At 48.6% G+C, this 71,739-nt stretch overlaps 2 protein-coding genes across 24 annotated transcripts in view; one reads left to right on the top strand and one right to left on the bottom strand.

The window, feature by feature from the left end:
* The window catches only part of LOC1270175 (uncharacterized), a 51,519-nt gene extending 29,907 nt beyond the window's left edge, over nt 1–21,612 (bottom strand). Inside the window, exons 1-3 of one of the 7 annotated variants that reach the window (XM_308851.5) lie at nt 20,844–21,612; nt 17,580–18,403; nt 2,282–2,821 (exon numbers count right to left, since the gene is read on the bottom strand). In XM_308851.5, coding sequence (XP_308851.4) covers nt 2,282–2,821; nt 17,580–17,792 — 753 coding nt within the window. In that variant the 5' untranslated portion in view covers nt 17,793–18,403; nt 20,844–21,612. Of the gene's footprint in view, nt 1–2,281; nt 2,822–17,579; nt 18,404–18,966; nt 18,990–19,020; nt 20,174–20,843 lie in introns of those variants that run through there. The other 6 variants (XM_061642355.1, XM_061642354.1, XM_001688057.2 and 3 more) reach the window with 6 other exon arrangements.
* A 2,941-nt stretch (nt 21,613–24,553) lies between these two features.
* Nucleotides 24,554–71,277, top strand: LOC1270178 (PDZ and LIM domain protein Zasp). Of its 17 annotated transcripts, XM_061663773.1 has the most exons (18): nt 24,554–24,663; nt 25,778–26,143; nt 32,903–32,935; nt 45,422–45,528; nt 54,020–54,171; nt 54,266–54,437; nt 54,506–54,639; nt 54,724–54,815; nt 56,394–56,829; nt 58,777–58,867; nt 59,781–60,296; nt 62,910–63,168; nt 64,213–64,751; nt 65,613–67,088; nt 67,212–68,074; nt 69,547–69,730; nt 69,811–70,050; nt 70,132–71,277. In XM_061663773.1, the coding sequence occupies exons 4-18, from the start codon at nt 45,424–45,426 to the stop codon at nt 70,207–70,209; spliced, it is 5,337 nt and encodes a 1,778-aa protein (XP_061519757.1). In that variant the 5' UTR covers nt 24,554–24,663; nt 25,778–26,143; nt 32,903–32,935; nt 45,422–45,423; the 3' UTR covers nt 70,210–71,277. The 17 variants fall into 17 exon arrangements, with proteins under 17 accessions (XP_061519757.1, XP_061519756.1, XP_061519753.1 ...); XM_061663772.1 differs by having other exon boundaries at nt 65,613–68,074; XM_061663769.1 differs by having other exon boundaries at nt 64,213–67,088.
* The last annotated feature ends 462 nt before the right edge of the window (nt 71,278–71,739 follow it).

The following is a 71,739-nucleotide window of genomic DNA, read 5'->3' as shown; positions in this document are numbered from 1 at the left end:
CTGTCCTTAGTGTTTCCCAGAGGGGTTGACACTTTCTCGCCAGCTTTGCCATTGCTGCAGCAGTATTTTCTGCACACTGTTTGATGAAGTGAAGCATAGTAGTGGTAGAAGCGTTTCAACTTAAATTGCCACAACCAACTTTAAGGACGTGCAGAAGTATTTCACTTTAAACAAAACGCACTGTATTACTTGATAACATTGGTCGTCCGCGGGCAGAAAGCATGACGCAACCATTTGTGGGTTGCCTTCGGTGCAACTATAACCATTCGTTGTAACCGCCATTACCGCCATCACCGCCACCAACAAGATTCGCCACCACCATCATCATCATCATCCTTCTCATCATCATTGCTCAAGCCATAATCATTCCAACGGCTGTGGAGAGTTTTCGGGCCTGGGAGGAAACGCCACCCGGACACGGTCGAGGACAGTTTAGGCGAGGCGTGGTTTGACTAATAGTTTTAATTGTTTCTACTTCAAACACTCTGCCGAACGCTCCGGGAAAGAGGGCTTCACCGATGAAATGGGCCACGCTCTCACACAAACACACATACACCCAACTACTCGTCGCAGAATCAAAAGGTTGACTGGTGGTGCCAGTTAACGGCAGCACAAACTAGTGCGGAGGAAATGCATAGGGGGGGCGGGGGAGGGTGAGGGAAGTAATGGCGGTCCAAGGTGCTCCGTTGAAACTTTAACAGTAATTACACTCGGCATTGGGCTCGCTCGGAGCTCCATTGCGTAGCTGTGAGATGGAACACACTCTGCGGCTGGGAACGCTGGCAGCTGGCCCGCTGAAGATATGATAATTTTCCCAAGAGATAGTGTTCCCATCCCCCCTCCTTGGCCCCCGTTTTCTGTGCCCTTTTGACCCGTGCTTTGCGCAGCGTTGTTGCGGCAAACATTCGGTAGGTCTACGATTAAGCATAATTTTTCATTTCATCTGCATTGCGCTAATTTTTGGAAATGGCACAACCGTACGTACGTACACGTTGCGCGCACGAGGGGTTGTGTCCCAGTTTCGAACCCAGAAGGACCCATAAAGACCTTGGGCAAAACACAAAACGAAAAATTGCACAACATTCCTTTTCGGCCGTTCGGGGAGCGTTCGCGGTTGCGATTTTTTGGAGTTGGTCCGTCGAGCTGTTGTGTCCCTTTGACCCTACGTTTTTTGCTCATTTCCGGTGAGTTTAGTTTTTCGAGCAAAAGGGAAAATCGTACCTCTGTTCTGTGCTTTCCAGAGGCATCTAAAGAGGGAAAAAACACGAAAGAGAAAACATGCTAAACCAAGCACTGGAAGCGGTTTCATTGCGGAGGAGCGTGCAAACCGAACTCTGTCTTCACAGACACCACACCGAAGCTCAGCAAACAGAAAGAAACAAAAAAAAAACTGCTACAGGAAATAGAATCTGCTCGCTGTTCAGCACGAAACGGGGACAGGAAAGATGTGCGTTTTCAACCATCATCATCATCATCAGCATCATCATGGACGGTATCACCGCAGCATCCCGTTTGCTCGTACACATACGCACATTTTCGTGTGCTCTCGAAAGCGAACTGTCCTCATTACCACGCTGCTTCTCCTTCCGCTTTCCCGCAAACACCACTAAATGGGACGGCGGAAACGGCATTGCATTGCGGTGGGAAGAGCGCGAGCAGGAGCGGGGAAGACAACAATGTACGATGGTCGTTGCCGGGACCGATTATCCTTTTGCCATCGGTGGCCATTCCTTCCGCCCTCGTGCATTGCAACCCTCGGTGGCCTCGCTCTCGGGGGCCGCACTAGAACGGAAAAGCCAATCGCTCCCAGACCGAGCGATGCGCTCATGTGGAAAATGTGCGAGCTACACGGTCGCACACACACACACACACACACACACACACACACACACACACACACACACACACACACACACACAGAGGTTGTAGATACAATCGTGCACACTTATGCAAGGGCCATGGCAACGGATCACGGAACGGAACGGATGGATGATGAGAGCGATAAAGATTATGGTTGGCAGTGAAGCAAAAGTTTGTCTAATTCGACACAATGCTCACTGCTTGTGGGACTGTTTGCGTGAGTGTGAGTGTGTGTACGATGAATAGAAAATGGGAAACAATTGAAGTGAAGTAACAAACTGCTACATTAATTTGTTTCTATAAAGTAAAAATCATATTTAATAACACTTTGTCAAACGTTAAGATTAACCAACATTCTTCAAAAGACCTCTTGAAGTAAGGTTCAAAATCTCCACCCCCAAAAACTATGAGTTCGACTTACCTTACAATCCTCACAGTGGTGGATGATAGAGTACGGCTGTCCGCAGTCGTACCGTATCAGCACCTCGGTAAATTCGCATGTGATCCGTGCCGCCAGCGCGTCCGTCTCGAGCAGCTCGGTCAGCCGCCCGGTGCAGCCCGGTCCGCCGTGCAGCACGTCGGCGTAGGCTGCGTTGTGTAAAGCACTGCCAACGGTACGCTCACAACAATGTCTTAAACGTAATGTTTGCAGCTTGGTCTCAATACTTTGTGACGATTTTTTACAAATTTGTGCTGGACTTAACTCTTCATTATCGCCCAAATAGTCAAGGCACTGTTGTTTATCATTTAACCGGTTCTCCATGTTATATTTAGTATTATCAATATTGTATGGCTTATTACTATTTTTATTATTTTTATTATTATTTTTATTATTATTAATGTTATTATTATTATTAGACGCGGCATGCGCACGCAGCGTTGCACATGGCGGTGGACACCGCGGTGGTCCAGGACCTTCGTCTATCCAGGCCACAGGCAGTGTACCGGCTGAACATTGACCCTGTGCGGTGAAGGAAAGAAAGAGAGAGAAAAAAGTATGGAATGAAATTAGTGGAATGTTAATTAAAAAGGGATTTAATTGAAATCAAAAAAAGACATATAATTTAATACAAATCATCTCATCTGCGAATGATATGTTCACAAAAGACAGTTTGTAGTTGTTTGATAATATTTGCTCGTTGCTCGATCCTGTTTAACCATTTGAAGCTCCTTTCTATATACGTGTGGGTGATAGTGATGAATAATTCTTCTAGGGACTGACCTTGATCCGGTCAAGTTTTAAGCTGTAAACAATTGCCCACATCAAACATGCTTTGATCAATGAGCGAAAGTTGCACACCATTTGCAGCATCGTAGACTTTGATGAGTTTGTAACATTTGATCATATTTTTTTTCTTTTTCCATCTTCTTTGTCGCTGTTTAACTTGCATTGCAACACATTCCCCAGATGAGCCAAAATTACTTCAATGAGTTTTAATTTATTTGCTCTTATCGGTACAGAGTCTAGAGCGGCACAGAGAAGGTTTGCCCGTTTATGTTTCATGGCCGCTCGTAACCCTTTTTTCTCTCGACAATATCCGCCTTTGCCTCGTAAACACACACGCATACGGACTCGCCAGCATAGGAACACTTCCTGATCGATTACGGTCGTAAAATGAGACCAAAAAGCAACAAAAAAAAGCGTAACAACTCTGACGCCGAGGCAAGGCGCTTACCTACTAAGTTGGCCTGCGTAACGGTTGCAACAAACCGGGTTTTGAGTGGCAGCAGCAGTTCCGTTACCATAATTCATCTATCGACCGTTGCTTTTGCTGTTGCGGTGCTGCTGTTTTCATTACGGCGAGCAGCCCGCCCACCCCTCCACCGTTCCCTTCCTGTCTTTCACTCGCACACACACACTCTAGTGCGAATGCGAACGGACAAACATTAGCATACACAAACAAAAACCGTTCCCCAAAGTCAGCTCCAATCAAACAAGTATCGTATCGCACACTCGGGTCTCTGGAGCGGGCCAATAATGTGTGTGTGTGTGTGTGTGTGTGTGTGTGTGTGTGTGTGTGAGGCGGGTGGTGGCAGCAGAACTTCAAGAACATTTTCCCTTTCATCCACACCCATAAAGTCCAGTCGACCGTCGGTGCCGTCGGAGCGAAGACTTGGATAAATAAACAACGCGCAAGCGAGTGAGCGAGCGCACGCAGCGCTGCCCGTTTCCTCCTTCCTCACCCCGTCGCCCGAGAGTCGAGTTTCCCGAGTGCGTTCGGCAAAGGTTCAATCGGGCGAAACTGGCGAAATGGTTTGCCACAGGGCTGCTGTGATTCGGACCGCTCCAGCCTCCACCACTGTTCCCTTCTGGCTTCTATCCAACCGCCTCTCCCATCGGCGTGTGTATCACTGTCGCACTGTTTCTGCGAAGGATTTGTTTCCGTTCTGGTTGGGTTTTCACCACATTTTTTAGTTTCTTGATTTGTTTTTTTTTTTCGGACAGCAAAGAATATCCATGTGCTGTTTGCGCCCTACGTATGCAAATGTTACTTTACCCAGTAGGGCTGCAAGGAAGCAGCGCAGGGGGGAAAACACGAGCGAGCGCTCGAAGAAAGTGATTTTTAATGGCTCCCTCCACGCAAAACCTGCCAAACAATCAGTGGAAAACTGACCTCGATAGGGAGCAGCCCAGATTTGTTTTGATGGTGGTTGCTTTTTCCTTCTTTATGGCTGCATCTCTCTCTCTCTCTCTCTGTTTATCTTTGTCTCTCTAATTTCAAAATGATGTAAAATATTCATCTCATCTAAAAGCGCGTGCCCGATGCCCCCTGACCGATCGAACCACTTTCCCGAGAGATCGATACGTTTCGATCGATTTATCCGGCATGAGAGTTTAGCCGTAGTGAAAAAAAACATAATTCAAATAAATAATATCGAGCTGCGTCTGGCGGCTCCGTCGATCGAAACCACCGGTCAAACCCGCGTGGTTCGGAAAAAAACCAGGGCAAAAACAGACGGGAAAGAGATTATCAACCAGCTTCACCGTTCACCTTCTCGCTTTCTTGCAAGCCCTTGTTCCCTTAGAACGACCTCATTTCCCCTCCTTTAATTCCATATCTCTCATCGCCACTGGCTTATTTTTTGCGGGTCTAGAAGGGAGACGGGTCAAACCCCCCTCCCGGCAGGAGAAAGAATTTTAAGCGAGATTTTTGATTATTACTATGCTGCGCCCGTGCTGCGCCTATTCTGTTCGTGTTCCGTTTCGGGCGAACGATCGGCGGACGGACTGTGTGTGTGTGTGTGTCTGTGTACCGCGGAACCGGATTTATGCGGATGCGGACCAATAAAAAGCAAAAGCATACCAAAAAGGCAAAAGAAAACACATGACTCCCAAGCGCTACCAAGCGCTGCACAACGGCAGACGGGGGAGGCCCTCAGGTAAGGTGAGAGCGTGGAAACTGAAACCGGTAGCAGCAGCAGCAGGGGTGGTAGTCGGCGAAGGCGGGAGTATCCATTAGACTGCGACGTAGCGGAAGGTGAAATTGATTCTTGAAAAACTCGAACGGAAACCGAATTTCTTTCCCTTCTTCCACCCTCTTTGCGCCTGTCGGTGTTTTCCCGATCGTTAGCCGACCGATTGGAGAAGGGTGTGGGGTTGCGATTGCGATCCGCTTATTTTTAGCCCACCACTAAGAAGGTCCCACACCCTGCCCTGCCCGCGGTGGGGTGCGAATTTATTACCCCGGGCCCTGCTGTGCACCGAAATGCCTGCGCCGCATCGTACGGTGCAAGGTGAGAGGGTGAATGAAGGAAGGGCTGAGAGGGAAGATTCCCAGTCAACCGGAATTCTAAGGAAAGCTCGCACTGTGGTCTTGCTTGATCGTGAGGGTGAGTTAGGTTGATAAGGATAATGATTCATAGAATAGATGTTGAGTTTGAATGAAAAGAAAAATGGAAATAAATTTGACTTTCTATCTTTCGCAGAAGTACAAAAAATAAAACAGAATCTCAAGTAAATGGGCTCTAGTTGTAGCTCAACCGTAATTATGAAGTGGAAGGAAACTATGGAAAGGTTAAAAGGGTGTGTAAAAAGGTTCTTAAATAATCACCTCTTCTATAGGTTTAGTTATGGACACAAAATCAGCGATACTTTCTTAGAAACAGGAGATTCCAATTCAATCTAATTGGAAATTCAACAATTCAACTAAATATTTCAAACCTATAATCTAACAAATTAAACACATAATTGTCTGTGTTGAAATAAAATAATTGCAATCGGAAGGTAAGCTTGCGATTTTGAGCTGGCTAGGGAAACGCTGTAACTGTCCCATATTTATATAAGTAGTAGTCATGTAAATAGAAGTCATATCCAGGTAATCCAGAAGTAATATCCAAACAAATTATTTTACAACAAGTACATGTTTAAAACAGGGAAAACTGTTTTAAAAGGCCGGAAGGGATATTGGTTTTAAAAGATACAGGGTTTCCCACGATTTAAGGGTCAAATCTCATGATTTTTTGGTGCGTTACCACGATTTTTTGATCGTATCCCACAGATTTTTGGTTCGTTCTCATAATATATTGGTATTTTCCGATTGAATATCAATACAATTGGACCAAAAAATTCTGAGAAATGATCAAAACATCGTGGGAAAACAATATGGGAACCCACCAAAAATTGATGGGAACCAACCAATAAATCGTGGGAAACGCTGTAAGCGAATTCAATCTTTAGGATCAATGTATGAATTTATCGTATGAAATATTGGCTGGTATTATTGAATCCGTTCGTAGCGGGAACGTACGGCGCTCACATGAAATTCTAGGGATGGCAACGCATTTCTTGAGCCCGCTCCTACAACGCCACGGTGAACAACTGTAGCAACCATCTAGTACGTTAGGAAAATGAGTGTCGGGACGTACGCCGCCGCTACGAACGGATTCAATAATACCAGCCATTAACTTTAAGTAAAGAGTATACGTTTTTCTTAACATTGCAATTGGTACAGAATGATTTCAACAAGGTATTTATTTGATTATTCATTTCCAATGGTTTTATCAGTGTTTTATTGTGTTAAACAATATTTTCTAAGAATTTGCTCTTGTTCCTTCTAGTCATTTTATCAATATCAACCTCAGAAACAGAAACAACAAGCGTAATAAAAGCAAACTTCTCCCATTAGCCCAACCACCCCATAGTGGCAGGCCAATGAAATCCCAATCGTGATGGCGTCGCTTGACTGATGCAATTAAAAAGTAATATATTTTACCGTTATGTGTGTGTGTGTGTTTATGTATGTACGTTGGTGTGTGTGTGTGTATATGCACCATTGCATCGAGAAAGAAATCCATTCCTCGAGCGTCTTCTTATCGTTGGCAAGGCGTGGGACAAAACCGAACTTGCCCACCAGTACCCGGGCACCGTCCACAATCGATCCAAAAACCAAAGCTCCTGGAGCATGGATGCAATCGCAAAGCGCAATAAATTTACTCGCACAATAAAATCGAAGGTCAATTACTGCAGTGTGCGGCAGTACGGCCACTCACCAACACCGCGACGCCAAGACCGGGTAGGGTGGCAGTGTCCTAGTTTTCCTATCGGGCAAGGCGCAGAGCTACAACCTTCCGGGAAAACGTGACAGCCCAGAAACGACTGGAGGAAGCACACAAAGACACACACACACAAAGCTGCACAATCGCATATAAGATATCAGTAGGTAGAAGGGAGACAGGTTGGATGGAGTTTGAGCATGAAGTATGTGGAACGAATGCAATCTATCAAGCGTCGTATTTGATGAGAAGAGCTAAACAGTTTAGGAAATATCAAGAAATTCTTCTCGGTTCTGTTAAACAAAGCTGTGAGACATTTTTGTACACTTTGATGAAAAGTTTTCTTTGAAATATCTTTTGATTCTTAGTCTGTTAAGTTATCTTAACAACTCATCATTATCTAACACCGCTATAGAATGTTGCAATGCTTCTTCTGTTCCTATTTTTGCCTGCAACAAACCGAGCCAAAATATGAATAATCAAATGGGTTTGTGAAGGTCCTTTAGCAAGCCAGCTCGATATGAGCGTAGTTATTTTCTGCTGCCTTCTGCCGTAGCAAGAAAGGAACTCCACCGAACCGTAACACTCTCGCAAAGCAACAGAATTACTCCCCCTTTCGCCCGCAAACGTCCTCGGGAAAGCCTCTGCGCCCAATCTCCCTGGGAAGGCGAGCGTATTACCAGCGGTCGATATGGATATCCATTTCGAGCGCGCGCGTGTGTGTGTGTATGTGTGTCGCATGCTTCTGTGACTCGTTGCCCCAGCTCCTTGCCACCCGAAAAGCACGCCCGGAATGCCGAACCGAAACGAACGAGCAGCTATGCTTGTAACCTCAAGCAGGGGAGGAAAAAAACCCAAAGAAACGAAAAAAAAACAAACGCAAAGGAAAATGAAGGTTTGCAGCATCATGTAGGTTTATTTTCGAAATTTGATACTATCAACAACATGCGTGCGGTTTTTGGCAGTGGCCAGGGCCTATAAATATTCATGCCGAATGTGTGTTTTTTTTTTTTGTTTTCGCTGCATGTTTCAAACTCCGCATCCACTCGTTGCGAAAGAAACCGTGCGCGATGGAGCTGGCCCGGATTGCGCGCGGCGTCGGAAATCGGCATTACCGGGCCTCGCCGGTACATCTGATACGCCCCTGGCATGCGTGTCGAAAGGGTGGGGGGAAGGGCTGGAAGAAGGCACTCCAGGCCATGGCTACCCGGGCCCGGAGGCGCTTGATATCAAGCTTAACCAGCATGATTGACAAAAGGCAAATCCAGTTTAGTTTCATGTAAGACTGGTGGCGAGTACGAGTCTTTTGTGGCATCTACTACGGTTTGGATTGTTTCTTTTTATGACAGTAGTTTTGTGGGGAATGGAAATATGATACATATTTGAAATAACTGAATTTCACACAGCATTGCTATGGTAATTGTTTGCCTCAAACGGTTGAGTAAAAGGTTTGTTTAAACATTTAAACATTTAATTTAGGCTCATGTGTCGACAACCAGCGTTCATGATAGACACAAGAATTGACACTAGATAGATCCCAGAATTTGGGATGAACTATCACCTATGTAATAATGTTCTTTTCATTCTACATCAGAAATAAGCAGCGACGATAGTCATAACCCGAAAACAACAATAAATGGAGGCCGATATTTACCGGAAAGAACCGATAAATAAAATATGCCAGCATTACTTTAATATATATTGTACTATTATCACCCTTGATGTGTATGCAAAAGCCGCTTTAAAGCCCTTCGAACAATGCAAAAGTGAACCACTCAATTGTTTGAGCAAATGTTATTATTAAATGACGCTTTCTCCATCGTTTATGCCAGTACAAGACTGTCCATTGAGTGGGTTGAAAATATTCCAACATAATCCAATTGCAAGGCTAGCATAGTTTGATGGAAACTGTCTATGATGTCCAGCTTCAATTAATGTACGTCAGTGTCGGTAAATATTGTTTCAATTTTTTGGATCCCGATTTGCAACACTTTTTTTCTGCCTTTTAATGCTGTCCGTATGATAAGTTGCATGCCCGTCCGGTTTGATTGTGCCACAACATATGCATGGTGCGTAGCTCTCGTCAGCATTTGTGACGTTTATTGAATTAAAAGGAAGCCATACGGTTGGACCAAGTTCTGTTGTATAAAACGTTCAAACCACAGGCGAACATGTTGTGACCGAATCGACCCAAACAGAGTGTTTGTGGTGGTGTAGGTTCTACAAACTATTGAGATATTTTTACCAAAAGCACTGAACGTCCCTTCAACCAGGAATTCATGTAATTTTTAAAAGCATCACTTTTTTACAAACAACTCAAAAGGCATTCCATATACGATGTGATCAATCTTTCATCAACAGTATTTTCCATGGCCACCGTAGGGCAGGCTTAAAAATGTTACCAATTTCCCAACTAAAACTCCCCTTCGCAAAAAAGGACAACATTAAATCTTGCCCTTTTTTTCCTCCAGCTTGTCAACACACCCGAAAGCGTATCCTTATTTAGTTTCTGATTAAAATATGAATTATTTAGCCCAAGCGCCCCGTAGCCCTCGAAGGCACTCACGCGCTAATAACAACAGGAGCAACGCAACAAAAAAGGTGACATTATTGTTGCTTATAAAAAATGGAAAAATCCTCTCCAAACCCAAACGCTGGACCGCCGGTCGGCCGAGAAGCCTTCCAGCGACATCTCCCGCCGGACATATCTCTCCCTCTCTCTCTCTCTCTTTTCCAACCACGCGCAGGAAGTCCCGTGTCAGCGGTAGCGGTCGATCAATGAGCGCTCTAAATTTAGCCCCCCGCCGGTCGATATTTATACTCCAAAAAATAATTCTGCACACTGCTGCAGGCCACCACACACCCACAAACGCGCTTTTGGCTTTTGCTTGTTGCGCGCACATACACTTTAAAGTGATATTCATCTAATTAGCTGTCAGACGGAGAGTGAAATTTCCATGTTTTTTTTCTTCCTTCTCCATCCATACCCAGACGCGATCGAACTGTGTGTGGCTGTGTGTGGCTGTGCCTGTGTGAATGTACAACCCGCAGTTGGTGTGTTACTTTTTTCGCTGTTTTGGCACGTTTTGCCGGCCTGGCGGGAGCGTTTACGGTCCTCGTGGAAATGATTAACGGGACGAGCGCTGGGGCTACAACACGGTACGGCATGTCAATTGCGCTAGCCCCGAGATCCCAATCTCGTTGGCCATCACGTTTGACCAACATCGAGTTCGACCCTCACCCTCCCCGTCTCTCACTACGATCATGTAATCCGGCCAGCCCGGATGGCTGGCGGTCATCACATTTTGACGTGGTAGTTTTTTACGTCTGCTTCACCACATCAGCAAGTGTATAAAAAGGAAAGAAAAGAGGTTCCTTGGAGAGGATGGAAGCTCATCAGCACACGCCAGGGTAGTCTTTTCACTCTCTAGAGATTGAGGTGATTTCACCGAAACGAACCTTAATCGTTGAAACAATCACCTCCCACAGTGGCAAGTTCACCCCGAAGCCAAGAAAATCGACACCAAGGCATTATGATCGATGCAGTGAGAGAGAGAGAGAGAGAGAGAGAGAGAGAGAGAGAGAAGAAGCGAACGAGAACACACCTAAAGCAGGTTGAGAAAAAATAAACACAACCAAACGCACACACACACACACACACATACACACTCTAATGGTTCGCATTAGCCGAGGTGGAAATTGGTACGCATCGAAATATCGACAGGACCAAACGGCCGAAAATCAATCATCGGATCGGTTTGAAAGGTTGCTACATTAACGAGCGAATGATAGCGAAAAACTGCCAGCGACTGCGATTGGGGAAAAGTCCCAGCGCCAGCTCAACTTACCGCAAATGGAACAAGAAACCAGAAAAAAAACAAAACAAACAAAAAACAGGTCCCACAAAACGTCCGGACGAACATTAAGCGCCCTCGGGCCGGAACGAACAGACGGTGCTGGAATGTTGGGAAAAATGGCACAGCCACCATTTACCACCCCAAAACCATACTCAAACCCAAACGCTCGTCTAGGCGGGGGACTGGAGCAGCACAATCCCTGCGGTTTGGCTAAGAGACAACCGAAATTTTCCCATTCCTTCCGGATGACCGAACACCGAGCGGAAACATGGGCCAGGGCTGTGATGCGGGCTGAAGCGAGACAACAGGAAAAGAGTGGGAAAAAGGAAGAGCGAGAGAGAGAGAGAGAGAGAAATAAAGGGAAAATAAAAAAAAAGACGACAACAGCCGCCCGTTGTCGCCGTTGTCTTGCAGATGGAATCGAAATCAATTAATAAAAGTCAGAAACAGAGGGACAATCACGTCCTTCCGGAGCAATGTGGCGGAGTGGAAAAGGGAACGGAGGACCCTCCGTTCCATTATTGCTACCAGTCAGCACGGTTAGGTAATATGCTCGCGGGACGTCTCTCGCGGTGGGACGAGGCGCGAGCTGAAGCGCGAAAAGAAAAGGTCGAACAAAACGCTCCCAAAGGGATGCTCCCCGCTTCTGATGCTGTCTGATGCACGCGACCACACGCAACACGCAACGGCTCCGCTCTTGAGTTTGGTTCGAGATTCATCGTGTCTTTTTTTTTTTACTTCGTTTTCTCCTTCTTCGTTTTGCACCGTGGAAAGACAAAAGTCTAGCAAGCGGTCCCCGGCAATGCCGTGGTTGTGTGGGCGATTCAGCAGTAGCGCTTTGGTGTGTTGCATTCCACAAGCGAGCCTGCGTCCCTGTTGTGCCTTGGTGCCCCGGCGCAAACGTTTCGTAACACCCGGTTAGCTCGGTTTCCCGGCCCGGGACTCCACATCGAGTGGGCCGTCTCCCTTACGCCTGCTGGAGCACTAGACACGGGAAGGTACTCTAAAGCCCACCGAACGATACGGAACCTCTTGTGGGTGTGTGTGTGTGTGTGTGTGTGTGCGCGTGAGAGACGTTCATCCCCATCCCAAAGGGTTCCACCACCACCACCTCCCTTCACATCGGTTCATAATCGTTTCCGCCGAACCGCGTTTGGCAAGGACTGCGCAAAGTGGGCCGACCTGAAGAGCCTGTTGTACGCGGTGAGGGTTTAAAGAATTGTTTGTAAGTTAGTTTGTGGAGAGCTGTTGGGATTTATATCCGGTTTTGTGAACAGTGGTTAAAAGAAATGCTGTCTCATGTTGTTCGTTTATTTGTAGAACCTTCGTTTCGTAAGCATTCCGCGCAATAGAGAAAGCTTGTTCTCAAAGTCTTGAGCTTCTTGCACGAGATCTTTGAAGGTTGGAGCTGGTGAGTCTACTCATGAGCTCATTTAAGGCAATTTTCACCACAAGAAAAGGCCTTAGGCATAATCTTGTTCTGCGCCACTAATTTCCGATCTGTCAATATGCGATTTGTTCGCTGATTAAAACGATGACACGTTTTAACGCTGCTCATTATTAATCCGGGAGCCTTCTCGCTTCTTCCAATTTGTACAAAGCTAACCCCCTGTACCAAGTGAAAAACTTCTGCTTTCATCATGCAAACTACCGACTATAGCAAACCATTCATCATCATCGTACGGCAGAACAAAACAACAACAACAACAAAAAACAAGAAGGTGAAACCCGAGCAAAAACAACAGCAACAACAACAAACAACCCACACCCAAGCCCAAGCCCCTTAACAACGATCTTAGTAACCAACTTCGGTGCTGCTGCTAGCCCGAACGATTAGATCATCGCCATCGAAATAACAGCAACAAAAACTAAGCATCCTCTTCTTCTTATTCTTTACGAGTTTCTTCTCTTCAGCCCAAAACCTGTTCCGCCATCGCAAGGAGGCAAGGTGGTGGGAAAAATGGCAGCAAATTAAAATCAATACCCGATGGCTGCCGATGGCGATTAATAAAACCTTCCAGGATCGGGGGGGGGGGGGGACAGCATCGTCCAAGGCGCGGACAAGGGGCGGTGAGCCTTTGGCCTAATGCTGGTGTGACATATTGTTTATCCAGTGACGGGAGGAAGGTCGGTAGAGTGAGAAAGAGAGCGAGAGAGAGAGAGAAGGACAAAAGAAAGGAAAAAAACACACAAACCGATCCAAACAGGCGAAACATTACAAGAATAATACGTTCGAGCGCTATGAAGAGGAGTGCGATGGAATAGAGCACGCAGGAAAAAAACGCAACGGGAAAAGCAACAAAAAAGTCTCTAGGAAAAAAAGGAACACACACACACACACACACGCGCACACATTATTGGACACGGGGTGGCCCGGTTCGGTTTGATTTCGAGCGAATCGAACCCGTGTGCTCTCGATGCTCGGCCCACGATAAGGAAGTTGACTAGTTTGTGAATGGGCAAAACGGATCAGGACGGGAATGCGCTGCGCTGGCACGCGCTGGTATAAGTGTGTCAAGGCAGTGGCTACACCAGCATGCGTCGTGGCCGGGGCGCTAGTGTTGGTGTTGGACAGACCGAACGTCCGCAGGAACGCGAAACCCTCCCAGCTGAGCTTCCCTAGCCCAATCCCCAGCTGGTATTGGTGAGTGTGTGTGAGCAGCAGTGTGGAGAAAACACAGAGAGAGAGAGATATATAGAGAGACATAGCAAGAGAGTGATCCTGGTTGTGGGAAAACTGTCTCAGATAATGGGAAAACTATCTCCGACTACTACGAGAGCGACGGTACAAAGAAACTCTCTCTCTCTCTCTGCACCGTGAAGCGCACCGTGCTCATGAGAGGCGAAGGAAAAGCGTGAAAAATTCCCGCAGCTTTCCCGCAGCAGGAAAGAGTGTGGAGGAGCGGGTTTCCTTCTTGCGGTGGGAGCATGATGCTCCTAGCTATATGTTAATGATATGAAAGCGGTAGGCCCCATTTTCCTACCATTGGCAAAAAACGGGGGACAAACACAGACAAAGAGGGGCTACGAGTGGAGAAGAATATTGAATAACACCAAGTAATAGCACCGTACGGCTAAGGAGCCTCTTTGTGTGTATGTGTGTGTGTGTGTGTGATAGAGAGAGAGCGAGGAAAATAGGGAAAAAAAATAATGAAAAGAATGACAAAACGTTCGTTCGACCGAGTTCAAATCAAACAGATCCACAATTCCGCTGGCCCGATTCCGGCCGATGGCGGAAGGATGTTGCGAATTTTGCAACCAACAATCAACCCCCAACGGTCCCTTTTTTTCTCTCTCTCCTTTCAGCACCTCTGCTTCAGTTTCTTTCGCGTCAGAAATGTAAAAAAATACCACAAGAAAGTCCTTCACACCCTTCAGTGGTGTGGTATCACAGGGGCGGTGGACAACGGTTTCTTTTTTTCGTTCGTTTTGCTGCCTACCACTTTCCTTGCCCTACCTTTTCGTTCGCCACCGTGATCGCTACACCGTGGCCGGGAAAGGGTCGGGAATGAATTGAGCAATAAAATGCCTCCTATGCTAATGCCCTCTTCGCTCGATGAATGATGGGCTTTCGCTTTCCCCGGTTGTAGAGAAGGAAGCAGCAGCAGCAGCATCAGCACAGAAAAAAACCACCCTCACCGACCGGGCTCTGTTGTTGAAGGTAGGTAGGAAAGTGTGTGTTCTTTTTTCTTGGTTCTTTTCTCCTCTGTGCGTGTGAGTGTGTGTGTGTCGATATTTGCTGTGTGCCAGCGCCCGCTTACTTGCTGTGGTGATGGAAGCTCTTGTGATGGAATCCATTTTTTCGTTGTTGTTCCTACCCGGTTCGATCGGTTTGCGCCTTTCACCTCAACCGCCTGCCACTGCTTAATGCCTTAAAGGAATGTAGAAGAAAAGGAGGCATTCACCCGCCCTCACGCTCAGCCCACATATCCCACGCAAAGGGACGGGATGGGATGAGTAGCCCACCAATATCCTGCACCCGCTTATCTCACGTAACGCGCGCAGTAGGGGCGGGTGCTGCCTGGGTGCTGGTGTGCAGACGGCGCTTGATGAAGATGGCATCAATCCATCTCCTACATTGCGGGGTACAAGATGCCTCCCTCACCCCCCTTACCTCGAACCCTTCTGAGGCCTTACACACCTTACACGCCTCATACACAAAAGGCATCCTTGCAACCAGCATCCGAGGCCGGGGCTGGTATAGCACGCGTGCAATCTGTTACGGCATTTACTTACAGCGTTTTTATCACGTTTGTTCGTCTGAGCTTTCGAACTGCCACCCTTCCCGCTAGAAAGGCGTTCCTTTCTTAGGCCGCTTAGCAAATGACAGCGTCTTGCGTCGATGTTTTTCGGGGCAACAAACCCGTACACACAGCCCAAGGGTGCTGGGCGCTTCGCCGGAGTCTCAGCATGAAGTATTGCTACTTATGCCTTTGCCTTCGCCGTTCGAGCCTTTGATACGGCCTGGTGATATAGATTTGTGCCCTTTTCCCCCGTGCCGGCACCGTCGTTCAGTGGACTTCGGCTTCGCTAAATGCTTGGGCTTTATCTCGGCTTTGCCATCGCCATACACATGGTGCACATATTGACGTACTTGTGTATGTATGTGTGTGTGTGTGTGTGGGCTGCTGCATAGATAGCAAAAGCCCGTTTTGTCCGTTGACGTTGATAAATTTATAGAAAAGCTTTATCCGCCCGTGCGAGGGTCGTGCGGGACGGATGGGGGCGCCTAGTTTTGAGGCGTGCAAGTTCGAGTAGATGGACACGTATCGATTGAAGGTGAGGGTGGTTTTTGTCTGTTTATTTTGGTGAAAAGAATCAAAAGCCAAGTCCGCAAAAGAAATATGAGAAATACTCATTCTGTAATTAAATCAATCTTATATCCGTTGTAGAACACACGCAATCAGTAGTAGTAATTGAGGAGTCTTTTATATCCTTACCAAAATAATTCGATAAAATATAGCAGGATTCTTTGGGATCTTTTCCATCACACACTCTAATAAATACGCCTTGAGGTCAGGAAAACTGTTAAAAAAAAACCTCCTCTGATTATTGAAACAGTTCAAAGACGCTTGCAACGAAGAAACTGGCGCTCACGCGATGTCTTTTCAATTCCAAGCCTCCCAAATCACCAGACTCAACGTTAGAAATATAAGCATAATTTGGTGATAAATGTATGTAGGTCCCCACATACACAAACACAGTCATGCAGGCATTTGGTGGAATTGGTTCCAAAAATTTGAAGTTCATTTTCATTACCACCACCACCACCACCACCACCACCATCAAAGGCAAGCAAACAACCATCAAGGCAGGTACGACCACCAACTAATCCTTAGTACTACTTCTACTACCACTACTACTAGTACTAATAGCGCTATCAACCAATACTACCACAACTACGACAATCTCAGCATCTCAGCATAGCAGCACGCTCGACCGAGCAGTCAATGGTGTTTTTTTTTATTATTCCGTTTCTTCTCCGGTCCCCCGGTATCTTCATCAGTTCCAATTTTAGGTTTCCCGCACTGCCAAAAACAACGTTAACCCCCTGCTAAAAAAAGGGCTAGGATATCACTATCTGCCTACCATGAAAAGTCCCAGCCGGATCATTTGCTGGTAAATGTTGGACTGTGTATACGCCTGTACGTGAGTGTATGTGTGTTTTGCAACCGCGAGAATCGCTGGAGAGCATCGGTGGATCTCCCTCAAAAAACGGAAATCTCACGAGCAGGCGAAGGACTTCGCTTCGCTAAGGACTACTGACAGCCCTCCCCCAGAAGCACAGACGAACTGCCGATTTTGAGGGGGTAAAGATGCGGGAAAGGGAGCAGAGGGGATGGATAAAAAGGGGCAAAGAACAGAAGAAAAAGTCGCTTCGCTCTCTTTTGCTCCGCGCTGCTGTTGCTGCTGGCGCAATTCTTGCCGAGCGGGCTGAGCGTACTCTCCGGGGCCACTGCTCAGAATTTGGCCGAATATCTCCGGATGTGACTCCTTCGTGGCAATGGGCAAAGAGCGGCGAGAGCGCTCTTTTCGGAACGGTTGAATTTTATTATTATATAATTGATGAATGGGACCCGTCGGCAGGCCCCGGTGCGTTTGCTCCCAGGAATGGGTTTCGGGTTCGTGGTCTGCATGGGTTTTTGTTGTTGTTGTTGTTGTTTTGTTCTTTACTGGAGTAAGATCCATAACACGAGACAAGAAGGGAATGAGCAGCCCAAGCGATAATGAATGGCTCGCTATGAATGGAAAGGGACACATCTTTCCGCTTGAATATGGGTTGCTGGACGAAGTAACGGAGCGATCGCGACCCGATTGGTACCTAAAATCGGACCTGAAAGCAAATGTTCGACTGCTACTGCTACTAACCTGGAGATCCGGTGCCGAGTTGGGCTGCTCCAGATCGCACGCCGAAAGCCACGGATTGATCCGCGTTAGTGCGCCGCCTGCTCCCGTATTGTCTTCTCCAACTATGCCCAACCTGCCACTCTGACTGGCACTGCTGCTCTGTTGACCGGTGCCTCGCCGAGCCCCCGAAATAAACGCAAGCGCCATCACGACCAGCCCGGGTCCTGGCCGCATATTGACCTCGGGTTCGGCGGCGCTAGCATGGTGCAGGCCCGCTTGAGACGCGCTTGCGGCTCGCAACGACCTCGGGGCTCGGGCTCATGGCCCCACCATCATCGTCCGCCGATGCGCCGTAACGTCCCGCCTCCTTCTCCTCCTCCTCCCGCCCCTCGGTTGCCGCGCGCCTGTTCTTCGTCTTCCCCCCCAGCACGTCACTTCCGGCAATGCCACGACAACTTCGCCACAGTGCGTTCCGGCAGCCCCGTTCGCTTGCACCCGCTTTTCTTTTTCTTCTTCGCTCGCTCGCTTCTACAACCTTGCTCGCTTGCTTCCTTTTCCTCTTCTCTTGCTTCTTTCGCTTCGCGCGGTGCCGTTTGCCCTACTCGCTTCCCTTTCTTACGCGCTCTTTTCACGCTCTTAGTGCCCGCAACGGTCACGCGCGCACGCACCCTGCACCACCACCGAAACCGGGCTCACGGGCCCACACAGACGGACACCGCGGGCGACAAACGCCACACTAGCGACACTGCTCCACGACCGCACCGACACTGACACCGACGACTCGAGCTGCCGCCGCTGCTGCTGCTGCTGCTGCTGGTGCTGTAACAACACTTCCACCATTGGCACTGAATAAACACGACACGAAAACAATTTAGTGACCTTTGTACACACACATACATCACCCACACATACACACGCATACACACACACGCACAGTGCTGATCAACATGCTCCGCAGAGAGAGCACCACTCGAGCGGCAACACTGGGCCTCCCTGCGGCCATTTTGCTCCTGCCCCTGACACAGTTACCGACCGATCGGCCATTTCGCCGGTTTAGCTAAGGTTGGCTCTGGTCGATCGCGGTCCCCACAAACACAGGCACGCACGTACACGTCCCAACACTCGTGCTCACCCGGTCCACGCTGCGAACTCGCACACACGCGTCCTCTAAGGCTTAATCGTAGCAGCCTGGAATCGTAGCGCGTTTACACCACCTGATCCAAACGAAACCCCCAACACGAGTACACACTCACACACTCACACAAACGACACTGTCACGATCAGCACGCACGCACGCACGCAATCCACGACATCAGACACGCGCGCGCGTTGGAAAGTGTGCGCGTGTTTTTTTGTGTGTGTGTCTGTATATAGTGTGTGTGTGGCTGTGTGTGTGTCTTTGGCATACTTTTTCCACACCCGCCCACACTGCTGCACCCCTTCCCCGGTAAACCGCATCAACCAGAAAGTGTGCGCAGCCTGCTGATGGTGCTGCTACTGCTGATGTTGCTGCTGGTGCTGCTGCTACTGCCGAACGGTCTCTCGGCCGCATGCGAGAGATGGCGCGACGAGCAAAGGGTTTGCGTGCGCAATCAATCGATAACATCACTCATGCGTACTGCGAGGTCACGACGGAGCAACACACGGAGCAAAGGCAAGCCACAGCACACACACACACACTTGCACACACGTTGAGGTATTATCCACACAATACGCTCCACTGAATGTTGCTCCATTTTGAGAGCGTGTGTGTGTGATAGAGAGAGAGAGAAAGAGAGAGATAGTGTGTTTCGAACACGCACACTGTCTCACATTGTATCACACGCTTCAATGTTGCTCTCCAGCTCGGAGCCTGTTTTATCAGGTCCTGTTTGTAACGGGAGAGAGCGATGGATCTTTGGAGCCACGCTGAGCCACGCTTTCCTAAACGGTTTTCACCTATGGAAAACTCTCTCGCTCTCTTCCTCGCTCGCTCTCCCTCTCACTGTATTTGATTTGTTCGTGTGCTTTTTTTTGTTATTGTGTGCTTTCTTTCACGATTCTACAGAGGTCTTCCCGCTGGTGTCCTCCGTGTGTGTGTGTGTGAGAGAGTGCGATAAGGGCGAACCTCTCAATGCATCGTCTTCGTCCTATGAAACGTGAATAGGGGACCTCTAGCATTGGATTTTAGACTTCCAAAAGTCTCAAAAATGCCTTCCAATCAGCCCATACAGAGCACATATGGTCATATGGATGTCTTTTGAGCGGTTTCTTCTCGGCACGAAGTGATCCAGCAAACGAATCATCGTCCCCTTCAGGGGAAACGTTTCAAATTAAGGGCATTAGGACACGCATCCCCACAAACGCACCCACACACATACACCGTACACCGCCACTAACACTCGGGACTCGGTGTATGTGTGTTGGAGAGTGGCAAGTCCGATCTCTGGCCTGTGGGTGTACTGCTTGCCATGCACGAGTGCACCCAATAATTGTTCTCGATTTGTGTGTGTCCCTCGTTTCGAGCGAAATGTCATTCCAGCTGCAAGGTAATTTATGCCCAGTCCTTCTGCTACTACCTCCCTTCAGCTTCAGACCACTTTCGCTAACAGTCCATCGAATTCAGTGAATGTTCTGGGACGTCATCCAAGATCACGGTACACCCAAATGTCACTTGGACAGCGTCGACTTATAGCGTGTGTTTGTGTTAGTGTGTGTGTTCTTATACGTATATATGTCTGTGTGTGCACATGTGTGTCAGTGGGTGGGTTTCTGAACGTTAACAGTAGGTGTAAGGCAGGGGCGAGCATTCGCGAGTGTTGGTGGTGCTACTGGGTATTGGTTTTGTCCTGGATGTGTCCTAGCTGCGCTAGTGGTCGTACTAAACGCTGCTGCCACTTCGGTAATGCTGCTGATGATGATTATGATGATGATGATGATGATGGCATTAGGTGATAAAAAGCGCAGAGATAACTATGATAATGACGATAATGATGATGACAGTGACAACGCCGAGCTTTCCAGGTCAGCACGACTAGAATCTTTCGCAGGTCCTAAAGAGTTTCCTCCGACCGCGTTACATTCCGCGGCGAAAGGTCTCCATTTTTGCTTGAGAACGATGACGATTTTTTCTTTCCCACATAACATCGCATACACACACACGCACTTGCACCCACATATATATATGAACATACACACACAGACACACACACATATGTCCACGGTCCACTTCCGTCCTCTGTTAATTGGTCCCAGGATGAATGGGCTACGATTTTGCAACTGCTTCGGTGGGTCGAGCTCGTCTACCTTTTCTTCACGGCGCTAGCAGGCTCACACAGTACGCGTTCCAGCAATTTCACTTCACAGAATCCACCTTCAAAGCAGCAACTTGTTTCGGATCGATCGATTCCTTCGCAGCATTTTCTCCATCACCGCCATCGCACGAGCAAAGAAAAAAAAGTCCCTGTCTCTTGTAACGGGAAAAGTTCCCCGAGCAGACCAGCGACTCGTCACACGTACAGCTCAGCCATGGGCACACGTACACACACACACGCACTCCCGCACACCCACCCACACACCCACCCACTCACACTTTCGCGGACAGCGGACGGGCGCAAGTAACGGGCAGCTCGCAAGATTAAAAAACGGAAAAACCGAAACTGAAAAAAGGATTCACACACGGAGGACACAAAACGCGAGGGCAAACGCGCACTGCTTGGCTGCTGCTACCTGCTGACCTCGACGCTCACTCAAACTGGCCAAACTGGCCAAACTGGCTGCACGGGTGACTTTTCCAATTTCACTCTGCTGGCTGCTGACTGCTTGGTTGCTGCTGCTGCTATTGCTCGGTCGCTCTGCGAACTGCTGCCGAGCGGTTTCCTTCAGTCGTTTGCTCGCGCTCTCCACTGCTCGCTCACCGCTCACGGCTAGCTCCTTGCATGAGCGCGCATGTGTGAGTGCTGGCAAGTGGGCTCTCACGCGCGCTCTTCACTCTCTGGCTCCGCGAGCTGGAGTTGGAATTTTCAATTTTCACATCAGTCAAGTGCTGAAGTGCCTACAGTGCTGGCAGCAGGAAATGTTGCTCCTGCCGCAGGACCCTATCTCGCTCTCCCAATTTCAGCAATGGAAACTGGTACGCTCTCTCACACACACACTCACACACATAGACGCATTATTGGACGGTTCCGTCAGATGGTTGTCATATTTAGTCAGCAGCACAGCATGTTTCTAATGTATTCAAATAAACACCGAATATATGCTCGGTGTGACCACAATGAGTATTGTTTCACAATCAAGGTTATAAAAAATTCATAAAATAATTATTAAGTTTAGTGTTAAAGCAATCTTGAAAAAAGAAACCCAAAGTATAACTCCTTTCCCGAGCCATCAGTTGAATGTAAACTAGCTCTACCTATCGGCCACTAGCGTTTATGTTTAAAATACTCATTCAACCTAAAATGACAGTTGAGACAAGACTTTACCATATTTAAACATACCTACACTAGCAAAAATGTATATGTGTTCAATAGAAAGCCTATTAATTGTCTTAAACATTAAATAAGAGTAAATTATTACAAAGGATGAATAATATATGTCCTCAATACTAAATGGAATACTGATGATCAAGACATTTTTCAAGTTGTACCGTAATAAAAAGTAGCTTTGAGCTCTGGTTTAATTAAATAATTTCTGTTCGGTTTCATTACACGATCACTTTTCCTGGAACACTTCAAAAATTCACCATGGTCACAGTCATGGTCGATCTTCACGATCTACACTTCCTGCAATGCCTGTGTCGTGCCGAAGTAAACGATTATAGTTTCCTCATAAAACTGTTCATTGTCCCTTCGCGTTCACACCACCACCAGGCATCCACTTCGCGCCCCATTGCAATGAACACAAATCGCACCATTTGCAACAATTTCGCCAACGAATTGGATCGTTTTATAGTGCTCACTTTCTATCCGCCGGCACGGGCGGCAATAACGAACAGTTGATGTTGTACACAGAGTATAAAAATCGCGCCGAGAATGTTTAGGTTACTGGGCCGCTGCTCCGCTACCTCTTTCTGCTCCTTTCGCTTGTCTTTTTATTCGAATGTGATTCTGCACTGTTTGATTACTTCACTTCGATAGCACACTTGGCAGGCGAGCATGTACTCTACCAGCCCACCTGCTGATCGAGCTGTAATTGCTGGCGGTGCAAATATATATCTTGGTGATGTGTTTTCCCAGATTTTGGAAACGCTTTTTGCACATTTGTAAGCAGCGGACGGTTACAATACGTACGAACTGGTGTGCTCACCAGTGTGCTGTGTCGAGTGACGGCGTGTTTGCCACTGCCGCTCGGATTGGTTCCGGTACCGATCGAGATGGCAATGCACAGATGTTTGGAGAATTTTGAGCGTGAATATTGTGTGCCGCGAATGGATAGAGGCAATCAAAATAGTTTTCCTAGATGAGAACAAAGCTCATGTGTGAGCGTAAATGAGCTTTCCCGCTCAAAAGCTTACAAAAGGTGTAGCAAAAGTTTGTATGCAAGGAGCATGCTAGTTGTGTGCAAGCTAAGGCAAAAATCGGTATAACCCAGGCTGGATGCAAGTCTGAAAATTGCATGCAAAAGCACTGAAACTCTTACCACGATAGGGAAATAGAGCGCCATTACATTTAAAATGGTTTTAAATTGTACTGATTTAAGATTGTTTAATACGTTTTACATTATCTGTGCACCATACCTGACGATTGTTTTTTTACTAATTATGCATGCAATTTTAAGACTTGCGTGAAACCTGGATTATAAGTTCTTTTTACCGACGACTGTACCACGGCACCTCCTCAAGCCGAAATTAAAGTGTGTTATTCTATTAAAGCGATCTTGCGAACATAGAGAGGTCTGTTGGTAGATCAATTTGAATTGTTAGTGACCAATAATAGGGAGATGAGGCTCGTTAAATGTCTCCATTCAAACTTGCTTGCTTCATACTCTTCTCTCACATACTCTTCACAGTGACTAAAGCACTATCAAGAGATTTGAATCGATGAAATATATCGAAATTTAATTAAACATATTTTTGATATTTTAGCTATTAAATTGATAAAAAGTATACTTTGTGCATATTTATTTATTTCGCTAGAATTAGATAAGGGATTTAAAAGAAACGCCTGAACAAACCTTACAACATATCAAAACTGCAAACAATAATTTTGGACGAAATCAAACTTCTGCGTCCTTGAAATGTTAAGATACGATCAGAGCATAAAGCTTCATACACAGATACCCGATGATAAACTGTGTTGTTTGTTGTGTTACATCGTGACCACCGTATTATTTTCTTATTTCAAACGAAAACGTCTTCATATCAACTCGCAAAGATTGTTTTTTTTTATCCTGCTTGTGAGTGTCGATCAGAGGAACTCAATGTTTTGCGCAGCTTGCTCAGACACTCAGCAGCAGCTTCATTAGTTGTCTCTGTTGCACGCTTAAGATAACCATCCACGGTTTGCAATCCGACGGAACAAATGAAAAATTATATACGTGATAGTATTAATTATTATTTGTAAGTGAGCCATAGATTTCGTTTCTGAGCTTTTAATATTTATTCACTGGTGCAATATTGTACTTTTCAATATTTCTTGCTTTTAAAAAATAAAGTAATGCAAACATCGATTAACGAAGAAAGTTATACGAATTGGATTTATTATTCTGTCTCAAAATCATGTTTGAATCGTCAAAAACATTTTTTCACTTTCTTTCATAGTGCTGAGGAAGGAAAGCTGCACGCAATGTGCGACAATCTACGCACCACGCACCCAATAGCGAAATGAGTTACCACAGCAAGACGGCATCGAACCATAAACCTGTTAACCGTTCCGTACGAAAGAGAAGGCACCAGCGCCATCCACCTTCTACCACCATGGGATCGAATCCACCTTCCTTTCGGTCAAAAATGGCCACTCACACACACACGGTTTCAACGTTCGTCGCTCGATCGCCCTTCGTAGGCACTCAGCACCACTCAGCATTCACTCATCCGCTAGGGGTAGGTTTCGTTTTCACTAGCTGGTTCGGCCGTGTCTTCTGTTGGTTAAGTTCCTTCGAGCAAGTCGGTGTTCTCTCGGGGCAATAGGCAAGTGGTGTTTGTGTCTTTATGGTCGTTTAGGTTTAAGCTCGGCGTGCACCAACAACCATATTCGTGCTGTTTCGGTGTTTCATTGCAGTGACTGATAGTGTTAGGTCAGGTCAGCGTTTCGGTGAATTGAATACTTTGCAGTTTTGTTCGGGATTCCCGACACTGTGACTGGGTGCGTGTGAATCATGCACCAACCGTTGTGCAAAAAAAAAAGGATTGTGAATTAGTGAAATTTGCTGTGACATCTTCTCGATTCTTCAAACAGGGATGTTAGCCTAAATCCGCTAGAAACTGTAGGAAACCTTCCTTTTCCTCGCTCGCACATTATGAGCCCACCGCAGCAAACGGGGTTGACCATATATTTTTTTTGTGTTTCCTCTCCTTTACCAACCTACCCTCCGTGCTTTCCACATTACGTCACGTGCTCGCAGCACCCGCACCCGGTCCCAACACTTTTCCGTAGAATTTTCGGTAAAATCTAAAAATAAAAATCAGCAAACATTTTTGTTCATGCCGTCGCGCTTAACACGCGCGCGCTTGGGGTTGATTTTGGGGTGGGGTATTATAGACCTCATGTGCTTGTGTAGTATCAGTTTGTTTGTGTGTCCACCCCGTGTGCGTTTGTCTGTGTGTGTGTGTATATGTGTGATCGTTAAAGCAAACTTCCCTAGCTTCCGCGGTGCGCGGTGTGGAGTGGAACAAACCGCCCGTATTTTCCCTGACCTCGCACTATCACCTCCCTACTGTGCACATCCTTTCGCGTTCCCCCTTCCGGTTCCGACCAACTAGCATTAGCGGCGTGCGCATGTGTTCGTAGATCGTGAAATGGTGTGCAGTGAAATGGTGGATTTTTACTTACTGACCGCACTCTCAAACGGTGTCTTATTTGGACGATAAAGCTCACACACTCATGCTTTAGTTCGTTCAGAGTGTTCTCGAATGTTTTGAACGGTCTCTGGTGACAGTTACAATTGAACAGCAGAATACAGTGTTTAACGAAAAGTGATTACAAGTAAAAGAGGATGAAACGATTATTTGTGTTGTAATTCCCTTTGCTGTTAAGTGTTCGTGAAAGATCGACGGCCATTAATCAATTGCTTTACTTCAACAGGATTAGAAAGAAAAGGTGTTAAAGCATTTCTCCAAACGCCATTTTTTTTAAAAGGAATAAGAGCATAATCCGCCAATCAGTGTCAAGTGTGTATATGTGTATGTGTTAGTTTGTGTTTGCGTAATCGAAGTGAGTTTGAGCGGAAGTTCTGCACTCAACGTGAATCAGTAGTCAGTGTACCAGTGTGTGCGTCGCAAGCAAAGAAGCAAAGCGCGGCTAGCTTGCTTTTGAGGAAGAAAAACCGATCCCTCGCAGCTCCCACACAGCAGGACGCTCTCCCCGGGGTTGTTTGTGCACGAAAAAGGGGTACCGAGTCAGCGACACCCGCGTATATCGGGTCTTTTTTGTACTTCTTCAATTTGCAAGGTGAGTCTTACAGAAGAAGAAAACAAAAACGAGTTCACACTTCTCTCTCTCTCTCTTACTCGGCCATAGAAACCGGGCCGAACGGGGAAGGGTACACCGACCAGGAGACAACAATCGAGTCAGCGCTTCTTTGGTAGGTCTGGTTTTTTTTTGTCCTTCTCCGAGGAAGAGTAGGATGATAGCAAGCTTGGGGTGGAAATATCGAGCAAAATACCAAGAAGCAGGCAACAGAGAGAAGAAAAAAAACGAGAGTACAAGACCGTTCGAAGGCGACACCAAACAACACGTCCTACGATTGAAGTACTAAAAATACGACTATCTGCCAGCACGCTCACACACACACAGACACTCGCGTCCGTAGCCGGTGGGTAGTGTTCTGCTGTCTTGCTATGCTGTTTCTTCTTCCCTTTCTTCTTAATCGCTCCGCATGCAAAATCCTACTTTATCTGTCCTGTGCCGAGGGCACGGGCACAAGAGTAGAGGAAACAGGGCAAAAAGATGGAGCAAACGGTTCATGGAAGGATGCTGCAACACTGATGAAGATCGGAGGATCACAAGCCCCAGTGGTAGTCTCCCCCACGGGAGCCTCCTTTTTTCTGCTCATCTTTAAGGTGTGTTATAAAAACACATACACACACGTACATGCACATGCACAAAAACGTACGAAAATATTGCTTCTTTAGAGCTTAAAAAATCGAGGATTGCGTGTTTTTTGCGTCTTTGCACACCTCTCAAACCATCTTTTGCAATGAGGTATAAGTTTCGGACTTTACCTTTTTCTTCCCTTGCCCCGAGTTGAATAAACTGCAGCTCCCACTCCAGCTGTCCAAGGGAAGGGGTAAGGAGCGAAGATCTTTTGCTGATCCGCTTAGAGAGTTCGCGACCGATACAGCCGCCAGCCGTTAGAGGTCGAGGCAGAATTCCCCTTAAAAGAGTTCTTCCAAGCAGCATAAACAAAAAACAGCCCGAAAATTTATGGTGCGATAGTATTATGCGGGCCAGCCGGCAGGGCAGTGCAGGCTCCGGGTTGTATGTGTGTGACATATGCAAAGTGGTAGTGTGGAAGGTGAGATGAGCCCAAAACCCGCCGAGGGCGGGACGGGTGGAAGGACTTGATTTAAATTGCCTCCAAAACGAAACCAAGCTGCGGGTGTCTGCATTTCGTTGACCCCTTCGTTCTTGCGCCATCGGGCACGGCCCATGCAGGGGGGGGGGGGGGGGGAAGAATGCCAAGAAGCGAACATGTGCAAAATAAAATTAAAAACAGCAACCACGACGGAGAGGAGAATCAGCAAAACCGAAACCTTTAATCCCTCCAAACGCATTTGCGCACGCGCTGCGCGCCGTACGCACGCGGGGGCATTTTTCTTGCTGTTTTCCGTTTTTTTTTTTTGTTGCTTTGGCGGCCAAAGGACTTGGCTGGCCGTGGCTGCCGTTACGCGGATTACACGCGGTTTGGTTTGAGGGAGGAGGGATGGGGGAAGGAGCCTTGGCAGAGGACAGAGATGACGGTGGGAAGGAGGACGAAGCTGCACACCGCACCAACAAGGGGCAGAGCACCAGCTCGAGAACCAGTTTTAATGAGTTGTAGCGCTTCTCGTCCCGAGTTTCGTGATGGCGAAAGGGGAGAAGGGTCCAGAACGTGCGCCGGGTGGAAGCGTGCGTTAAAATTAAATGTTCACAAACTGCGTGTAGCACGAACGGACGACCGGGCAGGGGGGGGGGGGGTAAGGCAGTCGGAGAGGCCTGCTATCGAAGGTGTCGCTTGTCTAGCCTGGTGTTGCCTTCCTAGAGCCTCAATGCTCGATCCAACCCAGCTGCTGAAGGAGTGGAGTGCCGTTTGTTGTTTTTTGCTGCTAAATTGAAAAGCGAAAACAACGAGGCTCGCAGGCGGCGGCTGACGACACGGCGAAGCTTAAGGTTGTTTTCCGCGCGCGTACGAAGAAAATAGACGTAGGTTCACCGTACGTACACGAGCGCGCGCGCGAGCGCGCCTCGAAAGTGAAGCGTTTTCGGAGTATATTTAGCGGATTCGGCAGTTCGGTGGTTGCGCACACAAATTCGCACGCCGTACAGCGCACTCACACAACGGTTTGGGGGTTCGTTTGTGGCCGGTTCTGTTCCGTTTCGGTATGGTGTTTTTTTTTTCTCTGTTATTTTGTTAGTTACAAGTTTTTCTTTCCCTTAGCTCTAGCCTCTCGCAGTTGCAGTGCGCATGTATTTTCTGGGCTGGCTGGTTGCGGTGGAGGCGGTAGGACGCAGCTGTTCAAACACCTACGCAAACCAGCTCAATCGTTTCGTTATCCACTACCTAATGTGTGTGTGTGTGCCGGAGGTCGGGTTATTGATGATGCTGGAGAGAGAAGCTGGAGAGACGGTGGAAAGAAAGAATGAGCTGAAAATGATGCAGAGGAAAGAAATCGAGCAAACCAACACAATCGATGCTTTGGTACGGTTTGAGTTTGTAGAGTGTTCTTTGGGAGAGGTTTGGTTTGGTGGGTTTTGTACGCGACGACGCTAGATAAATGTCTGGCTTGTGTACCCTATGGCAAAGTAGGAATGTTTGCAGGTGGCGCGCGTGTTTACAAACATACTAATCAGCCACTAAGGCAGTCATTTGGCGATCGCTTGATCGGTATACTTTGTACTAAGTAAAGTGATGAGGTAGGAATTTCTAACGAGGGTGGGATTATACCTTAGCAATCAGAAGTAAACAATTAAGCAGTTATGTTGATATTTAGTAGTATTACACAGTTTATTTTTGCGAATACAATGGTTTTACTTCATTCGAAAGCAGTGGTTAGAGTTAGTGTCAAAGTCAAAATTTGAAGTTTGGGTAATATGTATTATAAAACGACTTGAAATGCAAAATTTTATAAATACGGCAAAAGGACATTGAGTCATTAATGGATATAAAAGATGTAGAGTTCAATGTACAGTATCAATATTTATTTTATTTTTTATTCTATTTTCCTCAGTTTTTGCATAATTTTCTTTGAAAGATTTTTTTTAAATTAATTTTCAACATGAGTTTTGGAATTGTATACACTAAAGCTAGTACATTGAATTTTATTTAAATAGACAAAATTGAGGCAAAAATTATATTCAAATACTTTTATTAGGCTTCGATTATTGCTTTTCACTTCTGAAAACGACATAAAGATCTTATACGACAGTACTCCCTTCTTTCGTACGTAAACTCCTTTCACTGAAAACTCTTTGAACGGTTGTTGCTCGTCCCAGACAAAGGAGCGAAAGCAAAGACCGCAGCCTTTTTACAAACACTGCTTGTCGAGCCTTGATCCATGCAGTGGCAAATTATAGGTTTGCTTAACCAAAATACCGAATCGTAAAAGATGAATATCTACTTTTTTCGCAATGCTGTCTAACTGCCAGCTAACAACAAACTCCACACTCGAACGAGAGTGACTCATGCGCCACCAAAACAAATTCTTCCCCCGTCGGACACACATATGCTCCACACACACACACACACACACACACACAAAAAGCGTTTCGTAAGCCCGCAAAAAAGATCAATCAAACGATCGCAGACAAGCGGGCAAAATACATATTTTTCAAACGCTCTCGTACACCTTCGCGGAGGTTCTGTTTTGTTGGTGGTGCTGCTGCTGCTGCTATTGCTTCCCAAGCGCCATCCGTGTTCCTTCCGCGGCCGGAGCTGCAGGAGCCGGTTTTCATCCGCTGAAGGTCGCGAGCGAATGATCTCCCTCCCCCAGTGCGGCCTGCCTTGGTGGATTGCAGTGCCCGGGATCGAAAGGAATTTCAAGTTTAAACCGAATCGGTCACACCTTCTGCCCGTCGTGGTTGCGTCCCCCGGGCACATCCACTAATGGGGATTGCTAATGTGCTTGTGGCGATGTGTGACTTGCGTTTGCGTGTGTGCGTATGTGCCAAAGAACCGGCAAATGTACGTATTCGTTGTTTTGGTGTGTGCAAAATCGGTGGAGGAACGGGAAATGAACGGAATTATTGCGTACAAATTAGCTCATTTTTCGATAGCACAGCATCATCGGCATATGATTGCTTGCCAAGTTTCCTTTCACACGATGGTATGTTCATTATTTCGAGCGAACATGGGAAGCGATAATCTCTCCGAAAGAATTCGGATAAATCGTTGAGATCATAAACACAATTATTACTCCTAGGGCAGAGGGTTGAACAAAGCTTTTCTTGAAGGTTCCTTGACGCGTTTGGTTGAGTGTGATAAATGGCCGTTTAAATATAGCTTTGTTATCCTGATCCCATTTCCCAGGCAGGGGTCCCTTTTCAGAGCACGTCAAATATTGTGTGTAAGCAATAAATCACACACTTAAAAATACATTCGATGCGTCACGATCGTTTAATTTTAACACAATATCAAACATAAGCTAATTAAATCCAACAGAAGAGATGTGCAAACTTTTCGCGTTTTATTTTTGCCCACTCTTCCCCACGTCTGCTGTGAAAGACAAGCTTGTCACTGACCCACACACGAGTCGGACGTGTGTCATCACGCCACTCAGAACCATTCGCAACGCAAACATTCTTAAGCGCCGCAAGCACGCCGCGGACGCGTCTTGGCGTGCCATGTCTGACCTACAAAAAGCGTAGCACGGGAGCAGTAGGCAAAATCTTTCCTTCGAAAAAAAGGCATTTCTCATCGCCACACAGTCCATCATGCGAGCAGTTCCAACCTTCATGCCAAACGGACGAAGCGCGATGTCTTTCCCGCCCTTTCCCAATCGCAGACGGGGCCGATTGCGCCATACACTTGTTTCCTCAATGGCAAACGGGGAATGTAGGGCCATCGCAAAACATAACCCTAACCTATTTAAAATGAGCGTATGTGTGTGTGTGTTTGTGTGTCGAATTTTGTAATCTTTCGACCGCCGAAGGTGAGCATTATTTATAATTTTATGCCCTTCCCCGCTGGGGGACGCTTTTGGGGCGGGGACGGGCGGAACAAACCCCCACGCATTATGGGACAGAAATGTTTAAAAATATTCTCGGCAGCATATTTTCGTACACCGTGCACGCCATGGCTCGCCTTTCGCGGGTATTCATGGCAAAGAAAATAGAAGAAGAAAAAAGACTTACAGTCAAAGACATTTTTCACCACCGAAACCGAATGGGGCGCTTGCGCCAAGCCATCCCCCGCCTCGGCGCCCTTTGAGGTCAGTCGCATCACCAGCACCAGCGAGCGATGGAAAAGGACACGCTCCTTGTCCTCTGCTGGTGTGCTGCTAGCCTTTCCACCAAACCCCCAAATCCACAATCTAGTTTGATGTATTTGTCAACCGAAACCGTGTTGTTCTGCAGGGCGGTTGCTCACGACTCGCGCCGTTTGCGCTTTTCTTGCTATTTCTTGCCATCGAAATGCGTTGCCCGCCATTGCGATCGAGTTTTTCACGGGTGCGTCAGAACGGTCCGTTTGGCTAATTTTAGCGCACGGGCATGCGGTAACAAAATGAGCCGCAACCACCACCACCACACAGCACACACCAGCAGAACCAGAACCGGTACCAGTGGCAACAGCGGCAGGGGTTTTGGTTCATTTTTTCTCTCTCCTCCTTCACAGAGCAGTATGCTTGGCTTGCGCTTTTGCGATTGCCTTCGGTTGTTGGCTTGTGGAGGAAAAGGGTGACACACGGTCTTTATTGTTGCGTGTTTTGGGGGCTGATTCGTTTCGGTATCTTGTTCTGTTGATGTTCTTGAACAGCCATTTGCAGTTTGTTATTGGCAATACAATGTCAGCTTATTAAATGCTTCGATGTTTTCAATCTGCTAAATGTTAACATATTTCTTGCTCTGTAGGGCAAACAACCAAATGACATCACAGAAACCCGTGGCTGTTACGCACCCACGGACAATTGCAAACTAAAACATCCCGTTCCACACTTGACTGCCCCCTCTGAATAATGTATCGGAGCTTCAAGTCACCTAGTTTCACGTACACGCTGTCATGTTTGCCTGCGAAGCGTCGCACTGGACGTGACGGTCCAATATGTGTGTCTGTGTGTCCAGTCTTGGGACTGGGTTCGGGCGTAAGATAAGATAAGTTACCGAGAAGCAGCATTCTGGGCTGCACTGGCCTGTGTTTGCCCTTTCGATGGACGGGTAGGGTACGGTACTTAAGGGCTATGGTGACAAGTGCCATTTCTCTTTAATTATGTTTACCTCTATTAAGGCACTGCTTAAGCGGTAGATGTAATGTGCCCGCTTTCTGCCCCTACACAGCCACGACCTACTGTCTGGTAAATATGTAAGTCAAACTGATCGACTGAAATTCTCGAACAGTCGAACGTTCGCAGCTCAAAAAGGGTATCCCATATCATTTTAGGTGTATTTTTGTAATGTTTACCGCTAAACAAGCTGGATTCCTGAAACTCTGCCCACTGCCAAGAAATGTTGTGATCGATAAACTCCACGGAAGGTATGGCTTATCGCTGGATTGTTTATATACCCTCGCAATCTAGGCATACATTGTGATAATCAATAAAAAGGAAACGGGGCGCAGCTTAATGCGCTGATATGGCCAGCCCGTACAATCGATACTGTGATTCACCAACAGGGGCCTTCACCATAAGGTACCTTCACAATCAACAGCAAGAAACATTACGTCGCAGACAAACCGTTATTTATTTGTAATGAAGTGTTATAAAGATGCATTACAAACCCCCTATTTTTAAGCAAATTAAACAAATTGATGATCCAACAGCGAACCTAATGGTGTTTTATGTTTCTTTTTATTTGCAGCATTTCTTCAGCATCTAGCATCTAACTCATAAGGTAAGTTGCCCTGCCAGTGTCTGTGTGTGTGCGCAATGTTCAATTTACAATCCACGTGACGCTCGCAAACGTCGCCAATGATCATTTACGCGGGCTCAATCAGCACGCTAATTTGATTTGACATGTTGGGCGAAGGATTGCGGTTGGAGTGCCCACTAACCGCGTCTATTAATCGTCCACCGGCGAGGTTGTCGCCTGATTCCACCCATTGGATTTATGAATGGACCAATGCCAAGCTGGCCGGTCGGGAATGAGAGCGGAAGCAAAGCATCAGTCCGCGTGGAGCATCTTTGTGCGGATTTATGCCATTACGGAATGAAGCACGCGCGCGCTGGCCAAATTGGATGGATCGGTCGATCGGTACCGATGACAGTGATCGGTTGAAAACTGTTCCAATAACAGATCGCTGTGGTAATGGTACAGTGAGTGAGCTTCTTCTTGAACTGCCCTCAGTGGCCACGATGGTCGTATCTTTCTCTTTTCCCTTTACACTCTCCCCGCAGAAGGCAGAACGGATAGAAGTAAATGATCTGTTTTTAAACCGTTCCGCAGTCTAAACAGAACGGACATTTACAGCCTCCCAGCAACGGTTACGATCATACTGGGGCGCTACTCCGTAACTAGGTCAACACAAGTGATTCAGCAGGTTGGATTCGGCTCAACCTGTTAAGCAATCGTGCGATCGATCGGTGGAATTTTATTTGGAAATGCCGTTTCGTTTCCCGCCGCAGCAAAAGTGTCTCGAAAGGAGCGCTAAGAAATGTTTCGAAAAACTCCAATTGAGACATTAAACGCAATCGTTTTACCCCTTTTACCATCTCCTCAAGGAAGTGGGCAAATCTTACGCAAGCAATGAAAATCATCTTTCAACTCCTGGCCTCCATTTTGCGTCACGCGTGACGCAAGTTTGGCAAAAAAGGGTAGTAAGGAAAAAAAAACGGGTTAAAATAATAAGCAAATTCATCCCGCATGCCGGTTCATGGTTGGGGCATTGCTGCTGACAAAAGCGACGCGTTGTGTCCAAGAAAGTGTCTGCTATCCCTCTCTGTCCATCTCTCTCTCACTGTCCGCGCCTTTGCCACAAGAACCGTTCCATTTGTGTTTGTGTTGCGATGGCCTTTAAGATGGATTACGAGTTTTGACGAGTGAAAGACGTGCGAGACACCCCGAGCATGGCTGATGCGTTGGGTGCGTGTGTGTGTCTGTCTGCACGACGGAACTCGTTTCAGACCCACAACCCAACCCTTTCCCTCTTCTCTGGACAAGGTTCTCGAGACTGTGGCCGGTGTCACTTTTGCTTTCATTGAGATGCGTTTTCACTTTTTTAAATCACAACCTGAGGGAAGAGTGATGCTGAATGCATCACGGCGAGTCAATTTGCGAGACGTTTAATAGCGTGTCGGACAGAAGACACTGGGTTCTGTCCTTGAACCTCGTCCAATCGACCGCACAACGGGCCGGATGTCATCGTCACCCGAGAAGTTGTTTGTGCTTTGTTTCCCCTAGTGGTGCGACTGTGGGCGATTGCACGAGTCCTCCACCTCTTGGCGCTACAAAGATGTCACCGCATGAGCCGCTGATCGAAAATAGAGCCACCCGCAAACCACCCCCGTGTGCTGATCGTGCTATATTTGTGGAACGGGAACAATAAGATGAGGTGGTTGAGGTTTACAGCTTTGCTTACATAACGCCACCCCGCAAATGGGGGAACGGGTTGGAAAAACAAATGCCCTCCCGTCCGTTGCTGCAACCGAAGCGGGAAAACCGATCTCCGTCAATTGACCGTGGCATCCACCACGTCAGTTGGTTCAATCGGTTGCAGCGTCTTGTTGTTTTTTAACTGCTGCTGCTGCTGATGCTGCTGCGGTTTTCTTGCCATTGTGTGTTGCGCGGAACGCGACTCTATGCGCAAGCGACACGCGCAACAGCGATAGCGGGGGGACATTTTGCGCCAAACGTCGACCGGATCGTCCTGGTTTGCGCTCGAGTGTGTTTATTCAAGCCGAACGGAAAAATGATCCGTTCTATGGTTCTGCCCGCACTCATCAGGTCTGATGCAATCGCAGTTTAGTGTGCCTCTGTGGATGTGTGTGTGTGTGTGTTTACATGGAAAACATGTTTCTCGCGACTCGAGAAAAAAAAATAGAGAGCGAATAAAAGGTACACACCAAGTGGAAGGAAAACGCAAGGAAAGTGGCGGCGGAATTGGAGGATTAGCGAAGCCAAAACACACACACCCAAACACACGCTCAGTTCGCGGATAGTCTTGAAGGGTATAATTAGAACACGGGTTTTGTGGCTGCTGGCCCGCTGTGAGTGATGTTTGCGTCCGGTTGTGGGTCGCGATTTTTGTTGGGTTTGGCTTTGTTTTTTTTTCTTTTGCTGGCAGTAAGCAAAGGAATTTTTCAATGAGAGCAACATTTAGGTGCGGGCGTGTGGAAAATTTGTATTTTGAGCTGATGGGTACGGTATAATTTGGCCAGATGGGACCGCAGTTGAGCGTTGATTTTCGGAGGATGATTTTTGCTGCAGCTCAGTGAATCATAAAGCAGTAAAGGAAGTTGTAAATAATTTGGTTAAGGAATGGAGAAAAGGCAGCAATTTTATTATTTATTCTGTTCTACCACCTATTGCTTACTTGAGGTATTAACTGAGTATCTTTTTATCTTATCTTATTTATCTTATTTATCAGAAAGTTTTACGACTTTCACAACAAAACATTCAAAAAGTTTAACGCTATGTTGAACCGAATAAATAAGTTGAAGAAAATAGAGTTAAAATGACTTCGAAATATTGCTGAAAAATGCTTAATTTAAGAAGCTTTCAATTCCAACACTTTTTGATGTTTTTTTTGTAAATGTACCTGTAATTAATAAAGTATCTTCGTATCATATCATATCTTTATATCATATTTGTATAAGTATCTTAGGCATATATTCGTAGGATTGACTATATTGCAATGGTAATCAATAAGTCACTGAGAGCAGAGCCCATTGGTGGTACATGTAGGCCTTGACCGTCAACGGTTGTTGTGCCAAAAGAGAAGATCTTGGGCATATCATATATTCTGCTTGCTAGTGTTTTGATACAGGATATGGTTTTCCTTGAGCTGACATTAATTCGCTTGTTTTCCTGATTTCCTGAATAAATTATACACGACATGGCTGATGTGCCATGCCCTATTGTGTGGGCTAAACCTGACAGCCATTGGTTCGAAATGTTCAAAATACCCTGTTGGTTATTGGTTTTTTTTAGGTACAGTGATCCAATTTCCACTCGCTCCAGTTTCGAGTTTCGAACCCAAAACTGCATACGAAAACATTCAAAACATGTACGGACATAAAAAACAACATCAGTTTGCTGGTATTCCCCCAGACGAAGGGCGTTTGCAGCAAAAGTAAATACAACCAATCGAACAAAACAAAACAACAAAAAAAAGGTCAAATTCCTGTACATTGTCACAACCCACCGCTGGCTGCGCACAGCCAACCGTTCGCCGGGTTCGAAAATGCACGCTGAAATTCGTTTCCCTTTCGAAGCCGAAATTATAACAACTGCAGCCTGCAGATATTCCAGCGCCCACGGTCCTCGACTCGATGCTCGATCAGCGAGCGCGTTGGTTTGACACGCAAGCACTGGCGAAGATCACGAACTGGACGGAGCGAGCGAACGAACGGACGGACGGACAGACGGACGGTTCTGAACGCTTCTTCTCGGGCGTCGATATCCGGCTCCGGGAGATATCCAGCGTGTGCACAACAAATAAAGCAAGCAAGCAAAACACCCAAGAAGACATCTTGCTCTCGGTTGCTGACCTCCGTGCGGCACTGGGCACAGATCGCGCAGTTCGTGCACAAGTGAATGTGCCTGTGGGACGAAAATCGCACATCCGGCGATCTTTCCTATTTCTGTCCCTGGTGTGTGTCCCTGCAAAAAACAACGAACCATTCCACAAACCCCTCCACTAGATCGATTGGTTTCGGTGTTCGATCGTGGTCGTGGATGCAGCTTTAAATTAAATCCAACCTTAAGCAATTGACACACCGCAAACCATGGGAACCATAGGTGGCGGAGGGCACAGCCGGGAGGATCACTGTCATCGACGGGGCCCTGTAATTATGTTAAACAAAGCGTGCGTTAATACGTGCTCGGGAACGGGTCCTGTGCGAACGGGGACGAGCCCATTTCACCGGCCATGTCCGTCAGCCCCAGGATCCCTGGACCGGAGGACGTGACTGGATCAATACACACACACACCGTCCCGATCTACACCGGGCGAGCAGAAGCTGTGTGGAAAACGGAAGGGCCAACCTGGCCTTCCTGTGCCGTTTTTATGCAAATGCAGGCGACGAAAGCTTAACCGTAAAGGAGGCGTGAGGATTTGCGTGTTGAAGAACGCGTGAAATGGAGATGGAGAGGAAGCAACACCAACAGCAACAACAAAACCAACATACCAAAGGGATGCAATTAAACCGAAGGATGGATGATTTACAACCCGGATGAAATCGAAGACCCATCTTGGCTTCTTGGGCTATTGGGAAGAAAGGAAAAAGAAAAAATAAATATGCCAAACCACGCACGCAAGCGCTGTCGTTTCGCTGTGGGGAGGCAGAAATTTCTCTTTTCATTTGGGAGGAGGATAAAAAAGGGACGACCTTTTGACAACTCGGGCATGGGAGGGACGGGCGGTGGACGGGATAAAGATTTATTTGCTTTCATTGTCAGCGTAGAACGCTGGCTTTAATCATGATCGCGCTGGGCTGTTATTAAGCTTGTACAAAATGGCACGAAAGTTGTGGGAATTGATGGAGGCATCGTGTCGGTAAGAATAGATTCCATTAAAAGATTGCACACGCTTGAACGTCAGCCAATGCCGAAAGAGTGTGACGAATGATGGTCCAAGAGCAGCGAGTGCTAATTGATCGAGTTTTGCGCACGATCGTTTGGTTGGTCCTAGCAATGCTCAAGGCTGTTGCAAGATCTTGTTCAGTTATGATATAGAAAAGATAAAACTCATGATGTATGATTGTTGGAAATCAGAAGTAAATCATTACGTCACTTTAACCTTACAAACTATCAAATTAGCTAATTTACTTGATCTCTGAGTTTTTGCTTCGTTCATCAATTGATCGTTTACGCGTTTATCTTAACATTCCTTTGAGCAATCGCTTCCAATACTAGAAACAGCATTCAGTTACGCCCTGCACATCACCGTCCCATTGCTGCATCCGCCTGGACGTGACGTGAAGGTTATGAAGGATCCAATTTGCTACATCCGAACCCAGCTGATTCATGTGCAACTCCACAAAATGATGGACTGCTCCATGGAATTACTCATTGCGCCAAAAAAACAAACATACTGCAACCAAACCATTCCAAAGATGCCCTACCGTCGACCTTTGCGTCAGTCAGCAGAGAAAAGCACGCCCCGATTTGCGCCAAGTGTGCAATAAATGTGCACATGAACGGAGGATACTCTGTCAGCACATCGGCACACTGGCACACCGGTAGATGTGGCTGGCTTCCAATTTCTCGCGTCTGGGAAAGTGTCGGAAAAATAGCAAACTACTTGTGTGTGTGCGCCCATGTGTGTGTGTGTGTCACTAAGTGGTCGGTCCGTGCGGTTGCACGAGCACGGAGTAGCTGGCGTTTAAAAATAGGTCGCAGAACATCGCCACACGGCTCACTCGCGGCGCGTATGGGAAAGTGTGCCCGGGAACGAACGAATTACATAGTAGCGGGTTTTTGCAAACAGACTGCGATGGCCACTTACCGCCATTCGCACCAAACTGTACAGGTGGTGGCCCTTCATCAGACCCGAACCCGCCCGAAGAGCGAAAGTATTGGCCGCAAAAAGCCCCGGGGGGTTCGAGTGACAGGCGAATGTGAGATTCAATGTCAATGTTAGAAAGGGGCGGTAAAGAAAGGCTCAAACGATGAATGCACTCAACACACACACACACACACGCGTGTGCAGGGGAACACACGCATAGGTTTGGGGAGTGCACTGTTGTGCCACCGATGGGGGCGATGGGTTGAACATGGGCCATTAAATAATTATGTTTGACGGGGCCGTTTAAGATGATGTGCCTTGTGGGATTGGAGTCGTACCCGGGGTTTTTTGTGCTTTTGACATTGCCAGTACGGTTGTGGTGAAAGACGTCCACTTTTTTAGCTCTATGACTTGAAATTAAGTAAAACTAAAGTTTGAATGTTGAATTATAAGATTTCAAAAGATTTTTATTCGACCAACTTGTATTATACAATATTAATGCTAAGCCCACTAAGAGTTTTGAGCAGTCATGATGAAACATTTCAATCAGCAAGATTATCTTTCAATTTCTTTGGAATTCACAACAGATGTAAAATAAAATACAGTCATCAATTTTTTTAAAAAATTTAATAGGGATTTGATTCCTAATTTTATGCATTTTCATTCAAAAAAAGTGACAACCAAACATAAAGTAAAAATGCTCATTTTATTTGATTAAAAAGCATGAATTCATCGTTCTCCAATGAATCAATAACAATATTTGTCAATCTTTTTGGTTATTGTGGGTCATTGTAAAGCCAAATATCCACATCTCTTCAGTTAATTTGCCTTTGACTGCTGTTAACTTTGACTGCAACCTGTCGCTCAGCTCAAAACGACGCGTCGTAAGGTAGTTTTGCTTTTCTTCTCCCGTCACAAATCCTCGACAGAAAAATAAATACCAAAAGACATTCAAAATCCCATTCAAAAACAAACGACGTCTGCTCGTTTCACGTCGGCAAGTAATTTCGTCTATAGAAACACACACACAAACACTCCAACCAATGTAGAGGGAAGCATTAATGCAGCTGCTGCCGTCTGGCCCATGGTGAAAGATGCACCAGTTGCAAATAAATCAGTCTACTAGAACGGCTCCACCTCATGCTCGTGCCCATGTGTGTGACTGTGTGTGTGTGTGATCTCCTTCTCCCCGTTGTTCCGGTTCTTCGATCGAGATTTCTTAATGAATCATCAACCGTTTCATCGTGGTAGGTAGGAGGCCACTTACACCACCATCACAAATGGGTGCGTTAAATCGAGCGAGGCTTTGGGTTTTTGGTGGTGAGGGGGGATGAGGACAGCGAGCCGCTGAGCGAAAGTAAGGCAAAGTCCGCACAGAATATAGATTAATAAATTCGATGCACTAATGAGGCTGCACTATATTCTCCCCCGGGACTGTGTGGACCCTGATCACATTACCGTGAACCAGCGTGGCACGATTGTTCACGACCCGGGTAACAACTGGTGCATGGATGGCGTGGTTGATGATTGGTTGTGGCGCGCCGCAACTGGGTCGATCGTATTTGGGGAGAGGAATGAAGACATTTTGATTGCGCTTTAGAGAACAATAAGATATGTATGTGTGTGTGTGTGTGATATGATGATTATGGTTCGGGAATGAGTGTTATGGACTGTGAAATTAATTGTCTGATTGGGCGCCTTATTCCGAGTAAAGATGTTAAAAATTCATTTCATAAAATCGTTTTAAAACATATGATTTCTACAGCAATTAAGATTTTCTTTTGTTCTAAAATCAACATCTTTTGTTAGAACAACCGCAAGATATTGCTTCGAAATTGAATGCCCCAAGATGAGCACTCGAAAAGCGCCATTATTTTTACCACCCGATCGTATCCCCCCCGTGGTGCCACAGCAAACGGCTCACTAAATCATCACCTTTACTGGGCAGAGTGGCAGCTAAATGGACGCTTGTTAACGGTCAAACCACCTCCACCACCACCTCTCGACCACCAGACCCCCCAGACGATCAAAAGACGAGCAGGGCCATGCAATCCAAAGTGTCAACGGAATCGTCACCGGAGACACCTTGAACCACCGGCGTCGGTGTCGCCACCCACCCCAGTGCTCGCAGTGTGTACTGGAAGCGTTCGCAAGGTTCAGTGCACCCACGTTCGCAGTAACTTCCAATCCCGTGCGGCGGGTGGAAGGGGTGGTAATCTATGAGAAATCTCACGATCCCGCCAGCATTCAGTTCAGCTTAAACAGTGAAGAACAGACAACACACAACAGTGCAAAAAAACACCCCAGCACTGATCTGTTGCACTGTTCCTCCTTCCGGTGATCCGCGCGCATCTTCCGGGCGAGCGTCTTGACGTTTCTGCCCTTAAAGAGTGCGCGCGGGCGCCTCGAGCCCGGGGAGTGGGATAAATGATGTTAATTTCTGCCCGCAGAACATGCTCGGTAGTTCTACGCGTCCAGTAGGCACTACTGTACAAACAGTCGGTTGGACGCCCATGAACGAGCATTTGGCCATCTTGTTCGCCCCGTTAGTGGCTGACAGTGTGTTGGCTGGCACCGTTTCGTTTGGCAGCGTGGCGCGCTGCGCAAGAACAATTCTTAAATACTGGGAAATAATTGTTTCACATCCTGCATTTGTTCGTCGTCGTTCAACCGGTTTAATCGCACGGTTCGATCATCCCCGGGGCCGGTTCGCGTTGGCTCGCGTGTGGTGCGGCCGAAGTAATACGATCACTTTCCTTTTGGGCGAATGAAACGAAGAGTAAATAAAACACTCCAGACCAAAGGGGATGGTACAGTGCTTGATGATCTTTGCTGGGGGAGGGCAGAAAATATGTGACATGTTTGGTAAATGAACTGAAGAAAGATTTACTTTACTTGATCTTTGCTCAAACAAACGCTTACAATTTATTCACTTGAATGCTATCCAAGGAAAGCGTTTTCCATTTCCGGGTTGTGCTCTCGCTGTTGTAAAATAAAATTATCTTGTTTTCCCTAATTATTTCTTCACCTGCTCATCCTCGTCCATCCTCGTCTATCCGCCCCATGGGCGGGGAAAAACTCGCGTGCAGCATTCGCTTTTCCACCAGTGCTTTGCTGACAGAATAAATGCATTCCAAGCCCAAGCGCAAGCATCCACGCCAGTCAACTAATGCTGTCGATTTACCCGTTTGCGATTTGTGGCACGCAAGCCCGAAAGGTTTCTCCGAATGCTAAGGGTTTGCCACGGCACGTCAAAAGGGGGAGCAACGATTTGCTGAAAGCCTCCCTTTGGTTGACTTGTTGAAAAGAAAACTCCCCCCCCCCCCCCCCCCACGTAAAGCATCTCCAGCTTCACCGGGGCCCTGCCTTTATGCTTTTACTGTGACACTTCGCGGCGTCACGCGATCAGTCGTTCCCACACGGTGCGATCGGTATTTTCATTTTCATTCCGCAACCGGGCACCGACCACCGTCACGTCACGGGAGGTTTTCGATTCGGTAAATACCGGACCGCGCAGTTACAACACCAGGCTGGTGTAGAGGACAAAACTTAACAAATTAAGCAAATTTGCACCACAGCCTTCCTTCATTGCTCACCAAAGCCCCCACACAACGACACGTCTGCTTATCATCACAACAACACGTCCAGCCCCGGAAAAGCAACGGCAGACCAAAAACCAGTCGCTCATTCGTCAGCTCATTTGCACTACTTTGCAAAAAGGAATCGTATTAGCAAAACGGGTGACCCCGCGAAACCGTTTACCACCGTGGGTTAGTCATCGTTTGGGGTGAGCTTTTAACTGCAACTTTAGCTCACACCCCTGTTCCCCCTGTTGCCCATGCCCATACCCCAACGGCTGCTGATGCTTTCCGTGATCCGCGTCAACGTACGTGTGGGTCGGAGCCGGAGAGGAGTGTTTGAGGGTAAATACACATAGACATTTTTAAATGCCTGCTCTCTCTCTCTCCACTCGAACCCGTTCAAGCTTAATGGACAGCCGATGGAATGTCGAGCAAGCAAAATATTTTCAATACAAAAAAAACAAAAAGAAACTGAAAAACAAAACCACCCAGTGCACGGTGGCCCCCCCGGTCCGGTAAGTTGGTGCGCGCTAAATGACACTCCCGGCACCGGTTTTTTGCCATTTTTTTGTGTGCCGTCTGACATCATCTGACGCAGACGGCAAAAATGGCACCGCGCAAGTGGCAAGCGTGGGACAAAGAGCAAGCCTTATTGCAAATGAAATATGATTATGATCATGCACTCGGGAGCCTAGAGCAGTGCGATTGCAGCGGCTGGATGGAAGGAGGAGGCGCTTTGTGGTTAATTTATCAGCGAAAAGGAAAGTGTTTGACTAGGGAGAGATAGGGGTGTTGTCTTTTTAAATACTATGCTTTTACACACACACACACACACACACACACACACACACGCAAAAGAGGGTGATAAATACGCATGCGCTGTGGTGGCAATATTACTTAAACTGGATGATAAATCAATCACAACGAACAATATGCAGGCAAGCAGCGCTCTTTGAAGCGGCTGATAATGGGCGGATTGCATGTGTCCGTGTCCAAGGCGGCTCTGCACAATGGAAAGCAAAGCAAGTTGATTAATTTTTACTGCTAATGAAAAGCGGGAAAGAGAAAGTGCTGCACCATATGATGTGTACAGTTAATCGCCGGACGATGCAAAATGACTAAATAAGTTGCACTGTTTATTATGCGTTTTTAGTAACACGCCGAAGCCACGAAGCCTTCTTCTGATGTTACCTTTTTTAGATGCACATTTTAATCATTTTTTCAATTAAATTAAAGAAAAAGTACAAGATGTAACCACGATCTTCTTCTGTTAAACAAGAATTGATTAGAAACTGCAAACGATACGCATTATTCCCTTCACTTCCTAATGAATCATGTCTGCTCCTTTGTTGCACTTTGCACGCTGCAACTCATTTGCAAAACCATTATGAGTAGACAAAAAAGGGGGCGCATCCTTTATGATGAAGTTCCAGCTTCATCCCTCCCACCATGGACTCGCTTGTCGCAATCTAACACCACACACCACACACTGTCCGGACAAACTTTCCTCCTAGAACCACCCGCTGCGCGGAGAGACACTATTGAAAATCACCATTAATCACGCCATCGCTCGATGACGCGGACAGGCCGTTGAAGCGCTCCAAGTGGCGTGTAAGAGCGCTGTTACACCCGTGCCGCCTATCCAGGATGCTGTCGGGATCGGGATGATAAAGCGGCCGGCCTCCCGCTCCAATCAAGTGCAGAGAGTGTGTGTGTGCGCTGAGTGAAGATAAAATTTGCATAGCTCGACATCAATTGACTGCGAACGGGCGGCCAACAATTTGCCCATTACTCTCTGTCAGGTAACGCCTTGCGCGAGCGTAGAACTAGCCCCACGTCCCTGCCCGCTCCGTGCGCTGTCTCCAGTGTGAAAAGCATGTCACATCGCGGAGAAGGATAAAAGAAACGGGCCCCACTTCCCGCTACTTTCCACGCGGGAAGTTGCGCAGCTGATGATGATCTTCACGGTTGACCCGAGCGCTGAAGGGTCGGGCAGCTTGGGTGGGAAGTAAATTGTTGTTAAAGTTTCTGCAAAGCTCTTTGTTGATTGCTCGTATTAAATGATCGGTCGTAATTGTTTTGTTTAACATTTTTCTATGTTTTTATTTGTCAAAAAGCACTGCTTGCACGATCATTTTAACGATTTTTGTTAAAGTTTTTTTTTACAAACAACCTCAAAGCAACAAAGCAAACCCCGAACCAACCGTGCATCCTTTTGCAAACCATTGCCCAATGCACAACCACATGCGATAGGAAAGCGGTTAATTATATCGCTCCCAGGCACTGGCACTGGTTGAAGCCTGCACCGCAAAACACGTTTACTTTCATTCTGCACCTCTGACTCCAGTCGCCGCCCGGCACCGCTCACAACAATGCCGCCTCATCAGACGGAGCCTTGCGGCCTGACCCGGCACAACCTTCCCCGTGTGGGTGGTGTGAGAGTGCAGTTTTGTCACGAACGCATCCGCAACAGGCAGCGCCACATGCGGCGTCGGCCCCGTCGGCACTGATCAAAAAGCGGCCCATCGCGAAGCCTTTGCCCAGCTGCGTGGTAAGAGAGCTGGCGGGACAGGAAGTGCCGATGCACTTGGGATGGATTGGAGCTTGGGGAGAAGCACAAACCAACACAACAAACTCAAGCCAATTGTGGTTTAGTGCCAATGTGTGTGCAAGGCGGTTGACTGAGGCGGTAAGGTGATCGTTGTAAAACCGCAGCATGATTGAGCTCAAATTGAAGAGCAAATAAATACAAATAATAACCCCGAGCCAGGCGGGCTGGAAGGGGCAATCGGGCATAAACTCCAAACACAATCACGACAAGGCTTGAGCCCCGTGCCAAGGAAAGTCGCTCACACTCGGGCGCAAAGTGTCAAGGGTCTGCCAGTGCGCACGATCGCGCTTCCGGGCCAGTCGGTTCCGGAAAGAGTACACCGAGCCTCAAGGCAAACCGAAACCTCGATTCTCCGCTTACCGTGCCGAATGGTACGAATTGTTGCGTCTGGTGCGGATCGATCGCTCTCGTTCGCTTTTGTCAATCCAGCACTCACACACACACACACAACTCAATCAAACTTCTTTCGCTCAGAATGATCAATGAATAATGCAATTTTCCTTCCCCTTTTCCCGTTCTAGATATGGCCAATCTAATCACAGTGCGTCTGCAGCGTGGCGACGGTCAGGCCTGGGGCTTCCGTCTGCAGGGCGGCAAGGATTTCTCCGCCCCGCTGGTGCTACAGAGAGTGAGTATTTATGCAACCGTATGGTGTAGCAATTGCGACAATATTACATATATTTTAAAGGGTTAAAAAATTGTATGAAAATAATTCCATTTAAATACCATCGCGCGCGCCCCAAACTCGTTTCAAGCAGCGTCAAAAGCGAGCCTATTTGCATTGCGATCTCTCTCTCCTTCACCTTCTAATTGTTGATCATCTAATCTGACATCGCCCACTCGATCGTCCGATTACGCTAAGTGCAAATAGTTGCAGTCCCTTCGTTCGGGCGCCGATCAAGCGCCAATTATAGTTTAACCGTTCGCCAATTATACTATTTTATCACGGGCCCAACAATATAGCAATATTTCAATAAATTACCTCCCTCCCCCTTTGAAACACTCTCGCTCTCGGCACTCCTTGGTTCGGTTGTTTGGTGGTGCAAAAAATGGCGCCACAGACACCACCGGCACCTGGTTAAGTGTTAACCTAGTTAGCCGCCCGTTTTCCCGATCGAATTTCATCACCCTCGCATGGGCTGGGCAAGCAAGGTTTGGCAGCAGCCTGGAAAACTGAGGTACCACTATTCGGGGCGTGATGGTGGTGGCAAGGCACCACGACACACGAACACACGTTTCTGCGGATTGATCCGGACGGGGAAATTAATTATCGACAGTGATAAATGCCAGCGCGAGCGCGACGCTGCAACCGCGAGGCGTTGTCGCGTACCTGATTGGCATTAGCCACGACCACGAATCGTGCTGCCACAGTGAGAGAAGTTATGATCATTACACTATTTACGAGATCATTGCAATGGTGGCTCGAAATGGGACATAAATTTAGGGGTTTTTTGCTTGCAGCGGTGTCTCCCGATGCCAGCGCCCCGGGACGGGAAATTAGATCGCACTTCTAATGCGCAAAATTATGTTCTACCCCGCACAGACACACACAAACACAACGTTGTCTGCATCGCCTGGGCTGGGATATATTGAACAGTATCGTTCACGGGGAGAGTTACAGCCGGCACGATTCTGTCATCGGTCGATTTATTTAAACGCTTAATTATGATTGATTCGACCGGCCCCCGACACACCATCTCACCGATCGATCGTTCGCAGGCAGAACCATCCTTTTGGGCTGCACCCTTGATCTTTCATCGGGGTTGTGCAGTTGCTGCACACATCCAAATGGCGTCAATAATGTATGCAAATCTTGGCCGCACGAACGCTGGGCGGCTTATGCGTCACCTCGGGCGCAGATGTTCGCAGCGAAGCGGTTGTCTTTTTGGGGTTGTTTTGTAACCCTCTATCTCTCTCTCTCTTTTTCTCTGCTTGGTTCCCTTTCATCGCTGATCCCGCGATGACAAATACGTTCGTCAACCAGCTGATCCACGGAGATGCACGTGTTCGAACGCTTTGGCGAAGCAATCGAACCGACTCGAAGGATCGGTGAGTAAGCTCCGATCGGTTGGGTAAAAGCTGATGAATAATGGCCCCGATCGGTTGGGTCCGGGCGACATGTTAAGATGGTATGATCTCTTGAGCTTGAGACGAAAGCGTGAGTCGGCTGCCATTTCCGGCAGCTGTAAGGGGAGCGCGTACCAATGCGCTTAAGTGATTAGTGGCTGTGACTGTTGTTGAGTGAGCTTAAGAGGGCTAGCAGGCTTGAAGATTTCATTACGATACTTTGCACTCGACCCAAGCGAAAGCTTACAAATAGCAACAGCACCAAGAAACGTTGTACATCTTCAGCGCAAACATGCAATCGATTGAAAATGTAGCGATGGCCAATTATTTATGCGTGCTGTCCGCACAGTTCATTACTGCATTATGATTGTACATGCTGCACAATCTTGATCGGCAGCCCCATGCTCGCCGCCAGTCTGCACCGACAGTTCTCCGATCGCCCAACCGATTGCACTGGCCAATGTTGCAAACACTATTGCTACGCATTTGTAACAATAAACCCATAAAAGTGCCCATAAAGCACAGTTTATCAATAAAACAATCAACGAACCTGGCCCTTGGCAGGTAAGGCACACGCAGAAAGATTACCAGCACCAGCACATCGACTGCGATGTCAAACGCACCCGGGGTCTGTGCCCTTGAACTCTGTGTTGCCAACCTTGCCAGGCCCACGATCGACACCGCTCCGATGCACACACAAACACACACACACACAGTGCAGCAAGATGCACTGCGCAGAACACTCGAGAGAGGGAAAACAAAAAGCCAAACACGGTACATTCTTTCTGCAGGGCCCCGGGACCCAAGTTCCCCTGGGAACTCGGCATCAAAGCTCTCGGGTCGGGTCGGTGGGGCAAACGGTGGAAAGGAGGATTCAATTTCAATCATAATCTCTGCGACTGGCGGCATCTTGAAAGGTCGCCGGCGCACGGCGGTTTAGATTGTTCGGAACGAGCGCGCGCGCCAAGCGAAACGCATTCTTCATTTCTCCTGCCAAGCGATCGAGATCTTCGAGCGGGCGTGTGTGTTTGGGAAAGGGGAAGTACGCAGGGAGTCCTCTCTCCCCCCTTCTTGGGAACGGCAGAGTGTGTTCTTGGGAAACGGCAAAGCGGTTTTTTGTTGCTTGGTGAGGGACAGAGTTGCACTAGTTCTATTAATTTTGTGTTAATCATCAGGCAAGCTTTTGCTTCTTCCTTTCAGTTGCAAAGGGTTTTTGCAACGATTAATGCACCCTCTATCCTCTGCAGTTCTATAGAATAGAGAAGGAGGATGGGAGAGCAACAACAAAAAAACGCATAGCAACGAAGACCCATCCACCGGGGACAGTCATAAATAATATCCGTCCCGGGACAGGTCTTAAGTGATGTCATTTTTCGTTGTCCGGTTTTTCGTCCCCCGGTTCGGTTCGGTCCGTCTGCCCGTCTGTCTGACTGGGCAGCCGGGACGGAAGCGGAAATGGATGAGCGACGTAAGGCGTAAGGGGAAACGCAGCAGCAGATCGATTTATATTTGTCATCAGCGACGACGACGTTGAAACAATGCTGTCACGCTGGGCGACGGTGTGGCAGGTAGAGCGCAACCTGTCACGGCGAATGGGATTTATGTTGCAAATGTCTTTCCGTCTTGTCCTGCTCAAGAATAATTCTATATGCATTACTTGAAGGAGTACGAGTTCTTGGCGAGTTCTTGATCTCACACAATCTGGATGCAGAAAACGAGATCAAAATGCAAAGGTCAAGGTAATCAACACACACACCAAGGTTGTCTCATCATCTGGCTGGAATGCACAAACAGAGCATTTCCTGTCCCAGTAGTTTAGTTTCCCTTGTGCAAAGATCATCTTCCGCACCAGTCCCTGCTACCGTTTCGGGGACGGATCCGTCACAAACGGTCCCGCCTGACAACGTTATCAGATAAGACAACCACGAACCGTTGTGCAGGGCCAATGTTTGTGCGGCAGGGCTCTAATACGATAGGGTCTGGCCTGACAGAAAACGCACCCATACCCACCCTCAATCCTTCGTTATCTACCATCACGGCTGTCAATAATAATCGCAACACTAACCGTGCTCGGTCGCTACATCTCCCCCACTCGATGCCGAACGGATCAGACGGACGTCATGAAATGCTGCAGCGTAAAAACGGTGGACACTTGTTGTTTTGCCAGCACACGCCGCCGCGGTGGTCCCTCTACCTGGGGCCGACCGGAAACCACGATCGTTTACCCGTACCGATCATAAAATGTTCCCGTTCAATGATCGTACCTAAATGCACGGGTTGTAAAATGGTTAAATGCACGAAAAACGCCACCCAGACGCCGAGGGCCTATCGCTTTGTGTGGCCGCTGGAATGTCTTTTTGTGTTTGTTTTTGTTTTGGGAAGCATGCGGCAGGTACGGTGCAGCTGTAATCAGGGTTGCAATCGAGGAAATGGGTCTGAGGTTTATAGCCTGTGGTGCAAGTATCTTGTTTTGCTGATGAGAAGAGATCGTTATGGATAAAACCTGTAAAAACCGAACGAATGTTTTCACTTTCAAGAAATGCGGTTTTTGTTTGTAACTAAAAGCACAACGTGTTTTCCTCTACGAACCAAAGAAAATTAATGCCCGCGACGGTAAGCGTCACCCAATTTCCTAGGAAGCGTTTCTATGGGCTTTCCCGCTCCTGTGAACGCGATCGGATGACTCATCGTGCGCTCGTTTTCCTTCCACCATCTGGAAGTCCTCACGCTTCCCACTATGCATGCCCCTCTGTGCGCGCATACGTCATTATTATCTGTAGCTCATAATCCCCTTGTCGAGCACCGTTTATGCTTCTCGGTTATGTCTGCTTTTTATCGTCTGCCGAATTCCTGTTCAAAAAACCGGCGGCACCGTTCACAACGCACCGTGCCCCGCCTGGCTCCAACGGTGAAGTGAAGTGAAGTGTGAACAACAAACAAAACGAAAAAAAAACCGAAACCCCTCCGAGCCCTTCAAAGTGATAAAGTGATCGAGGTGGAATGGGACAGTAAAGAAAAGGAAAGGAAAGAAGAAAAACGGCACACGGAACCGACGCAACATAAAACCTTCCACTGGCACCGCGATGGAATGCAGCATGATTCATTGATCGAATTCCTTTACACGGGTGCCCACGGGTGAAGACGATTGTTCGGCTATCGGCTGTTTCCTTCTTGGCCGTGCTTCTCCCTGTTTGCGTTGTCTGTAGTCCGAAGGGAGTGACAATAAATTCCAGCAACGAAATAAATGCTGGGGGGGAAAAACGGGAGAACATCCTCAATGAAACGTTCTGTGTCGTCTGCCGACGATGGTGTGGGGTAAGCCGGCGGATCAGCGCGTTAGGTTGAAAATAACTGAAATTAGGCAAGCATTTAAGGCGTGCGGGCGCAATACACCCTTCGCAGGGATTGCAAACTATTTGGCTTGAGCCATTCTTTCGCACCAAACAACAGCGAACCAATCCCGCAAGATCGCGATCGCGATTTGCGTTGGGCGAAAGCATTCCTCCCGACGGACCACCACCACGTGCGTTTGTTACACGCTTGCACGGGAGGGGGAGGAAGAAACGTATGCGCAAACACAATTTCGGTTACGTGAGGCGTAATTGAAAACACACAATTACATAAATTAGCGACCACCCGGTCGGACACTCGCCCGGACGACACTTAGCGCAATCATATAAGCGCGAATCATCATCACCGTCAGCCGTTTGGCAAGAGTCACTTTGCGAGCCTCATGTGGGGTGGTGTGTGCGAGGCTTTCCATGAGCACACATGTCCGAACGGCTCGAAATCCTCAACAAACACACACACACACCTCGGTAGGAAGCCACCATCCCCAGCCAAGGCGAGCAGCTTTATTTGCACATAAATTAAAACTTTTATGCCCATCTACGATTCCCACCCAAGGCGGGCCCCTGATGCAATGGGGTGTTTTTGGTTGCGGTTCCCTTTCTTTCGCCGTCGCTCACCGATAAAGCTCGTGGGAAATCGGTTGCAGCCACGACCGGAAATGGCACGTAATGGAGATATGTGGTGCTCTTGGTGGTTGGTTTTTTGACTTCTCGTTGGGCCAAAAACGGTGTGAAGTTGATGAGCTCGCTCAGGGTGCTCGGGCACTAACATGGGAATCCAATAGGAACTGGTTCAGCATGATAGCCGTGGTGTATTGATATGGGGAGGGATTGATTTCAATAAATCGAAGTATGTATTTCATTGGGCATCTTTCAGCAAGCTACAACCTTGTGCAAATATGTTATTGCGTCAAATTCTATCCAGCTCTCCGGAAATACTGTGTTGAATTAATAGAGGACGAACAGGTAACATCCAAGTAACATCTATGGGCAAAGTTATTGACGAAGTGTTAGCAGGGTTTCCGGCTGTAATATGTCAACAACCTCTACGTACGTTCAATCGAGAATTACTTCATAAAATAATAATTGGCGCCTCCGAGACCTATAACCTTTAGACCTATTTCTCTGGGTTAGTCATGCATTGCATCCTTCAAACCTTTATGCCAGCTTTGTCCAGCTGGGCCATGAACGCTCCTTCCCTTGCCACCAACTCCCTAAAAAGCTATCACACTCGCTTTTACCCATTTTTGGGACGACAACAAACAAACAAAAGCCACCCTAATCAGCGCGGGCAAAACGAAAAGTGGTGTCGGGTTAGCATATCCACCCTCCCGCTCCTCTCAAAACCCTTGAGGTTGTCAATTATCGTGCTCGGCCACGAAAAGCCACGATGCAGTTTCATTATGTTTGCCTTAGTGGCTGGCTTGCCGTGTTGTTGTGCCCCTCGTTCCCACTCTATTTCGATATGTTTGTTATGAGGTGGAGTGGAGCTTTCAAGCCGTGGACGCCCGCTGGAAGATAAGGGGGAGCACCCAGGAACACCCGGTAGGAACAAAAAAGGCAGCAAAAAACAGAGTAAGTTGCTCCCTCGTACAATCAGCCAGGGAAAGGGCAGTAATTTATGACCTAGAATAAAACAGTGCCGTTTAAATGCAGGGGCCGCCGGGGAGGAGGAGAGGACGATGGGTAAAATGAACTAGAATGGCAAACAACTAAAAACCGCACAGGCAAAACGCACATAAGCGGACCCGGTTTGTTTTGTTTTTTGTTGTGCGCTGAAGATATGAAGCTGGTTCAAAGTTCTCATAAACTAGCCCCAAGGGGTAGAGGAAGGTGAAGGAAGAGCTGTCCACCACACCACAGTACATCTGCGTCTATGATGTGCTGTTGCTCTCCATTAAATTGATCGTGAGTTTCCCTCGGCACTCACGCCCCATTCCACCGAGAAGAGTGGACAGAGCGATCGGCTAGAACTGGATCGATGCAACCAAAGAATCAATAGGTCCGGCAGGTTCAGCAGAAGTAAATGAATCATAAATCAAACCTCTCCTAAATAAGTGTATTTCTTCTTTTGCCTCGCTTGACAACACGCTCGCTACGCTGAAAAAGAAGCTTCGGGCAGGTTGCTTCATGTTGCCATTCCATTCCTTCTGATACCGGTTTACGCACCTCACACAGAATTGCCTGCTCACGCTTACGCCCAGAAGGTCTATAACATATGGTACGCACCTTTGAACACACGCTACATATTGGTGTCCTAATTTTCGGGGGCTTACTGCCACCATGACACGCTAACGCTGCGTGCCAGCGTGCCAACCCAGACGCTACAAAGACGCGCGCGCGCGCGCTCGCGCAAAAGGTGCAACTGCATCTGCATTGGAGCTCCAGCCACAGCCCGCGTACAGTGAGTCATGGCATGCTGCGTTCACACATCGCTACTCAGCCTCAAAGGGAGTTTCGTTTGACTAATGGATCACCACATCGACGTATGCAATGCTGATAGTGGCGGCTTTATTTCCCCAACCAACCCTTTGGGTCACTTTATTTGTTGCCAATTTGTACGTCACTCAACCCTCCGCCGTTTGCCAAAGTCTCTGCCGAAACGAAACGGAGAGTGCTTTTTTGTTTGCTGTTGTTGCACTAACCGTCACAAAGGCGGTCGCCTCGGTGTTGCCTTTTGTGCGTGACGGAGTGTGTGTGTATGTGCATGGACCACCGGGTTTTGCTTCGAGCCGTTGTCAATTGCACTTTGATTGATTTATAATTGTTGCGCCACTCGCGGAGCGCTGGCAAAAAGGGACTTTTGTAAAAAGGGTGTGTTTGGCAAAGATGCCAGTGAAATGGTGGTGCAAAGGAGGGAGCTGTAGGGTTGTGATTGTGCTTGCACAACTAAAAAAGGGAAAGGGCGTTAAGAGGTGTCGCCCGCAGTAGAAGACGCGAACATTCCGCACATGTCACCGCTCAGCTTTGGGGACGGAGACAAGCCCATGACGGGTGAGCGTCATGCATTCCAGGCAAATGGGGTTCTCAATTTACCTTCGTCCTTGTGGTTGTAAGCTGCAGCTCCAGACACTCTCTAACATGTGTGTGGAATTGTTATCGAGCTTTGATGTACAGTAAATACAAACGCAAACATGTTTAAGCTGATAAAGCGATCGTTGCGATCAGTTGGCTGAGACGGAGCTACAACTCCCATAAAGCTATAGACGGTACGGACAGGGAAATCATATTGCACGACCGTCACTAATTGCTTCTTTAGCCGAGAATGTGCAGCACAGCCGACTAGCAGTCGACCACGCACTGTCACAAGGGCCACCGTTTAATTATGGCGCCCGCTTTTGGCCGGCTCGTGATCACCTTGCGACAACTGACAACAAAGAAGAGCCCACAAGGGGAACGCGAATGTTTTGCTAACACGCCTTGGCTGGCTCATGGCTCAGGGTGGGAGGGAGTAGGTAGAACAACAGAAACATCACCATGCCACCGTCGTGACATTGAAAACCCTTCCCCTGTGCCCCTCTCTCTCTCTTTCTTTCTGTCTGTGCCCGTGGACACATTACGCGGATGAACTATTTTAAGGACAACGAACGCGACAGCGCAACCGTCGCCAAAACAGCTGGCAGTACTGCAGCAGCTAAACAAGAACCGCAGGCACCCTGACATTGGTTTATTTTTGCCCGATCCCGATCGCGTCCGTTTCAGGTTAACGGTGGCAGCGTGGCCGACCAGGCCGGTCTGATGGCTGGCGATGCGCTGATCAAGGTCAACGGTACGGAGGTGTTCAACATGCGTCACAAGGATGCGCAGGACGTCATCGTGGCCGCTGGAAACTCGTTCGAGCTGACGGTGTCGAGGTAAGGAATGTCGCCCGTTGTGAACCGCGCGTATAAAGGAGAAGTTGCTGATGACTGGAGTTTTTTGTTGCATTTTTCTTGGCCCTTCCGACAGAGGTGGTGCTACCTGGCGTCCGTCTGTTACGCCGACCGGTTCGCTACCGTCGCCGTCTCCATCGCTGCCCGGCAACGTCACACCGGTTACGCGCACCTCGCTGGCAGCGACGCCCCAGGAGATGAAACCGATCGGCAGTGGCCACAACACCGCCGCCAAACCGTTCGCTGCTGTAAGTTTCGGAGATGACATTGTTTGAAGAGGGGAAATAACGAAGTATTTCTTTAAAAAAAACCCCAGGTAAACGGAAACGATGGACAGATCAAGAGCATCGTCAACAACCAATACAACACCCCGGTCGGCATGTACAGCGATGAGACCATCGCCGAAACGCTGTCCTCTCAGGCGGAAGTGCTCGCTGGAGGTGTCCTTGGGTAGGTTTGAATTATGATCTAGCTGGTTGACATCGTACGAACTAACAACTGACTTGTTTTACCTTCCTGCACAATGCATTTCAGCGTCAACTTCAAGAAGAACGAGCGCGTGTACTCGCCGGCCAACTCCGAGGTGTACAAGCTGCTGCACGAGCAGGGAGATGACCCCGAGCCAGGTAACATTTCTCGAACAGCGAAGGCGCGGCAAGATGCGCGCTCTTCCGCTCCGGTTGTACTCGATACCGTACGGTGACGGACACGATGCTGGACACAAGCTTAGGGAGTCGTTATGGTGTAGACCCAGTACCCCGTACAAACTTCCAACCTCCAAACTCACACCACACCAAACCCCATTCCAACAGACAGCTTCATTAATCTCTCGTTCTTGTTCGGACGGCTTGTACAATCAGTTGTTATGGAGCTGTACTGGCATGGGTTGACTAACATTGACTGCAATTTGATTCGAGTATGACACAGGACAGTAAGGGTCTCGACGTTTCCTTGACGTGTGATAACTTGTATTTGAACTTAACCAGATTATTGCTTTACTAGAATGTGGTTATTTACATTCCAATAAGGATTCACTTAATATTTTATAATTGCCAATAACAAAAAAAAAAACATACTATAGATCATTTACTTCTGCTAAATATCAATCTCAAAAGTCATAATTAGATAACTTTAAACAGTAAGGTATTCCTACCGTTAGGGTAATCATCACAATTGGTTTCTCTGCCCTGCTGAAATTAACCGCCTAAAAGTATGCAATGGTAGCGCGTTCGCGTTACGCTACACCTAAACGTTACCACCTAACGCTTCCTGATTTGTTCATCCTGTCTAACAAACACATTCCCAACACACACTTTCATGAAACGAAACAATCCAACCCTATTTTCAACAACTTCAGCCCAACAACAACAACAGCAGCCGCTGCAGCAGCAACAACAACAACAACAACCACTCTCGCCACACCACCTCAGCAACAGTGGCAGCGGCACTAACACTGTTACACGCCACGTTAGCGCTCCCGTCGATCGTCCGGTAGCTCCGGCCGCCAACGGACTGCCGCCGGGCCAGAACATTTGTGCGTCGTGCGAGCGCCTGATTGTGTAAGTCCGGTTTACCCCCTTTGCAGCGGGTCTTCTTCTGCAACTTGAGCCCCGGATGAGATCGAAACCAAATGAGCTGTGGGGTGGGCTTTCGGGCGATCTTTTCGATCGATTTCCGAAGGCAGGGAGAAGAATGGTAGCGCAACACGAAGCAGTAGAGGTGAAAAATGCACGCACACTCACACACGTTCACACACACACACGCATACGCACAACCAATGGAAGAAAAGCGTCGTCCAGCCGTACTGCCCGGGTGTTTGTAAATAATTGCCACCACGTTCCCGTCTCTAATCTGCACCGAATTTTCTTCTTTTTTCTGTTCCACCGCCTCTCTCCCCATCCACCTTACCCATTTTTACTTTCTTCCCCTTTTTTATCAACCTGTTGTGTGTGTGTGCGCCAAAAAACCAACCAACATTATCCACCCCGTGTGACCGCGTGTTGTCCCTGTATCCCCACGAATGCTGTAAATACTGCTGCAACTGCACCCGCACTAAACCAACTCCACCCGCCCGACCGACATCCCATAATCCGTCCCGACGTGCCTGGCCCCCTTCTATGGACGCTCCCAACACCAATGGTACCTCGCCGGTACCCCACCGTTGGCTGACCGTTGTCGTCGTGGCCTAATGCCGCTCGGAGCAGATAGCGTTTACTCTAACAATTTCCATTACTCGGTCAACAAACTAGAGTCCACGTCGTCGCATTTCTACGCCACGCAGAGCCACGCCATCGGTGGCTACGCTACGGCCGGCCGTCTGCCGGTCGGTTCGCTCACCGGTGGCCGTCCGCGTGGCCCATCGCCACTGCCGCCGCAGATGCAGGGTCAGGTTCCGCGCCCACCGATGCCGAAACCGCCGATGATGCAGCAGCCCCAGCCCCAGCGCCCAGCGCCGCAGCAGGGTGTGCCGGCCCAGCAGGGCGCACCGAAGGTTGCATTCCCGCCGCAACCGCAACCTCAGCAGCAGCAGCAGCCGCAGCCCCAACAGCAGGCACCGCCAGCTCCAGCACCGACTTCAGCCTTCCGCCCGGCACCAAATACCGTTCCGAGGGCCGGTATTCCACCGAAGGTTCACAACGAGTAAGAGCTCCGAACTCAGGCAGTTGCGGTAGTACGCGAACTAGATGGAATTTCGAACTTCCATTTATTTGTGTTACTTCCCTTTTTTTTCCAAAATTGTTGGCTTTTTTATATATCTTTGAGCTGAGCTTTTCGATGCGTTTCCCCCGTCGTCCAAACTGTCCTCCTTCACCATTACCGAACTCCAGCAAAATTGCGCCCTCCGACGTACCTTGTCGTGTTCCCCGTGTTCCAAGAAGAGGAGTCTCCCAAAAGTGTGCAGAGTGTGTGTGTGCGTGTGTGTGTTTATTTATTGGGTTGGTTTTGCATGCATTACATTGTCTCAGAGTGTGACCTCTAAACATGCTCTCTGGATTCGATCTTCATCGCCGATGAACGTAACCAGTCATCTGTTGGATGTACTGTTTATCTCATCCACTATCCCATGCCGTAAGCCCATCGTTACATTATTAATTGTATATTTTGTTCTTTCTTTCTTTTTCTACGTTTTACGATTTGATTTTTTTGTTGTTGGCTGTGTTCGTTTCCGTTTGCGGTGGTTTGCCGAATGTTTTTTTTTTCTTCTTCTGGTTTTTTTGTTCTTGTTTGCTTGTTACGTGTTATCATCCACATCGCGGACCGCGGACAAACCGTCACCAAACGGTCACCATTTTGTTTTGCAACAACATTCCTACACGCACCGACAATGAAAAACGATAATCATAATAAACCCAAAACCAACAAACCACCGTTGGAAAACTCCCTGTACGGCGTCACGTCTCGCACACACCATCACCACCAACAACCATCACCAACCACCAACAACCAACACGCACGTCATCTGACCGCACCCGACCGACACTATGCGTGGGGCAGCGGCGTGTTTGTGCGCATCAAGGACAAGAACCTGCACGCCGACTGCTTCAAGTGTGCCACCTGCGGCACCTCCCTGAAGAACCAGGGCTATTTCAATCTGAACGACAAGCTGTACTGCGACATCCATGCGCGGCTGGCGGCGCTTAACAGCCCGCCGCCCGGCACTAACGGCATGGTTCTGGTAGCTGTCACGAAACCGTACGTATTCGGCAGCAGATCGCACCTTAAAACCGCTCTTCTCTTTTCTTTTTTCCCTTTTTCTTTGCTTAATTTCTTTGCTTCTTTTCTCTATTTATTTGTGTGTGTGTTTTTATTCTATTTGTTCCATAATTGGCTTTTCTTTATATTCCTTCCCACTTTCGATTGCCGATCCTTATCATCCTGAACTTTCCCATCTCTCTCCAGCTCCCTATACTAGCATTCCTAGCAAAACCGTTCTAGAAAGCAACTAGAGCACATCATTACAAAATAGGTAGCTGTGCTGTGTGTTTAGGCTAGCTGGTTTGTTGATTAGTTTGTAAAAAGATTTTAGTAGTACCCTTAAATGAGAACGATTCGCGTGCAAGACGATGCAAAACAATGATTCTGAGAGATTTGAGCTGTGTAGCGTGTTGGACAAGTAGTTTGCCTTAGAAACGGGGGGATTTCCACAGTTAGTAAAAAGAAGTAAGTGTTCTCTGCTGTCATCAGTCGTACAATAAGAGCCAAAGTTTCATAAATTCAACAGTTTCATAGCAAATATGATTAACTAAACTTCTCAGCAATCAGTCACCAGTTTAGTCATCCAAAGGATCAAAAGAAGTTTCTTTTCAATAGGCTCACAACGCATCAACGTCTCATCAAAGTGGAAAGAATCGTTTTCATTTACTCAGGCACTCCTCTTCTGTGTCCTGTTGCCTTAAATTGTAAATCGCCCAAAACCAAATCCATCCCTTCTTTTGCTGGTCTTTACTTTTCCCATTTCTCATTCTATTCCTCACTGATCTTATTTGTCGTTTGTACATACGATCGTCTGCTCGTAAGTCGCTCAGTGCCTCGCCCCAACAGTAGGCTGGGATTGTACGGTTTTCTAATACCAACTTTCCATTCTAGGGGACACAAGACCGGCGTCCAGGCCATCTCTGCTGCTCTCAACGCTCATGCCAACTTAAATGGCCGCGCGCAGTCGCCGTACGGCAGTAATGTAAGTGATTTTCCATGCAGTTCTACCTCTGATCTGTGTTTACGTTTGCGAGCAACTAACTCCTACTCTGTAACGACTGAATGCTTCCGACAGAAAACACACACGATCGACACACGATTAGTGCAGCATTTGTTTTTGTAGTTTGCTCGAGCTTTTCCCGATCAACACGATCGATCGATCGATCGGACCTTGTTTTCGGGTCGTAGCCGAATTCGCAACGGTGCGTTAAATATAACTACGCAAATACGATCGGTCGCGGAAGGAAAGCCGAGGCCAATTAGCAGCTGAGTACGTTTCGCATAGAACAAACAGACAAACAGCACCCACTTCCTTTCTGTCTTTTTCTCCCCGCCAAGGGTCTGTCTGCTGCTTTTTTTAACGCTTTCCGTTTAAACTGCTGACGTGCGTTACGAATGCTGACGGAGGCGCCACTTCGTTATGTTATCTTTCTTCAAAAATGTACTGTTTTTCACCCAGCAAGAAAAAAAAAACAAGTAAAAACAAACCAACCCTACCCGAGGACAAGTGTGTCAAACGGTGTGTCCTGTCGCAAGCTAAACGTCGACTCGTTTCCCCCCGAAACGGCCCCACGAATCGCATGTTTCCCTTTTTTGTGTGATCTTAACTCGAGTGTTTGCTTTGTTTTATTTTTCTTTTTTGATTTTGTGGCTGATCGTTGTTTTGCATGCATTGCGCTTGTTTTTCTGCGTGTGTGTGTGTGTGTGCTTTTCTCGCTTATGCAACAACTCGCGATGGCTCGCCGAAAAAAAAACACCCGGCTCGGCTGACGTTGCTGGCGGGCCGCTGCTGACGTGTGGGACCGACGAATGACGCGTGCGCGACACTTGCCGTGGTTTTCGCGGTTTGCTGCACCGCCGATGAAAACGAAAACACACGCGCGAACACACCGTAGGGCACACACACCAGCCTCGGGCCGCTGAGCCATTCGCCGTCCCACTCACGATCGAGCAGCACGACATCGTCGAGCGGCTACTGCAACTCGAGCTCGCTATCGCCGGTGCAATCGAACAAGGTGTCCCCGCTGCATTCGCGCACCAGCAGCGAGAACGAGCTGATCGATCGTAGCCACAGCAGCAACAGCAACGGTAGCAACGCCAGCGAGCTATCCGGTAACGCGTATCCCGTCTGCCCAGCGTCTCCGCCCCTGCCGCCACCGCCGCCGCCACTAACGATGGAGGAGTGCACACTCCAGGAGCCCGGACCGGAAGTGCCGCCAGCCCCGCCACAGACCGACGCGAGCGCACCGCTCGTGTTCGGGGCAAATGGGTTGGCCGCCCCGGCCGCGACCGCCGATAGTGAGCAGACCGATGGTACGGTTACGCAAAACGACTACGGCTTTTACTACCAGACGATGGGAGGACGCGTCATTCGCAGCGTACTTCCGCCGGGCAAGAACTCCACCTACAAGGTAAGTGATAGTGTGCATGTGTGTGTGTGTGTGCGGGTTTGCCTTTTCTTTTCGGAGTGAGTTGATGTTGTGAAGTGATGTTTAGGATACAGAAAATTGCTTCCAATAACCACTAATACATTGATATATCAACGAAAGTTCATCGAAGAGTAACAAATGGAAGATTCTAATAAGAAAAGGACATTCAGTTTAACGTGAAAATGGACCACCAATCGATTCAACAAAGAAAGGAAGCGAGAGTGCAGTGACAGAGGGACAGAAAAGTGTGTGTGTGTGTGCTTGTGCGTGCGTGCGTGTGTGTACGTGCTACTTTTACATAAGCGAACAATAGCACTCGACGATCGATCTCGAAGGCGAATCGCGATCACGACTCGATTGCATTTGCGGCACCGATCCAATTTGCGGCTTACGTACGTCACGCGTTTTTCACGCGCCCTCCGCCTTCTCTATCTCTCTTTCGCACTTTTTACATTGTAAGATGTGTGTCTGCTGTGGCGCGGGACTGAGTGCGTGACACGGATGTGAACCTTCTGTCTTCCTTCACCATCCCCTCCCCCCACGCGATGTTTACCGAGCAGTGACCCAAAGCGGATCCGTCTTGGGTGGGACGGAAATGCATTGAAATTGCTTTTTTATTTTTTGTGCGGAGGTTTTGCCCTCGTCCCGCGCGGAGGACGTTGCGGGACGTTGCAGGTGGCGGTGGGAGGGCATGAGTACATTCCACCCCAAATGGCCGAGAAGGAGCAGCATGTAATTAAAAATATAATCGATTTATTTGTGTCGTCGCCAAACGGATTGTGGTGCGAAAGGGGTTTTCGAGCGTGCGACCGAGTTTGCTGCTGCCCGACTGATCGACCGATGATTGAGCTGTGATCGTTGTGAGGGGAGGGGGGGGGGGGGGGGGTGAAAGGAGGTGTGTTGCAGGGGTGCACGTGGCAACCTGTGACGGTACCGTGCCTGTCACCTGATCCTTTGAGGGGGCAGTGAATTCGATCATGCTTATTTGTGTTCACCAGGTTTCAGGTGTTTCAGGTGGCAGGCGTGCCTTCGGTCACGTGACCAAACGAGCCAATGTTTACCTTGAGTTGCACTTTGCAACGAAGCTTCATTTTCTTGAATAACAATGGACATATAGTCGCTCAAACAATCGAGGGTACATACCTACGCTTTTTGGTAATGCTTTGCCAATGTTTTGGTTAGTTTTCCACCAAGACATAACATTTTTATTTCTTTCGATAGATTATCTTTCTGAGCATTGATTTGATGCAAAGAATTTAAAGAAGGATTTAAAGAAGATTATCGTAATGTGTCAGTTTTACTTTGTTAAAAACATGTTTAAAAAAGAACTCCTAAACCTTATACCACCCGGGTGTACAAAAACTTGACCCAAATGACATGAAACTTTTTATTTCTCTTAGGTTTATGTCAAAACAGAAGGATACACGTTTTTTAGATTTTTTTTAGATCTATAGATACGAAACGTAAGGAATTTCATACGCTAGGCAGATAGGCAAGGTAAAAAACAGAAACGGATTTTTAAATTTGAACTTTTTTGTTTTATTCAACAAAATCAATTAAAAAAGGGAGTTAAAAGTTTTATTGATTGTTCAGCTTCAGAGCCACTAAGAGGGCTTAAAAGTAAACAACAATTTTAAATCGGTTTTACTATTTTCTAAAAATATTGTGCTTGATATCTCGTTTAATACCTGCCTTGGTTGGATTTGTTACAAAATTCAAAGAATCATAAATCTTTTAAGATAGAAAATGACGACAACTCCTCTCTGATACACACTTTTCAATTTTGATTTATTTCTCTCGAGCTTGGCGATGAAGGGGGCAACGAAAACAACAAAATAACTGACAAGAGTCACTTCTGGCACATAAAGCACTCCTAAATTTTCAGCTTCTATCATGTTCAATATGCTAATCAGTTTAGTTTCATAGGAAATCGCTTACCAAAAACGGAGTATTTTGCGTATGAAATTTCAAACGCTGGTTACCAATAGGTTTATAATGGGACACTTAAGAAGCTCTGATGAGTTGAAATAAAAAAAAACCTGATGGTTGAATGAACACAAAGTACCATATTTAAGGTTACAATTTAGTCTGGTTGATCAGTTAACTACAATTTAGTTATGACTTACTAGAATCCAATAGTAATCATAAGACTAATAGGAATAATTTACCATTACCCTTTTTGTGTAGGTTAAATCGTAATAATCGTGCCATATTTTGATGTGCTAGAAACATGTGGTCGGGCAAAAAGGATAAAGCTGGTCTAACCAATTTTAGAGATAGTTTTAGAGACAAATTCTCTTAATTTTGAAAATTTTATGCAGTTGTGTCATTAATCTATTGAGCAACTGGTTTTTAAACAATAGTTTATAAACAAATGTATTTACAAGCCTTCACAATGTAGACCCTTATTTGCCCAGAAATGACGTATATTTATGAATTTCAGGTTTTTTCCTTTTAAGAAATAGTTTGAGATGTCACATAGAATGTGAGAAGTTACCTTCAAAATATCACAGATAAAACTGTGAAAAATATAGAAATAGTCAAAGCTCTATCAAATAATTAAAAAACGTTCCAACCTCTTCGCTCTCTTCCCAGGTGAACCAGAACAACATTACGCCGAAGCCGTTCGGCGCCCCGCTCCCGGTGAGCCCGCTGGCCCAGGTCCAGCCGCCGGCCTCGTACCCGCCGGTGGCCGGCAGCGTCCCGACGCCCTTCTCGGCCGCCCTTGTCGGCGCCCCGCCGGCCCAGCCCGCTCCGATGGCGGCGCCGGCCCCGGCCCCGATGGTGGCCGCACCAGCACCGGCCCCGATGGCTGCCCCAGCCATGGCACCGGCTTCCGTGCCCACTCCACAAGGTTGTTACTAAATTACTATGCTTTCGCTGTTATCTTTCTCTTGTTGTTTTTTCTTCCTTCCACCCCTTCCGTTTTGTTTTTACACCTTACCCTTTGTTGTCATTTTTGATTGTGGTTATCTAAAAAAAAAAACACACAAAATCCTACGCCATATGTTTTAACCGATTATTTTCACGAACATCCTGAGCGGTCTGGTTGTATGAGAGAGAGACAGAGAGAATGTTGGAGGAGACAGGAGGAGTACTTAGTAGACAATCACAATCGTTTGTAATGAGTTCGTGTCTTTTTTCACTATTTTGGTGTGTTATTCACGGCCTTCATTTTTCGTATTTCCATTTTCACCATTTCCCATCGCATCGCGCAATTCTGTGTAATGAAACGCAATCATCAAAAAATCAAATTGTAAAAAACGCGTTGAAAATCGATACAAAAACCAACCAAAACCATCTCACATCTTCCGACCCCTACACCCAACCTTCATCGAACAACCATCGAACAACGCGGTGCAGCGAAGAGCCAGTTCCTGGGCAGGAAGCCAACCTTTAACTTCCGAGGTACTGTGTCCGTGGCCTGAACCATGGTCTGCGCTCTGCCAAAACCCTGCCCACTAAAGCACTAGCCGGGAGCTGCCGCGCGCGCGTACTTCCGTTTGCCCTTGTGTCCATGCCATCCCTTTCTGTTGTCATGTGTGTCTTTGCGTGTGTCTTGAAACGCTTTGCATCTATCTCGCTTTCTTTCTTTTCTTTCTTTCTCTTCCTGTGCCGTTTTCTTTTCTATTTCACTCGATACGTCTCACTCGTCCCGCTGTGCTTCGCTGTGTGGTTTTGTTCTCTCGCAAAAACCCTTCATTGCTTTTGGGCCGTTTTGTAACGAATGCACTTTGCACCACTGTGCACCACTCGCTTACTGCTTGACGACTAACACACTGCGGTGACAATTGTAAAAAAAAAAAAACATGGCCACGCTGGAAACAAACACAAAAAAAAAACAAAACGCGCGTCGCATCTCGGGGCATTCAACGGAAATGTGGCAACAACGATTAAGATGGTGGCACGGAGCAAGAGCCAGCAGAAAACGAGTCCGAAGAAAAGGCGGAAGGGGAAGCGGACGACGGGGCACGGGAGCGAAGCGAATCGCCCGCGCCCGTCTTTGCCTGGCCGCCGAAGCCGGAGGTGGTGGACACGATACCGACGGCGACGCCGATCTACATACCGCCGCCCGAGACGCAGCGCGTCGTGATCAAACCGATCACGGTCGTGCCGCCGATGAAGGTGAAGGAAAAATCGAAAACGCCACCGGACGACGCAGCCGGCCAGCAGCAGCAGCAGCAGCAGAGCAAGTCGGCGCCGGAACTGTGCCACCGGCAGGAGGAAACCGAGCAGCAGCACCAGGAAGATGAAGAGCTGTCCGATTCGTTCGGCATGACGACGACGACCACCGCGACGACGACGACGGCCAACTCGGCCTCGTCCGAGGAGTACCGGATGTACCAGACGCAGTGCTCGCAGCCGATCGTGACGTACTACGACACGCCCCAGTACGAGCTCGAGCGGCCGTTCTCGTCCGGCCAGCGCAGCGCACAGGCAAGTACGGGCGCCATGTCCGACGCGTCCTACACGCACTTCGTCTTCCGCGATCCGCCACCCGAGGAGGAGGAGGAGGTGGAGGAGGAAGAGCAAGTGGTGCAGCAACCACCGGAGCAGCAGCAGCAGCAGGCGGCGGCAACGGCGGCCGCCGATCCCGACCGGCCCCCGAAGCGCGTCGAGTTCGTCGACTATGGCCGCGAGCTGGAGCGGTACGTGCGGGCCGAGCAGGAGAAGGAGGCCCGCCGGCGGGCGCTCGAGGAGGAGATGGCCGAGGCGGCCCGGCGCCGGACCGAGGAGCCGCCCCACTACACGCTGCCCGCGGTGCCGCCGACCGAGCCACCGCAGCTGCCCCCGTCCGCCATACCGAACCCGACGCCCAAGCAGTGGCAGTCGGCGCTGGTGCAGGCGCTCTGCGTTGCGCCGCCCGATCCGATCCACCTGACCGCGGACCAGATCGAGCAGGCGAACTTTATGCGCTCGCGCAACGAGGCGTACCGGCGCGAGCAGGAGGAAACGAAGATGCGCCAGCTGGAGGCGCTGCGGCGGCAGGTCGATGCGCTAGAGCGGCGGCTCGGCCAGCAGCCGGAGCCGGAGCCGGCGCCGCTGCCGGTCGGCCCGCCGCTCGATGTGCCGCGGCGCGGCGAGGTGATGGCGAGGCTGCTCGCGACCTCGACCGCCCGCTCGCAGCGCTTCCCGCCGCACTACGTGCCGGTGGTGCCGCTGCCGGCCGAAACGCAACCCTACTTTCCGCCTCCCCACTCGATGGAACCGATCCGGAGCGAGAAGATCTCGGCGATGCGCAACGAGTCCCCGTTCGTGGAGGCGCTCAAGACCGCTCCGTACACTCCGTTTCAGCAGTTCGGGCGCGAGATACCGTCGCAGATGGAGGACCTGCCGGTGCCGAGCGGACGGCTCTCGATGATGGACGCGCTGGCGACGGCCTCGGACCGCCCGTACACCCCGTTCAGCGAGGTGCGGTTCGACCGGAGCTCGGACGTGTACCAGGACATGGTGCGGGAGCAGCCGTCGGTGCCGGTCGATCCGGACCGCCAGTGTTCGGCGTTCGCGAACGTGGGGGGCAACCGTACGCCGAAACCGTTCGTCCCGGTGGTGCCCGAGATACGGGAGGTGCCGCCGGAAGAGCCGGAACGGGGGGAGAGCTCACGCCGCAGCTCGGTGGTGGCGGTGGAGAGTGTTCGTCGCAGCTCCAAGGTGGCCACGGCGGAGGAGGTCCGCCGGGCCTCGACGGTGGCCACTGCGGCAGCGGCGGTGGTGGAGAGTCGCCGCAGCTCGACCGCGACGCTCGAGAGCCGCCAGGACAGTCGGCGCGGCTCGGGCGGCAGCGGCTCTGCCGACACTGCGCAAGCGACGAACCCTCCGGCACCGAAGCCAACCGTCACCACCGGCACCGCGAAGGAACCGCTCTACCCCGGTCACGATGCACACCCCCCGGAGCACTACTCGCTGGCACTGCGGCGCGAAACCAAATCACCCCTCAACCATCCGGCCGAGATCCCACCCTACCAGCGCAAGTGGTTCAACCTGCCGACGCAGAACCCACCGCGCACGCCCGAGCCCGAGGAGCTGCGCACGAACGTTCCGCTGGCCTTTGTAAATACACACTCGCACACTGCCGCCCTGTCGAAGCCGGTGGCGAAACCGCCCGGCCGGCCTGTAAATAAGCCGCCCGCCACGCCGTACACCACCATCCAGAACCGCAACATCCCGGTCGTTACTGGGGCAGCTCCGGAGCTGGACGCCGAGCTGGCCCAGTACCACAGTGCTCACGCGCGTCTCGCCCACAAAGGTGTCATCGACCGCGGGCAGTCGTTCACGCCGTCGCTCATCCTGACGAAGCACGCGACCAGCATCCCGTACTACCAGCACCAGCTCGGGTTCGAGGAGTACTTCGCGGAGGTGAAGCAGTTCGATGGCCACACGACGCCCCAGCCGAGCCGCACCAAGTCGCCGGCGTTTGGGCCGCCGCCGAACCCGCTGAAGCCGCACGTACCACCGTCCCGGGAAGGCATACCGGTGGAGTCGGGCCTGTACCTGTCGATGGGTAAGCTGCACGGTGTGCCGTGGTACGCGAACAAGGACCACGTGCCGGCGGACATTCAGAAGAAGATGCAGGAGCAGCTGCATCTCGAGGCGACGCAGCGCTTCGGGCGCAGCAGTGTCGTGCAGCAGCAGCAGCACCAGCAGCAACATCAGGAGGTCACGCACGAACAGGTAACGATGAGTAGCAGCGTGACTACGGAGCAACAGCAGCAGCAGCAACGCATGACCAGGGAGGAAGCGTCCGCGGAACGGGCGATTCAGAGCGCCCAGCAGGTAGGCAATGCGTTGATCCAAAAGCGCACGCGCTTCGTAGAGGAGCATGAGTCTAGTAGCCGCAGCCAGTCGGTGTCGCGCAACGCACCCAGCGAAAGCTCACGATATTCTTCCAAAATCAAGGAGGACGAGGCGCCCCAGAAGGGCTTTGTGGCGCAGCAGACGCGCCGCTTCTCGGGCCAGGACGAGGCCCTCAATCTGCCGCCCCAGCCGACCGAGCAGGAGCAGAAGGAGCAGCAGCAGAAGGAGCAGCAGGCCGAGCAAGCCGCCCTCATCCAGCAGCTGCAGGAAGAGCAGCAGAAGCGACAGATTGCACCGCCGAAGAAGGCCGCCCCGCCGGCCCCGATCCGTCACGTGGAGCCGCCCACACCGAAACCGGCCCCGCCACCGACCACCTTCCCGTCGACGGACCTGTTCTCGGAGGAGTTTGTCGACCACTTCCCGCACATTAGCGCGCGCAAGGCAAGCGTACTGCTGCCGCCGAAGCCGGCCACCCGGCCGGACTGCGTTAGCCCGAGCTCGTTCAAGGCGCAGTTCAACGAGTTCATCATCGGCGCTGGCCCGATGCCCCCGCTGCCGCCGATGCGCGAGGAGGACGACGGCGCCGAGCCGGACACGCGCAGCGACACGCAAAAGCTAATCCAATCGTGGCCACCGCAACTGCCACCGCAACTGCCACCGCAGCCGGCGGCTGCTCCGGCGGCCGTGGCGGCGCCCCCCGCGAACGGTGCGGCGCCCGCCGGCTCGCAGCCCGCCAGCAAGCCGTCCAGCCGCAGTAACAGCACGGCTTTCCTTGACTTTCTTAACCGACCCACGCTCAACCCGAATACTGACCGTTCCACTGATCGCGCAGGTACGAACTCGTTCAACAAGGGACGGGCCGCGTGCTCGACGTCGGCCCCCAACCGCGGACGGGGCGTGATGAACAAGGCGGTCGGACCGGGCGGCCGTGTGCCGCTGTGCGGATGCTGCCAGCAGCAGATCAGGTGTGCTATTCTCCAACGCAACTATTGGAGTGTTTGTGTTTGATGATGTTGCAGTTTGTTTGTGTGAGATGATGTGTGTTTTTTGCATGATCTTTGTGTGAAAAGGATGTACAGAAGCATTGGAAGATACAGGAATTCGTGGTCGAACTTCTGACGAAAAAGAATAAGACCTTTACAGCGTGTTATGAAGTTAAGAGTAATGCTAAGAGTTGTTGCTTGATCGTTTTACTTTTACAGGTATAGGTGTAAAAGCAGGGCTACGTTGTACGTACTCGCTAGCGTAGTTCCGATTTTCACTAAAAAGCTTCCACCTGTCGCCGCCAGATGCGCTAGTGAAAATCGAAATTACATTAGCGAGTACGGACAATGTACGCCGGCCTTAAGAATGCTGTGCTTACTTGTCTCCTTTATAGCTTCTCTAACCCCTCTTACTTTTTAATTTCTAAGTTTAAGCATGTATTTTATTTATTTTGTTTTTCCTACCCACAATGCCTAACAGCTTTGAGTGTTGTTTTGATGTGTTTGTTTTGCATTTTGTTTTTTTTTTGTCTCCGTTTTTCTCGCTGTGCCCACTAACCAAACGTAGCCGCTGGTCCGCGCATCGAGGAGGTCGACCATGCCACCCTGCTGCTAGACAGCTCGGTAAGCAAGCTGGCCTGCATGAGCAACAACGCCGACTACCGCAAGCAAGCGTCCAGCGTGCTGAAGGACATGCTCGAAGCCAGACTCCGCAAAACGGACGCCAGCGTGCGGGCAAAGAACAAGGAAAATCTACAGCACAGCAATGGCACGCCGGCGCCCACCATCGGCCACCGTGCGGGTGGCTTTCCGCTTGCTAACACCAACGGCAAAGCAGGCGACGAACCCAAGCCCGTACCGCCGTACACAAATGGCACGGCTGCGGTACCGTCCAAGCAAGCCGCTTTCCCACCCAACGGACAGCATGATCTCAGCGTGTACTCGACCCAAATCACCGTTCCAGTGGCGCCACTGGCAGCGTCCGAGCTCGGTAAGGTTATACTGCGCCCGAAGAACAGCAACAACCACGCCACGGACATGAATGGGTCGCAGGCCCCGATCAACGGGCGCAAAGTAAGTTCCGAGCTGACGTCGCACGCACGCGACCGACGCTCGTACGTGGAGCGCAATAACAATGTTGCTGCCCCGCACGACAAGAAACAAATGCAGCGCGACAGTACAGCGACACAACCGCAGGAACAGGATCCGGTAGCGAACGGTAGTGCGCTGGCCCTGCTCAAGGACAAGAATCCGATCTGTAACGTGTGTGATCACAAGATCGTTACGTAAGTACGCGGCGCTGCCGGGATTCGAGCCGTCCCGGTGAACGCTTTTTATCCTTCTTCTTGTGGTGGTGGTTTGAGTTGTGTGTGTATAAACTGTGGGTGATTAACGATGGACTTGCGAGAGCATGGCACTGCTAACACAATGAAAAACACTTTGCTTCCCTACAGAGGACCGTTCATTACGGCGCTGGGACGCATCTGGTGCCCGGATCACTTCATCTGCCACAACGCCAACTGCAAGCGTCCGCTCGCTGACATTGGGTTCGTCGAGGAGAAGGGCGATCTGTACTGCGAGTACTGCTTCGAGGAGTTCTTGGCCCCACTGTGCTCGAAGTGCAATGGCAGAGTTAAGGTGAGTGTCTTCGAGCGGTTTCATTTCAATGAATTGTCTGGACATTAATGCACTTACTGTTGTTGTCTACACTCTCACAGGGCGATTGCCTGAATGCCATCGGCAAGCAGTTCCATCCGGAGTGCTTCAAGTGCACGTACTGTGGCAAGCAGTTCGGCAACAGCCCGTTCTTCCTGGAGGAGGGCGATCCCTACTGCGAGAAGGACTGGAACGATCTGTTCACGACCAAGTGCTTCGCGTGCGGGTTCCCCGTCGAAGCCGGCGACAAGTGGGTGGAGGCGCTGAACAACAACTACCACAGCCAGTGCTTCAACTGCACCGTAAGTAGCATGGGGCAAAATGCTTCAATAGCTCGATAGAGTCACCACTAATAAGCGTATTCTCCGATCCACTCATCACAGAGCTGCAAAAAGAACCTGGAAGGACAGAGCTTCTTCGCCAAGGGCGGTCGTCCGTTCTGCAAAAACCACGCCCGCTAAACACGTCGAGCCGGTTGCCGGTTTTTCTGTTGCGGCGGCGTGACGCCCATCATCATCATCGGGCAGAGCGTAAACGCGTTTAGGTTTATCATTTTCACTCTCGTCGTCCTTCTTTTTTTTGAGTTCCCTTTTTAAGAGCATCATTAAAAAAAAAACGCACACAAAACACACGAACGAAACCAAAAAAAAAAAAAAACAAACAACCCCCTTTTGTTGTTAGACCTCGAAAAACGAAAACGCAAACAATGAAAAGCAGCGGAAATGGAACGTGTGTGTGTGTGAGCGCGCGAACAGCGTAGATTGCGTGTAAGAAACTTTGCGCAATGAAACGATTTCACTGGTGGTGAAACTTTGCACCCGCGTGAAACATTTCGAAGCTAAGCTTTCTTTCCATTCGGCGTGAAAAGAAATGTCGTCTAGCTTATGGTGTGCAGCGTTTAGGTACGGTAGAATGTGGGATGAGAGTGTGTGTGTGTGTGTGCAAGAGAGAACAAAAGAGTTAAACTTGTAGAGAAATTAAATGAAGAATGAAACAGGGCAGCACAAACATGTTAGTAGACAATGAGATTTAATGACACGGAAGTTAAGATCGACGCTCGCGCCCAAGAAAAAGAGTGCAGAGTGCGCTACTAAGAAACATTGCAAATTAATTGTAGAACCGTAGAGAGCTTTCTATTCTATACTGTTACAAACATTGATGTTGCTAGGCATAACTATGTTCACTATTCAACAGTAGTACAACCTGAGAGGATCGCGTTTCGGATGGTTCGAAACGCTTCACCACGGCGCTTGGCGTGAGGTTAAAATCTCCATTCGGTTCGAGCAGTAAAGCCCGCGTTACGCTACTCAGCGGCAGAAAGGACACCCAGCCGACGGCGCCCTAATATCTCTCTCTCTCTCTCTTAGGTTTTATTTTTCACTCGTGGAATATTCTATAGAAGAAGAATCGCAAGCATCGCTACTTTATTTTTCTCTTTGTGTGTGATACAAATATAATTTTATTTATTTATGGCCTATGTTGCTGACGAATAAAACCGTGTAAATTGCTTGGCAAAAGCAGGTACAGAGGTCGTGTCGTGTTTGTGTGTTTTTGGCTGTTAGTACATCCGAACATTAAAAGAAGGAGTTTGAGGGATGGAACAAAATGGTCACTTGTGAGATAGAAAGTTTTATTGCTATTTTGTTTTCAATATTTTTTCAATTTAAATATTTTTTCTACTTGGCGTTACGTCCTACGCGGTGAGGCCGGCATATACAGACTTTTGAGACTTATTCAGTACCACGCAGACATTATTGCTATTCCTTGCTGCGCGGGGACGGTCCTTGCTAGACTTGAACCCATGACGGACATAGCATTGAATCGTACGAGTTGACGACTATACCACGGTACCGCACCTAATTTTGTAACTAAAGGATATTTAAATATTTTTGAACAGCATAAACGGACCATCGTTCTTTACATGGAACATGGAACTTTGCAACAGCACACTTTCATCGCCCGAAGTGGTACTTGTTGGAACCTTATAGCAG

The sequence above is a fragment of the Anopheles gambiae genome, chromosome 2, assembly GCF_943734735.2.
Source record: "Anopheles gambiae chromosome 2, idAnoGambNW_F1_1, whole genome shotgun sequence".
NCBI lineage: Eukaryota > Metazoa > Arthropoda > Insecta > Diptera > Culicidae > Anopheles > Anopheles gambiae.
This window is presented reverse-complemented; position numbering and strand designations above follow the sequence as displayed.

Bases quoted from the DNA above. Each gene is read 5' to 3' on its own strand.
- LOC1270178 (XM_061663757.1), top strand. From the start codon at position 45,424: ATGGCCAATCTAATCACAGTGCGTCTGCAGCGTGGCGACGGTCAGGCC. The intron at 58,868-59,780 runs GTAAGTGATTTT...AACACACCGTAG, and splicing joins AGTCGCCGTACGGCAGTAAT to GGCACACACACCAGCCTCGG. The intron at 63,169-64,212 runs GTTGTTACTAAA...ACAACGATTAAG, and splicing joins TTCCGTGCCCACTCCACAAG to ATGGTGGCACGGAGCAAGAG.